Source organism: Nicotiana sylvestris, chromosome 2, assembly GCF_000393655.2.
Source record: "Nicotiana sylvestris chromosome 2, ASM39365v2, whole genome shotgun sequence".
Lineage (NCBI taxonomy): Eukaryota > Viridiplantae > Streptophyta > Magnoliopsida > Solanales > Solanaceae > Nicotiana > Nicotiana sylvestris.
Window position 1 is genome coordinate 19,544,627 of NC_091058.1, and position 72,089 is coordinate 19,616,715.

At 35.0% G+C, this 72,089-nt stretch overlaps 7 protein-coding genes across 7 annotated transcripts; 5 read left to right on the forward strand and 2 right to left on the reverse strand.

The window, feature by feature from the left end:
- The first annotated feature begins 6,623 nt into the window (after positions 1 to 6,623).
- On the forward strand, positions 6,624 to 10,747 carry LOC104231510 (peroxisomal membrane protein PMP22-like). The gene is made up of 7 exons (XM_009784522.2): positions 6,624 to 7,023; positions 7,301 to 7,399; positions 9,061 to 9,162; positions 9,477 to 9,552; positions 10,115 to 10,185; positions 10,280 to 10,365; positions 10,479 to 10,747. Exons 1-7 carry the CDS (start codon positions 6,952 to 6,954, stop codon positions 10,528 to 10,530), a joined length of 558 nt encoding a protein of 185 aa, XP_009782824.1. The 5' UTR covers positions 6,624 to 6,951; the 3' UTR covers positions 10,531 to 10,747.
- Positions 10,748 to 11,877: 1,130 nt separating this feature from the next.
- LOC104231509 (probable F-box protein At4g22030) lies at positions 11,878 to 13,511 on the forward strand. Its single transcript, XM_009784521.2, has one exon. It carries the CDS (start codon positions 11,995 to 11,997, stop codon positions 13,276 to 13,278), a length of 1,284 nt encoding a protein of 427 aa, XP_009782823.1. The 5' UTR covers positions 11,878 to 11,994; the 3' UTR covers positions 13,279 to 13,511.
- A 2,797-nt stretch (positions 13,512 to 16,308) lies between these two features.
- On the forward strand, positions 16,309 to 17,619 carry LOC104231517 (probable F-box protein At4g22030). The gene has a single exon (XM_009784531.1). It carries the CDS (start codon positions 16,309 to 16,311, stop codon positions 17,617 to 17,619), a length of 1,311 nt encoding a protein of 436 aa, XP_009782833.1.
- Positions 17,620 to 23,008: 5,389 nt separating this feature from the next.
- Positions 23,009 to 24,250, forward strand: LOC138883269 (uncharacterized). Its single transcript, XM_070163951.1, has one exon. The coding sequence runs from the start codon at positions 23,009 to 23,011 to the stop codon at positions 24,248 to 24,250; it is 1,242 nt and encodes a 413-aa protein (XP_070020052.1).
- Positions 24,251 to 40,323: 16,073 nt separating this feature from the next.
- LOC104231516 (probable F-box protein At4g22030) lies at positions 40,324 to 41,592 on the forward strand. The gene has a single exon (XM_009784529.2). The coding sequence runs from the start codon at positions 40,324 to 40,326 to the stop codon at positions 41,590 to 41,592; it is 1,269 nt and encodes a 422-aa protein (XP_009782831.1).
- A 16,180-nt stretch (positions 41,593 to 57,772) lies between these two features.
- On the reverse strand, positions 57,773 to 59,259 carry LOC104231507 (transcription repressor KAN1-like). Its single transcript, XM_070163973.1, has 5 exons — positions 59,197 to 59,259; positions 59,044 to 59,080; positions 58,479 to 58,650; positions 58,044 to 58,158; positions 57,773 to 57,931 (listed from the first exon to the last, which is right to left on the reverse strand). The coding sequence occupies exons 1-5, from the start codon at positions 59,257 to 59,259 to the stop codon at positions 57,773 to 57,775; spliced, it is 546 nt and encodes a 181-aa protein (XP_070020074.1).
- Positions 59,260 to 62,562: 3,303 nt separating this feature from the next.
- On the reverse strand, positions 62,563 to 68,159 carry LOC104231506 (L-ascorbate oxidase homolog). The gene is made up of 8 exons (XM_009784517.2): positions 67,794 to 68,159; positions 67,596 to 67,705; positions 64,600 to 64,870; positions 64,402 to 64,504; positions 63,942 to 64,287; positions 63,324 to 63,689; positions 63,140 to 63,218; positions 62,563 to 63,035 (listed from the first exon to the last, which is right to left on the reverse strand). The coding sequence occupies exons 1-8, from the start codon at positions 67,938 to 67,940 to the stop codon at positions 62,823 to 62,825; spliced, it is 1,635 nt and encodes a 544-aa protein (XP_009782819.1). The 5' UTR covers positions 67,941 to 68,159; the 3' UTR covers positions 62,563 to 62,822.
- Positions 68,160 to 72,089: the final 3,930 nt, after the last annotated feature.

Here is a 72,089-nt window from a genome sequence, read left to right on the forward strand (position 1 = left end):
TCTAAGAATATTTAGTAATTGGGAAACTATTTTTATTTCATATTTATCCAAAATTCTTAAAGTTAACTTTGACTGACTTAGTCTTCCATAAACTCCCCATTTTTTATTCTTCAAGACTAAGAAAAGAACCCCCCTCTCTCTCCCCCCCCCCTCTCTCTCTCTCCTTCTTAGCATATGAAACTTTCATGAAACAACCATAGATTTCTACTAAATCAACCAGCAAATTTCGTTTTTGGTGAATTTCAAGTTGCTCCTCTCTTTTGTGGAAAGTTTCTAAACTCATTTTTACACTAGACATCTATTAGTGTTTTTTAGATATATTTTTGTACAGAGCTCCGATTTAAGTGATCCAGGACTTTCTGGAAAGATATTTCATAAATCTATAACTCTTATGAAGGAACCAAAATCTAGTTTTGCGGGTATTTACCTGAAAGAGGATCAGAAAGTACAGGGCAAGTGCTGCCCAGATTTCCAATTTTAGAAATACTCCATGTACTACTGTTAGTAATTTTAGCGTAACTTTTTGTTAATAATTGATACGGAGGTGATTCAAGATGTTCTGAAATGATAAGACATAAATCTACAACTTTTATGAAGACTATACAGTCTAGTTTGTCCGTATAGATCTTCAAAATCGAGTCACAATACGAAACGGTGATACTGTCCAGAATTCTATTTCAACCATTTTGGGTAATTTTTACCAATATCATGCTTAGTTTGACATGTTAAATCACTGAACTTATTTAGATATTTTATTATGCATTTAAGGTATATAAACCCTTGAAAAATCAAAGGGGAAAGTGTTTGAGGAAGTGGACAGATTTGGTTTGTTTACGGCGTAGACGATTCGAACGTCCCCAAGTTGTGATTGAACTGTTTTGTGGTAAAACACCAAGGTTTGTGTATAAACTTTGTATTCTTTTTGCTTGCTAGAATATTTTGAAATAACCTGTTATTTTTTTTGTCTTCAATTTATATTGTTATATTCGTATTATATCAATTATTGTAAGATATTTGCTAAATCGCCCATTCGTACGGATTGTTTGATCATTTTGCATTCTTGTTGGGACTTTGTCCTTTTTGTCAGTGACTTTGTCACTCATCTTGGAATGCCTCTTGATTCGGATCTTTTGCCATCTTGACTTTGGATTTGTAGTTCGTCTTGAATTATGGAACTTGTCCGTGTTAGGTACGAACTAGGAAGCCATTTTTAATATGGTTCTTGATTCTCTTGTCTATTGGGTTTTGACCCTACTTGATTTGGGGCTTTGATCCATCTTGATATTTGATTATGCTTAGTGTGATGGCATGACGTACATATTGGGCGAAAAATGGATATTTGGTATACTCTCTTAGATTGATAGTATACGCTTTCTCGACTCTTGAACATTGTTATTGATATTTGGAAACACTTCAAAGTTTGATATTTGATATATTTGATATATTTGTTCACTTGTTTTAAATTATGTCAAATTGAGCTAACTATGACTAAAAAGAGGAATTGGAGAATTTAATAACTCCAAGCCTAATGTTTATACACCACTAAGCTTTATGCTTAGCGATAGTTATTTTCTATCGTAGGTAATGTTAGGGATGAAATCTGAAGATGGTCATGATGAAGTAGTCTTTTGGGGAGAACTTATGGGGATCACATTTCCATATGCACCTTGGTTTTGCATAGTTTTGGGACATGTACATGATATATATATATATATATATATATATCACATTTATGTATGTTATTTGGAGGCTTGTTGGATTTTAAAGACCAAAATCTTGTAACTTGAATTTGGTAACCTATTTTACTCTTTTAGGGTGTGTTAATAGTCTTGTAATATGCTAAATTTACACTTTATCTTGTAAATATGTTCAAAGGAGAAAAACTAGTTTCCTTTTTTATATACCGATAGTTTGAAATTTATGTCCAATACAAACTTGCAGTGATGTTGAATTGACATCACTTCAAGAAGGGTTATATCACCTTATGTTGTTATTGACATTGTATTTCGTTTAAAATAATATTATGAAGTGTACAATATATATATATATATATATATATATATATATATATATATATATATATATATATTGCACTTTGAATCTTTTTGCATGGGTCTATTTCCGCTACTAAATTATTCTGAATATTTTTAACTAATATCTTTTTAATATGGCCAAATACATACATAGCTCCTTAAAGTTGGCTCCAATTTTCATTTAGACACCTTACCTAAGGCAAGTACCTATTGAACACCTCAACGTTAATAAAAGTGTGTCTATTGAACACAAATTTGACAGCCCCAAAACAAAATAAGTGCATGAATCTCAGTCTCCTATAACTCTTATGATGTGGCAAATCAAACCAATAAGAAAATAACATATCATCCAAATAAAAATTTAAAAAATAAAATAAACACGAAAGAACTTAAAAAACAATAGGTCAGGATCTGCCAAATTCCCTGCAGCTCTAATGTCGGAATTAGAGCTTCTTCTTTTGTCTATGAATTGAAATTGCTCATAAATCTCAAAGTAATTGGTTGGCAACATTGAAAGGTGGAACCTGGGTTAACATCTCCTTCGCCGTAAGTCTTTTGCGAATTTCTCGAGCACTTGTTTTTGCGTTTCAATTGCTTTGTTTAATGCCAGATTTATGAGATTCGACTATTTTCTTCTGTGGCTCTAGTCGCTTCAATGAGCAAACCCAACAGTGGTTTTGCTTCTGTAACATCTCAACCAAATGTTTAGCTACAGAGCTAATGTCTAATTTTGCTTCTGTAATATCTTGTCCGAACTATTTTTTGAGACTTTACAATAGAAACGAACGGTGGTTTTTGTTGGAAAAAATGTTCAGGTGGTGTTGTCATCGGTAGATAGTGTTGAAAATAGGTGGCGAATAGTGTTTATGGATGATTGAATGAGAAGCTGAGGTGGTGAAAATGGCAGAATAAGTTGAGATGACGAGGAACGGGCGGTCAATGTGTTCGTCAACGCATTTTCCGATAAGAGAGAAAAATAAGATATAAAGAAGAGAGAAGAAGGAGAAAGAAAGAAACATATCACGCGCTCCACAGAAGGTGAGAATCACTTCATGTGCCATGTCAGCGAAAGGTGTTTAATGGGCCACTTTCTTTAGGGCTAAAATGTTCAATAGGTATTCACCTTAGTTGAAGTGCCTAAATGAAATCTGAAGCCAACTTTGAGGGGTTGTCTATGTATTTGGCATTTTAATATTTTATAAGTAGTGAATTTTATTTGTTTCCTAAGTAGCACCCTCCCAAAGGGGCCGCTACAGTATCTCTTCTTTTGAGCTTTCTGTCAGGGACCTGGCTCTTCTTAGCCCCATTATCAGTGTTGCTTTTGTAATGATCTTACTTATGAAGAGGACAATCTTTAATGAAGTGTCCAGGCCTTCTGCACTTATGACAACAATCATTGCCTTTGAAATTCCTGCTGGAACTTCCTTTCTTTGGGATCCCACCATTTCTATGAATCAACTTTTGAAATCTTCGAGTGAGATACATTATCTCAGATTCATCACTACTTGAGTCTTGGGCAACTTTGAGAACCAGGTCCTTCTCCTTCTTGGGCTCTCTTTTTTCAAGACTTTTCTTTCTCTTCATCTCATAGGTTTTGAGATTTCCAATGAGTTCATCAATGGTCAGATTCTGCAGATCTTTGGCTTCGGTAATAGCATTCACTTTATTTTTTTAGGAACCTAGTAAAACATTGGGTATTTTCTGGACCAGCTTGTTTCTTGGGATGACTTCTCCCAGAGAGTGAAGCTCATTGATAATGGAGGTGAAATGTGTGTGCATATCCTAAATAGACTGATCATCCTTCATCTTGAAAAGCTCATACTCAGTAGTAAGCATATCAATTTTGAACTGCTTAACCTGAGTAGTTCCCTTATGGGCAGTTTGAAGAGCTTCTCAGATCTCCTTAGCAGACTGACAAGTTAAGATGCAGTTGTATTCATCTGGTCTGATGCCACAAACAAGAATCTTCTTTGCCCTGAAATTCTTCTCAATAGCCTTTCTATCAGCATCGTTGTACTCTTTTCTTATTTTTGGGATTGTTACTGTTCCCTCACCAACAGTTTACAAAAGGTCCATCACAGATTACATCCCACAACTTTGAGTTCTCAGCCATGATGAAGTCATGCATTCTTGTTTTCCACCAACCATAGTATTGGTCGTTGAATCTTGGTGGTCTGTACATTGGTTGTCCTTCCTCGAAGTTTGGTGAAGCATCCATGAGGATCCTTTCTAGGTGTTAACCTTCTAGAAAGAACCTGCTCTGATACCAATTGATGTAAACTAGGAGTCCACTAAACGGTATATAGAACCAGGTTCTCTATCAGTTCCGACAGTAAGCAACAAACTGTAAAACCAAACAGTATAGGGAACCGGGTTCTCTATCTGTTACCATAATAAATAGGTAGTAAATAAAGAACACGCGATATTTATGTGAAAAACTCCTTGCTCAAGGGATTAAAAATCACAACCTACCCTAGTAGGATTTCAACTCCACGAAATCGAACAGACTTCAGATTACAACCTATTGCAATCTAGGAATTAAACTTTTAATCTCTCACCCCTTACAATAACTCTATTGTAAGCTTTTTGCAATAATTCTATTACAAAGCAACAACCCTTGACTAACTCTAGTCAAGAAACTAAACCAAATAGTGGCTTAAATATGTCCTACAAAGACACTTCTTGAAAGTAGTGCAGGATTACAAATGAAGAACCAAATAACAAAGACACAACAAACCTAAGGACTTAAGATATCTTCAATCTTTGAATCTGGTCCTTGAGGTTGCAACAGCTTTGTTCTTGAGAGAGGTGATGGCTAGCACTTAAGAGAATATTATTTTTGGATTTGCAAGTGTTAGAGAAATGAAATCCCATGTCTCATGTTAATAATATGTGTGTCAGGGGCGGAGTTACGTACTAAATTTAGGTGCTTCAGCACCCATTAAACTTTACACAACATATGTATAGTTATATAAGAAATTTGAGGCATATGATATAAAAGGAAAAGAAAGAACCTACCAACCAAAAAATTAAGTAGTTACTACACATCAAGAAAAATTAAGCACCCACGAACATAAAATTCTGGATCTGCTACTGATGTGTGTGTGAGGTTATCAAGGATGATCCAATAAAGTGTCCTTTAGTTTGGACTTAGCAAGCCACAAATTTGCTGATGTATTGCTGCCAGACGGTACATTGCAACAACTTTTACAGCTGTAGATCTGATTGCGCGACGACCAGGGGAACTGATCCCTATCTGTTCCCTCTGCTGTTCCCTTATATGATTTCATTGAGAATTGAACCAGACATCTGACTAGTTACTCTGAACGCAATGGACTTTATTATATCAGGTTCCTTATCTGATTATCTCATGAAATTTGTCAAATCATCAAAACAAAATACGCATAACTCATAAAAAATTATTAAGATTGTGCTCATTTAGAAATTCATGTGAAGGTACCTCTAATTTTACCACTATTTTATCCACTATCGTCGGCTCACTGCAGAAACGTTAGCACCGGTTTTCATTGCACATCCATAATCATCAGTCACCACCCCCAATGACGTCTGTTTCTAGTCACCATTGCCAACCACCACCAACCTTGATATGCAATCTTTACCACAGCGTTGACCACACAGCCGCTACCACCTCTAACGTCAGTTGCCACTCTTATCGTCCTTTTTAAATTTCAAGATTCACTTAGTTGTGACTTGTAAATTTTGTTTTATTTAGTCAAAATTATGGGATTGGATCTACGAAAAATAGTAAAAGAAATATTAGGCTGGGGGAGTAATTAGAGCTACGTGATACCACAATTTATCATTCGTTCACTACTAGTACTATGCAAACCTATGCTTAACGAGGGGACAAAATGGAGATAATTGTTAAACCTAATTATTTGAAATTGAACCCATTAGGAGAGCAGAAATCAATATAGCTTGCAAAGAACGCGTTTCATATCCCGTGCCAAAGAATATTAGTATTTGTTACGTAGCATAGAGAATGGATCGTCAAATGCTGATCAAGCATGTGACCGCCTAGGACGCAAATTGACACACGACCTGCTCAAATCTCAATATATGCATTGGAAAAAATATGAAGGTTACCATAGACAAACATAAGTAAATAAACAATCATAAAATTCTTTTTCTAGGCAAAAGAGAGACGTGATATTGTTTTTGCACATGTATTACTGTCTATAGTCACCTTGCTAAAGTAGTCTTTTCCCATTATCTATAAAAGTATTGCTAACCAATTTTTTTCCGAAAAACTAACAACATTCAAATTTTATGGCAAAAACATTTAAGCGAGTAACCAATGGTGGTATATCTTTCATCCTTAATGGTTCAAGTAGAAGTGTTCTTTATTGGATAGTGTTTAACCTCCAATATGAAACTTTTTGGTACCAATCCAATTTAATGGAACTTCAATAAGTATAATGAGTCAAAAATTATGTCGTAGTCAAAAATTATGTTGACTCTCCAAAACAATAATTGTCGAACATAAGAGTTGTTCAAATGATGTTCTTTTTATTCTACCAACTATTATGTGTTCTTTTAATACCTGTGATCGCGTTTGAAAATTAATGGGTGGGACAAAGTGGGAAAAGAGGGAGAATATACTTTTGCCTTCCAAAGATCACATTTATAGAGTCATAGTAACTCATAATTAACCAAATTCCCAAATTGCAGAAACTTGTCACAGATTATTATGGGATTCTCCGTTTAGTCTGATTCGGCTGCTTTATATGGGCCCCACAGGATGTGACACTTGATTATATTTTAGGTACAAATTCGCCAAACTGTTGTAAATGTAATGAAAGCCTGAAGAAGGCAGTGAGTGAGAAGGAAGATCGAATCTGTTCCTCTTCTCGGTTCTTGCAGTTGAACAAAGTGAACAAGATCAACAACAACAAGAATGGGGTCAATAGCGAAAAAGGGTCTGCAACAGTACTTGCTACAGCTTCAGCAACACCCTTTACGAACAAAGGTAGCACCTTTTTCCTCATCTCTTGACCAATCTTTTTCTTTTCCTTCAGTTTTTCTCTTTGATTTGTGTAGTGGGTTTGGGCTATTTTGAGTTTTTAGCTTAATTGATGATGTGGGTCTTCTTTAATTTCCTGTAAAGTTTCTATCTTGGTAAAAAGATCACACCTTTTTTTCCCTGTACTTTCTTGATGTTTTTGCTAAATTTGCTTAAGTTTAGCAGTATTGGTACTGGGATATTCTTTGATTGATTGAATCTTTGGAAATACGTATGATGGCAGGCAATAACTGCGGGAGTGTTGTCAGCGATTAGTGATATAGTGGCTCAGAAGATCACTGGCATTCAGAAACTTCAAGTCAGACGTCTTCTCCTCAAAGTGGTACGATTCCTCTTGCTTCCCTTTGCATAGGTTTATACTTTTACTACAAAATAATATATGGAGGTCATTTTTGCAAATTGTTATGCACTCCCATGGTTGCATTTTATCTATCTGAGCTCGGGTACGTTGACTTTGATAATCTGATGAAGCTTTAGCATTTTTGCACTCCCATGGTTGCATTTATGTATTGGTTTCTGTTTCTTTTGATAAAAGATCAGCTTGGTTCTATAACATTACCTTAGACACTAGTCTCTTTCATTTCTTTTTTGATGATGGTGGTGATCGGCCTGTTTACGCACACGAACTAATATTCTGGGCAGCCTGATATAACCCATAAGTACTTGTATTGAGTAAACCTGCCTGTCAAGGTTAGAGCAGACACACTGAGAGTTGTAGCTTGGAATATAGAACTTCATTGCCGCAATCACTCAGCCATAACCTTAAGCCCTAGTCTCTTTATACTATGCCAACTGTATATCAATTTTAGCATCCGAGTGCATCAGGTACAGGAAGTTAACGCTAAGTGAACCAATTCGTTGTTAGCATGCTGTTTGGCTTAGATTGGAAGTGGTAAATTTACATGTCAACTGTCACTCAGGGTAACGTGATCAGCTTTTCTCAATTTTTTCTAAAAATGGCAGAATTATTGGCTGAAAAGAGTGCATATTTCAGCAGAATTGATCTTAAAATGTAGGGTAAGGTTGCGTACAATAGACCCTTGTGATCCGGTCCTTCCCCGGATCGCGCACATAGCGGGAGCTTAGTGCACCGGGCTGTCCTTTTTTTTTTTTTTTTTTAATTTTTTTTAATCTTGAATGCACTCTAGTTTACATTGGCACAGATGACATTATTGTCTCTTGAATCTTTATGTTAGGATCCCAGTGATCCGCTCTCGTTTGGATAAATACTTCAGATGTGCCCATCTAGTGGTTGGACGGATAACTTGATTTCAGATTCTAGTTCTTCTTCTAGACGAAATTTTTTACAACTTACGGGAAAAAGTGTTTTGGTTATGAGCCGCAAAGGATGTTACAGATATTCTATTTTTTTGCCCCTACTGCACAAAGGCTTCTGCACTTGAGTCTTAGAGCTGTAGCCTTTGTTGAGGAGATGAGGGGTTATTTCTGGTTAATCTTATTATTTCCGCTTCGAGATCGTCAAATCCTAAAACAGGAGTGGAATCTTACAAGTAGAACTATACGTGGAATATGATTACTTGATACGCCACTATTCTAGGAAAGTTGGAAATCAGAGAAGGAAATGTTTCAAATAATTGACGACTAGTATGGAATATGCTTGAGATCACTTAAATATCTTGAGTTGCTTTAAAGAATTGTGATTGATGTCTGAGAAACTGAAAACAGGGCAAGTAGTTACCAGTATGCATATATAGAAAACTTTCTCTTCTTGGCTAACTTTAGTTGCAATGCGCGAGTGGAGCAATCATGGACATAGATGATTCATACAGCCGACCTCAACTAGTTTGAGATTTAGGCGGAGTAGTTATTGGTGTAGGTGTAGTTGCAATTCTGTGTCTAATTCTCTTCAATTTCGGGGTTGTTTCAGACATGACACATCCAAATCATTTTTCATTTAGTATCATATTCTTCTGCTTGCGCGTATGGGATGTCATCATCTGCTTTAGCTGTAACTGCATGCAGCTTTTTGGCGTTGTCTATCTTGGACCATTTGGGCATTTTCTTCACTTAGTACTGGACAAAATTTTCAAGGGGAAACGAGACAAGAGTACAGTTGCCAAAAAGGTATGCTAAACCCTTTCTTCTTTGATGATTAGGATACGCATCAGGAAACAGGATATTCTATCTTGTAAGCAGAAGTTACACATTTATCTTGTAATTTATGGATCTGATCTACCTCCTTTTTGGTCTTCAACGTGAATCTATACTAATAAAACTGCTTAACTCTATGCTCACGACCTGGTAAATTGCTACATTGCTCTGCTTGAAAGTCTACTTGTTTACTGTTTTGCCAAATAATGTTAACAGAAGAGAAATAAGTGAATAAACAATGCTGATAAATATACAAGAATGTGAACTTGCATTTTAAATTGTTTCAGGTGTTGCTGGAACAAGTTACATCGTCACCCTGGAATAACTTACTTTTCATGGTTTACTATGGATTAGTTGTTGAAAGTGAGTTTCTATATCGAGTTGCCACTGCCTTTCAACTTTGCAACTCATAAACTATTACTTGGTATACCATCATGTTCTACAACTAAATGTCCAATAAGTAGAGAAAAATGGCCTTGCAGTCAAATTAGGATTTGATATTTATGGAGTCAAAGGGCATGCAAATAGACATAATCTTCAAGTTAAAGAGTTATAATTGCAAAGAAGCTTGTAGTATTAGAGGAAGAGCTCTTGAACCCTCTGAAATAGGACTTAAGAGGTTTTAACACTCATCCTGTAGTAAAATGAGGAAATATATCTTTTTACCTTCCATCCTATCCTAGAAACAATCGAAGACAGGTGATGAATGTTCCATTAAAGGAAAGTAAACCATGAGTTTCTCGCTTCCTTGCAATTCCTTCTCCTTCATGGAGCCATATGTCGCATAAGTTTTTGAAAGATCTGCGGAAATGGATCATATAACAGTCTGGCTCATTTAAGTTTGCTGACCTTCCATTAGTTAGAGATATGATTATGTACACACGGAATAAAGGTTTTGGCTGAACATTATCTTGTATTATCACAGGAAGACCCTGGATCCAGGTGAAATCTAATATCAAGAGGGAATATCCAAAAGTGCAATATACAGCTTGGGCGGTTTGTCAAATTCGCCCTCTCCCAAGTCCAATTTGTTTCTCTAATCCTGTTCTTTAGTGAATGATGACTGTAGGTATTATTCATGTATGTGCAGTTTTGGCCAGTTGTTGGGTGGGTAAATCACCTGTATGTTCCACTGCAATTCAGAGTGATCTTTCACAGTATTATCGCATGTTGCTGGTATGCACCATTTCCCTGCTTGTTGCTGTTTAGGCTACAATCAAGTATGTTCCGATCTTTATAATTTCAATCACAGTATTATTAATGCTCTCTGTTTTTTAATCAATTTTCAGGGGAATATTTTTGAATCTACGTGCAAGGTCGATGGTTTTAAAAAAGGCTTGAAATCCTCAGAGTTGATATATGAACATGGCAACAAAGATATTGAAAGTTGCTCGGGATGCTTATTTTGTTCTGATCTTCACCTTTTTTCTTTTCTGTTCTTAAAATCAAGACATCTTAATTAAACAAAATGGCATGTTTGTGACAGAGCAAGTGCATACTCAGAATGTTTCTCACATGGCAATGTGAAAAGTTGTCAAATCGTGGCAAAAGTTTATTACTTTCTTTTTTCTCCTAATTCTATCTTTTTGATGTTCTCATCTTTGAAATTCAACAGTGGCTGGCTTGCTGATAATATATGAACGTAAAAGGCATTAATCTTAATTTGAAACTTTTCTCATCTTTGAAATAATAAATAAAGTCCGTCACCTGAGTTGAAAAATATGTCATCACTCATCATATACTCCTTGTTGTCTTCTAAAGCAGGAGTATTTTAGAATTAAATGAACTTTAACAACTACAATATCATAAAATTCCAAAAATCTCGGGGAATTGACAATCCACGTGATTTTTAAAATGATTTATCTTAGAAACAACGTAGAGAATTATAATTTAGTACGCCTTTCAAATGCTATTACTTCTGGCCGATAAATGTAGGCTATGGTTAATTGGTGTTAATTGTGTAAATACTCACGGACTCAAATCTATTTTCTTTCGAATTTCTTACACAATAAAGTTTATTTATTTTGGTATCCCGTAAAATTCATCTCATCAATTTGCGACGCAGGTCGAGCTAATGATTTGATCTTGCAAACTAAAAAAAGAGAAAAAGAAGAAGAAAACTAGATATGTTTTTTATAACAGTTTGGATCTTGTTTTCCGAGAACCGGTGTCCAATATCCGTGTTTTATTATAATGCTATAACAATTGAAAATATAAACAAACAAAAAAAAATCGTACATTTTTTCATTCTTTCTTGCTTGTAATTGACTGGTTAATGAAGTAAATCCACTTATAAATTTATACAAAATAATCATTTTTACTTTCAAGAAATGTGGTTAACTCTTAATTAAATTCAATAATTGAAAGAATGTAATTTAAGCAAGTAGTATCATACATGAAATGTATAATTGAAACACAGGATTTGAGTTGTCAGGGTCGTTAGTATAGTTTTGGCTGTTTCAAATTTCAAAATGAAAGTCAATACGAGTAGACGACAAGAAAAAAAAGTCAATAAGAGTACGTGCAATGAGGCAAAGGGCTAAGCCAAAATAAGAAATAGTCTTGGCCATAAGGCAACATAAGAAATTGTCTTGGCCATGTACCCATTCAATTCAAACTTTGAATAAATTACTATTATCTCAAATTTTTTTCCAGTCAAATCTTACATCCATTGTCAATTCTCTCTCTCTCTATATATGTCCAATGTCTTCTTTGTTTACCATAATCACAATCAATTAGCAGGTTTTCTCCTCTTTTTTTCCAATCATAAATCATCATTTAAAATCCCATTGAAGAACAAAAAAAATGGCATTAATCCTCCAATCTTCAAGTTTCTTAAGTTCTTGCAGTACTTCTGTTCCCTCAACATCATCTTGTAGTTGCAGAAGAGGATTGATTAGAGCGAATATTAATATTCCAAATAATCAGACAATTAAAATCTCCCTTCCCAGGTTTCAAAGAAGAGCGAGATTAGTGCAGGAACAAGAGTTGATTAGTGGATTTTCAACCATAAGCACCAACAACCCAATTGAGAAACAATTTAGCCCATCAAGAATTGGTCCTGATCCGCTGGTTATCAAGAAGCTTTACGCAATCAAGGAGGCAGTTGCAGATAGAGTGGAGATGCATAGGAATATTGGGGAACAGAGAAGCCAGTGGAACAATATGCTTTTGACATCCATTAATGGCATAACTTTAGCTGCTGCTACCATGACTGGAATTGCAGTTAGCAGTGGTGATCCTGTTTTGGGACTGAAGATGTCTTCTACTTTGTTGTATTTGACTGCTACTGGCATGTTGGTGATCATGAACAAGATCCAACCATCCCAGCTTGCTGAAGAACAAAGAAACGCAACAAGGCTGTTTCAAGATCTCTATAACCAAATCGAAACAACTTTATCAATTGGTCATCCTTCAGCTATTGATGTGAAAGAGGCTATGGACAGAGTATTGGCTCTTGACAAAGCCTACCCACTCCCTCTTCTTGGCGTAATGCTTGAAAAATTTCCAACTTCTGTGGAACCTGCTGTTTGGTGGCCTCAACAACGTCGAAGACAGCCCAAAAGAGTCAGTGACGGCGATAAATATAATGGTTGGAACGGGAAATTGGAAGAGGAAATGGAAGAAATAATGGGAGTATTAAGCAGAAAAGACCAAGAAGAATATATTAGTCTGGGGAAAAAGGCCTTGAAATTTAACAAGTTTTTAGCCATTTCTGGTCCTTTACTCACAGGCCTAGCAGCGGTTGGCTCTGCATTTGCAGATTCTTCTCCTTCTCATGGATCTTGGGCAGCTATGTTTGGAATTGTTGGTGGCGCTTTAGCAAGCGTTGTTAACACGGTTGAGCATGGTGGACAAGCTGGAATGGTATTCGAAATGTATCGAAGTAACGCTGGTTTCTTCAGGTATATGCAAGAATCAGTTGAGTCCAACTTGACAGAAACAGACATGGAGAGAAGAGAAAATGGTGAAGTGTTTGAAATGAAAATGGCTTTGAAGTTAGGTAGGAGCTTATCTGACCTAAGAGATCTTGCTGCTGGTGCTTCGTCGAAGGGAGAGCAAATTGAGTTCGGAAGCAAGCTCTTCTAAAATTTTGACAATTCATAGTGTAATGCATAGACAAAATCAAGTACATATCATTGTCTATAATTAAGAGTAGGGCTAACTCATTCTTTCAGATTCAAATGTTACTTAATTAAATTGCTTATAACAGTTTCTCAGGCCATCTTGCTAGCTGCAAGTGCCTTGATTTGTTCTTTTTTCTTCTGTTGAGACTTGTATAATTATATTTTTATATGTAATGATAGTTAGTTTTACACTTAGTGAAATTAGTTAGTGGGCCAGCTTAGCCAACTCAGCATTAGTTGTAATTTTCGGTATTGTACATGTATATACTTTGTGCTACAGTGAGAAAAGAAGGTGAGCTTTCACTTTCCCAATTTCTATTTCTCTCTTATGTTTTCTTTCTCACATAACTCTCTAGAAGGACTCCATTGAAGCTCCAGATCGAGTTTCAAGCTCATCTTCAATCCCAGTTCTAACATGGTATCAGAGCAAGGAAGCTCATACCCAACTATCCGCCATCGTCCCTCTCAACTTCGCCCACTACTTTCTTTCTTCTGAGTCTGTCTCTCTAGTTCGATCGTCATTTGCCTAATTTGTTCGAATTGCAAAATTGATAACTGATCCTTCAAGTTTTATCTGAAATTAGCGTGTCACACAACAGATTCATCTATTCATGGCTGTATTAGATCAGGAAGATACATCTGTTGGTGATACCAGTGTCGCCGCTGCAATGAGCACCAGAATAGATCCAAGTGATCCACTCTACCTACATCCGTCAGACAATCCTGGAGCGATGCTTGTCTCAGCTCCTTTCAGTGGAATTGGGTATAGATCCTGGAGATGTAGTGTCATGCAAGGTTTGTCTGTCAAAAACAAGTTAGGGTTTATAAGTGGAGAGTGCAAATCACCAGATCCTCAATCTCAAAGGTTTCGACAGTGGGAGCGATGCGACGATGTGATAACGTCTTAGATTCTAAATTCACTCTCCAAAGATATTGCTGACAATGTGGAATATGCTAATAATGCTGTTGAGTTGTGGAGAGAATTAGAGGATCACTATGAGCAAACTAATGGTACTAGGTTGTACCAGATTCAAAAAGAGATAAACGACCTGTCTCAAGGTGTGTTGGACATTAAAGGTTATTACATTAAACAGAAAAAGCTCCGGGAAGAGCTGAATACTTTGAGTAAGAAGACTCACTGCAGTTGTACCTGTAATTGTGGTGCCAAGGAGAACATGCACAAGGCCGAGCAGGACATGAGCTTGATACAGTTCCTTATGGAACTTAATGAGGTCTACATTGTTGTACGTGGAAGCATTCTTATGATGAATCTGCTGCCAACTCTTGTACATGCTTTTTCACTGCTCATTCAGGATGAGAAGCAGAGAGAGATCAAACCAATTAACCAAATGCTTTTTGAGTCTGCTGCCCTAAATGTCAACACATCAAAACCCGGTTCCTACAGAATAGATTAATCTGCCAATAGCAATTCCATCGGAGGCAATAAGCCTCAACAATTTTGTGATTACTGTAAGAGACCAGGGCATACCAAGGACAATTGCTATAAACTACACGGGTACCCTCAGAGTTTTGGCAATTCACACACTCAAAGTTCAAATGCAGGACAAAACATGAATCAAGCTGCAAGGTTCAACAAAAGAACGAGAATAGTAGCCAGTATGCAAGGGACCTCTCGGAAAAAGTCATTTCCGACGAACTTTCTTCTTTTCTTTACTTTTTTTGTCACATACAATGATACAAATATATTGTATTATGCACAAATACACTCAAATACATTGTATTTTTATATAAATACATTATTTTTTTGCTTTTATGTATTCTGAAGGACTGTAATTTTTTACTACAGCCGAATATCACGGTGTTTTGTGATTTTTTGTTGTTTGAATATAGTGAATTGAATACGGTGACTTGAATACAATATATAATAGTGAATAATAAATATATGTAAATTAAATACAATGTACACAACCGAATAAAATACAATTTATTTTGTTGCATATTATACTTGCTGGGAACATCAGATTGTGCTTGAGCTATTTCGCTCCTCTTGATTTAAATTTTAAATGGATTGAGAAAACTATGGCGGAGTATTTATTTAGCAATTACATTGCCTTGCACTAGTTATTTTGGGTTTTATCCTTTCAACACATGCAAAACATCGTTTTCTTCTTAAGCTAATACCAGTAAAACACTTAGTCAGGATGCTTGTGTGGACTCTTATTAATAAATCACATCTCAAAAAGAATAGTACTAGTAAGAGGGAAATTATAAACCATTGCACCACTTAGTAATAAGGTAATGTGATGTAAAAGTTAATCATGAAAATGTGCATATAAGGACAGATCATTAACGTACCCGTAGCCTAAACAAATCAAAATGCAAAGTCAAAAAAATTGAACATTTTTTACTTCGTCATCATTATTTCTTGTTTTTTTAATTTGAAGTAAAATACAATTATCCTATAAGTTTTCTCATGGATTTTTTTTCCAACCGTGGCAATTCTTTCTTACTCTTCAAAAATATATGTGGTTAAAGCTTAACGCTATTCCATAATATAAACAATAAAAAAGTGATTGTTTATACCAAGTATTATCGTGCATGAAATACTCCTAATTTGGAAAGATAGTTGAGTTGGACGGGTCTTGAGTACAATTACCGATGGCGGTTTCTAAATTGAGACACCATAGAAGTATTCTACGTTGAAAGTCAATATAAGAAGTATGTGTAAAAAATAAACAAGGGGGCTGAAAATTTTCAAGAGGCCTAAAATAACCGAAGCCAAAATAAGAAAGAGTCTTGGCCATGTACCCATTCAATTCAAACTTTGAATAACTATAATTAGCTCTTGTTTTCAGTCAAATCTTATTAATTTCAATTGTCAACTCTCCTTATAAATACGTGCCATTTCCCTTCTTTACCATAATCACAACTATAATCTTTTATCTCTTCTTTAACAGCTACTACTACACAAATCTCTATCATCTTTCTTTTCCATTCTAAATCAATTAACATCCCATTATAGAAAGAAAATATGGCAATCGTCCAATCTTCAAGTTTCTTGAGTTCAAGGAATTCTGTTCCCTCAACATCATCTAATTGCAGCTGTAAAAGAGGATTGATAAAAGCGAGTATTAATATTCCAAGAATTAAAACAAGCAAAATCTCTCTTCCCAATCTTCAAATAGGAGGGAGATCAGCAAAAGAACAAGAGCTGATTAGCTATTCAACCATAGTAAACAACCTCCTAGATGAGAAACAGCTTAGCCCAGCTAGAACAAGAAGTGATGATATGAACAATGGTCCTGATCAGCTGGTTATCGCAAAGCTTTATGCGATTAAGGAGGCAGTTGCAGATAGAGTTGAGATGCATAGGAATATTGGGGAACAGAGAAGCCAGTGGAACAATATGCTTTTGACATCCATTAATGGCATAACTCTAGCTGCTGCTGCTATGACTGGAATTGCAGCTAGCAATGGTGCTAGTGGTGATGCTATTTTGGGACTAAAAATGTCTTCCACTTTGATGTATTTGGCTGCTACTGGCATGTTGGTGATCATCAACAAGATTCAACCATCCCAACTTGCTGAAGAACAAAGAAACGCGACAAGGTTGTTTCAAGATCTCTATAACCAAATTGAAACAACTTTATCAATCGGTCAGCCTTCAGCTATTGATGTGAAAGAAACAATGGACAAAGTATTGGCTCTTGACAAGGCCTACCCTCTCCCTCTTCTTGGCGTAATGCTTGAAAAATTTCCATCTTCTGTTGAACCTGCTGTTTGGTGGCCTCAACAACGTCGTAGACAGCCCAAAAGAGTCAGTGACGGCGATAAGTATAATGGCTGGAACGGGAAATTGGAGGAGGAAATGAAAGAAATAATGGGAGTGTTAGGCAGAAAAGACCAAGAAGAATATATTAGTCTAGGGAAAAAGGCCTTGAAATTTAACAAGTTTTTAGCCATCTCTGGTCCTTTTCTCACAGGCCTAGCAGCGATTGGCTCTGCATTTGTAGGTTCTTCTCCTTCTCATGGATCTTGGGCAGCTATGCTTGGAATTGTTGGTGGCGCTTTAGCAAGCGTTGTTAACATGGTTGAGCATGGTGGACAAGTTGGAATGGTATTCGAAATGTACAGGAGTAACGCTGGTTTCTTCGAGTACATGCAACAATCAATTGAATCAAACTTGACAGAAACAGATATGGAGAGAAGAGAAAATGGTGAAGTGTTTGAAATGAAGGTGGCTTTGAAGTTAGGAAGGAGCTTATCTGATCTAAGAAATCTTGCTGCTTCTTCTTCATCGAAAGCAGAAGATTTGGACGAGTTTGGGAGCAAACTTTTTTAGAGTTTGGCTATTCACAGTATAGAGCATTGACAAAATCAAGTGTATAGTTATTTTTTTATTCAATTACTATATATCTGTACACCCGAGTAGGGATTCCTTAATTCTTTGTTCATACAGCCTTATTGATTAATCTTAATTCTTTGTTCATATGGCCTGATGGATTCTTAATTATTTTGTTGCTTAATGAAAGATATTTTATACTATATATTATTACATAATTTTATACCAATAAAGTTGGGACCTTTTTTTTGCTCTATATAGTAATCAACCCTTTATATTCTCTTTGCTGCATCAAAACAGTAACCAATCAACCACACACATATATATAATAGTAAGGATTATGCTTTTAATGGATGGATATATGATTGAAGTTCCAATATAAATATTACTCACTTTTTTACTCTTCTTATTGTTTGTATAATACCAATCTGTTCAGCGTTATCAACTCAAATATACTCCTCTTCTATTTTTTGAACATAAAAAACCATGCATATACACATGTTTCTGGCATGTTTTCCTTCTTTTCTTTTTCAACAACAATTTTGCATCATGTATATATCCTCCGCAACGCTGCCGCATAACGATCGAAAGTAAGCTTCATTACCATTTAGCTATATTTTCTTGAATATCACTCAAAATATAATTGAAAATATGACCCTCCTCACCTCTTTCTTTTTTGATAACACTGTGGATTACCATTGATAATCAACAGTACACCTGATAAGCACCTCGACCTTAAAACTCCTTATCTGGAGTGTTTCAGATCCAGCCTTAGAGATCACTAATTACACATCAACCTCTGCATCGATACACTACATCTCTGCCCTCTGCATCGATACACAACACCTCTGCCCTTTCTTAGTAATTAGTATGTCTAAACAAGTCAATCCTATCTACTAGTTCTTTTTTAATTTGTGTTCCTATACTCTCCATATTTACAATTGTATTCCTGAAAATTTTCCGATTCCTAGCCTTTCAAATATGACATACTATTGCTGCCCATAATAGTATGATCATGCCCTTTTTAATGTCAATTATGAGGGCCATTGAAGAATGTATAACGACGGGCATGAGTGACAAATTCTTTAACCGGCAGTGTACTAAATGCTGTAGAATATTCTCCATTAAATACTGCCGGATAGTAGTATTTTTTTTAATCAAAAACCACTATGGTGGTGGGGGGTTAGGCCACGACCCCTACCAGTTTATTAATACCACAAAAAAATAGTACATGGAGGAGGATATAAACCGTGGCCTCCATTACAGAGTGAAGAATGTTCTTAAACATCCTTATGGTGGATCGCTCAACAGAAAGTTTCTGGCTAGAGGACTTCTCCTCCTTTACAATTGACCTTAGTAAGGTAGCAAAAAAGGTGAACAATGCTAGCAGTCCATACATCAATTACTAACTACTCATTTTGGCTTGTCTAACTCTTAAGTATATAGAAAGAACCTCTAGCAGCTTGTGGTAGTTCTTGGACTGAGAAGAACATATCAGCAATCCCTTGATCCTGCATTTAGAGGCGGACCCGGAACTCGAGCATGATGGGGGCACCACTGTATATGCTAATCGCCAGCGATAAAATTCGGTGTGCAACTCTTTGAAAAATGAATATGATGACTTATCATCCAAGTATTAACATAAAGAAGTTCTAAAGAAAAAGAAAGCACTAGACGGGGGAGGGGGGGGGGAGAGAATTCTTCGTAATAGGGCGTTCAAATGTAAAATTATAAAAGACTTACTAAAGAAATTAAGATTAAGAGTATGTAATAACATAAACGAATTGAAGAAGAGTCTCAAACTCTTAGTTTCCATTGCCAATTCAAAGTGATTGTTAAAGAAGATTTGTATTTTTCTTTTTGTGGAGCGATAAGTTGCAATTTGAGGCTTTCAATTCTAAGGAAGGAATTTACAAAAAAAAAAAAAAATTAATTAAATTGACTATTTTGTGTTAGTACTAAACTATAATTGAATATTAGAAAAAAAAGAAGATTAAAGTAAAAATAAAGTAATTTGCTATTAAATAAAAATTACATTGTATTCAAAGCTTTGGGTGGTTTCGAACCCGCGTCACCACAGCATAGGAGAGAATTTAAGTTCCCAAAGCAACCACTTCTTCCATCCATCACCTTGTGTTTGGGGGCACCATTAAAATATTTAAGGGGTCCCGTATATAAGTACACATATATATAATATGTATATACAGAATTTTTGCCGAGGTTAACGGGGTCACGTGACCCCTCAACTACCAACCTACGTCCGCCCCTGCCTGCATTGTGCCTCCATTTATTTTATCTTTATGTGCACCATTCTTTCCGGTAAGAGATGGAATAGTTGTCTTCGATTTTAGCTATCCTTTGCCTTCGGCTTCACGTGTCACTCCCTTATGCAATCACTTAACATGACATATTTTACCCTATATCAAATTCACTACTAATATAATACTAATATTATACGATTTAGGTTAAGCCTACATCATTTTTGTTGCGGAATATTGTGGGTTAACTAGCACACAATCTCACACAAAGCAAATAGAGAAGAAAAATCAACACAAGGATTTAACGAGGTTCGACTAAATCTAATCCTCGGGACAAAAGAAGAGAGAGTTTTCCACTATGAATGAGAAGAAAAGCACAATACTGATAAGTACATTTTACCTGATTTAAATATATCACTTTCCTCGCAAAAGTATAAAAAATATCATGTTTCTTTCACAAATTTAATTTGATTGCGCAGAAAATGCTACAAGAAGAATTAGTGCACAAGCAATAAAACTTTAAGAAGAAAAAAAAAAGGGAAACAAGCTATGACAAAATACGGACGGCATAAAATCCATCTACCACAACAAAGTGGCCGTAACCAGATTCAAAAAAATAAAAGAATCTTTCATAACCAAAACAAATGGTTATAACCGAACCAACTTGTTTTGGTTTGATTATAAAAGCATACGATGAAGAAGGAGAGGGGGGAGCCCAGCAGACAACAAAAATCCATTTCAGTCTTTCCTTTGCATTTCAGTCAGTTGTTCAGTTCTTTGAATTTTCATCCAGTCATTACAGTGGCTTTTATTTCTAGTTCCTAATAAATCTTAGCTTTAAAAATTACTCTATATCCTGCTTTTAATTAAATAGGGGGAATATTCTTTCTGAATATTTCTTTCTATTTTCTTATCTAATGGACAAGAATATTTTCATTAGCAGTATTAGCTTTAGTATGGAGTAACTTTTCTTGTGTTGGGAGAAAGACAGATCTTAATATTTCTATATAATAGTTGATATTATTCCTCAAATTCACATGCTTGAGCTAGAATTTATTTAACTTTTATCTGCTTTTACAGTTAGAAGTTATTTAATTTATTAACATCTATCCATCTTGTATTACATATTAACTATTTATTAATTCTGTAATCGAGAGAGGCGGAATAAAATAATATAGTTAAGTGTAGTATTGATAAATATTAATATTTATTAAGTAACATCTATCTCTTTTATGTTATAATTAATTTTATACTTATTTGTAATCGAGAGAGGCGAATAGTGTAATAGTCAGTTATAACAAGTAGGGCAACCGAAAGGGACTTACTAACAAGAGCGTGTTTTAGTTCAATCATATATTTCTGGTTCTTTAATATTACTAGTTTGAAGATTAATTTGTATAACCGAAAGGAGTGCGATTAATTATCAACTTAAGTAATAATATATATTTGTAATCGTGAGAGACAATTATACATTTTTGAGAAATAGAAATTGAAGAATAATAATTCTACTATATAGAAATATTAAGTGAAGTCAAGATCCCAACACCTTTTTATTATATTTGTCAAAAACAAAATATTTTCTATTGCTTTATTCGTGTATTTTTAGTTAGTTAATTCACAACTCAACTCTTTCGAATTTTCTTAAATAGTAATTAAAACAAGAAATGTCTGTAGAATAGATAAATCAATCTCTGTGGGTTCGACATCTTTCTCTACTACAATTTGACAGAGTACGAGTTTAAATAATATACGCCAGACACTCGTCAAATTTTTGGCGCTGTTGCCGGGGATTGGCAAAATCTACTACAAATTAATTGTTTTACTACTAATTTGAGATTTTTGTTTTTAATTATTTTGACTTTTATGCAAAAATTTCAGGAAGTGTATGACCCGTTCCTCCTCGAGAGAACTAGTTGAATACGATCCTGAAATTGAAAAATCCTTGCGGTTGTTGCGAAAAGAACAGGTTTCACAATCTCAAATTTCTTCACAAGATAAAATGGAGAACGAAGAACTTAACAACAACAACCAACTCCCGCCACATCAAGTAGAAGAACATGAAGTGGCACCACGACGTGATAGAATACTAAGAGATTATATAAGGCCAGATCATTTTGAAGGAGAATCAAGTGTAAGGAGACCACTAATTGCAGCAAATAACTTTGAAATTCGCACAAGCTTGATTCAAACTATTCATCAGTCGTGCCAATTTACTGGTGATGCAAGTGAAGATCCTCACACCCATCTAATTGATTTTCTTGAATTAGTTGAAACTTGCAGGTATAATGGAGTCACAACAGACGCTATCAGGTTGCGGCTTTTTCCCTTTTCTTTAAAAAATGAAGCCAAAATATGGTTGCGAAGTCTGCCAAGAGGTTCAATCACTACATGGGACCAAATGACTCAGAAACTTTTTAATAAATATTTTTCACCTGCAAAAACATTTAAAAAGAAGCAAGAAATCAATAATTCTGTGCAAACAGATACTGAATCTGTATACCAAGCATGGGAACGATTAAAATCAATGCTAAGAAAATGCCCACACCATGGTATCCAAGATCCTGATATTTTTTATATATTTTTTATCATGGTCTTAAACCCTCTGCTAGAAATGTTATTGATGCAGAATCAGGAGGATCCATAATGAGCAAAACTACTGCGGAAGCCATGCAATTGCTCAATGAAATTTCAGAAAATGTTGTTCAATGGTCCTCTGATAGAATGATTGTTAAGAAAGCAGCAAGAGTCAATCAGGTTGAAGCTTGGAATTCATTAGCGCAACAAATTGCAACTCTAACACAAGAGGCATTTCAGGTAAATACTCAATCATCATCTCAACATGAGAATTGTGACGTTTGTGGAGGCAATCATCCCAATCATGAATGTCAAGCTTCAACGCAAAATGAAGGACAAGTAAATAGTACTGGATATAGAAACAGTTATCCATTCGGTAGTCCAATGGCATAAAAATATCCTAAATTCCAAATGGTGCTGAAAATCCTCAAAGATTTTTCAATCAAAATCAGCAGGTACAGGGACCACCTGGTTTTCAAAATCAAAACAGAGGGCAACAAGATTTTCAGAAATATTAACAACCACCCCAAAAAGCTCATCAGCAAAGCCTCGAAGACATGATGTACAAATTCATTAAGGCTACTGATGAGAAGGTTGAAAGTCAAAGTTCAGCCATCAATAATTTAGAAATTCAGATGAGCCAATTAGCAACCCTCATGTCTGAACAAATAAAAAGTGCTCTACCAAGCAACACCGAAAAAAATCCAAAGGAACACCTCAAAGCCATCTCTCTACGGTCAAGTAAAACTCTTGATGATCCATATGCAGATAGACAAGGAAAACCACACGAAGTGGAACAGGTAAATGAAGGTGAGAATAAAAGAGACTCTGAACTTCTAGAAGAACAAAAAGAAAAAGAAAAAAAGGTACAAGAAAATGAAGTGAAGACAAATCCTCAGTCTGTACCCCTCCCGTTTCCCCAAAAAATGAAAAGAAAAAATCTTGACAAACAATTTTCAAAGTTTCTAGATATTTTAAAGCAACTTTATATTAACATACCTTTCACAGAAGCTTTGACACAAATGCCATCATATGCTAAATTTCTCAAAGAAATTTTGTCAAGTAAAAGAAAATTGGAAGAAGTTTCAGTTGTTAAGCTTACAGAGAAATGTAGTGCTATACTTCAAAATAAACTTCCACAGAAGCTTGGCGATCCAGGGAGTTTTACAATTTCTTGTACTGTGAGAGGTGCTCACTTTGAAAAAGCATTATGTGATTCGGGTGCTTCAATAAAACTAATGTCTTTCTCAATTTTCAGAAAATTAGAACTTGGTGAAATGAAAGATACTTGTGTGTCTCTTCAGTTAGCTGATCAAAGTACTAAAAGGCCCAAAGGAATAATTGAAAATGTTCTCGTTAGAGTAGATAAATTTGTATTCCCAGTAGATTTTATTGTACTTGAAATGGAAGAAAATACTGAGGTACCATTAATTTTAGGTAGACCATTTCTCGCAACAGGAAGAGCGATCATTGATGTTCATCAAGGACAATTAATATTGCGAGTTGATGAGGAGAGACTAATTTTTGATATGCAGAAAATGATAAAATTTCCTGAGAATGAGTCGTCATCATCTTGTTTTCAAATTGACTTACTAGATGACCTTGTAGATGAATTCAAGGATAATCAATTAATTACTGATTCATTGGAAAGATGTTTGGTCAGGTCAGGGACCACAAGTGATGAAAATCCCACAATCAGAGAAGAAGCTGAAACACTGGAAAAAGATTCAGAAAATGAGAAAATCTCACAAGAAGAAGTTCAATCAAAAATTGAACTCAAAAACTTCCTTCTTATTTAAAATATGTTTTTCTTGAACCTGAATTATTTTCAGTAATCATTTCATCTTCTTTGACTCCAGAGCAGGAATACAAACTGATAGAAGTCTTGAGGATGCATAAAAGAGCTTTAGGGTGGACTATAGCTGACAATAAAGGAATCAATCCAGCTATTTGTAAGCATAGGATCCTCATGGAAGAAAATTACAAACCTATAGTCCAACCCCAAAGGAGACTGAATCCAGCAATGCAAGAAGTTGTCAAGAAAGAAGTAGTGAAACTTCTAGCGGCAGGTATCATTTATCCAATATCTGATAGCCCTTGGGTAAGTCCTGTACAGGTAGTACCAAAGAAAGGAGGTATGACTGTAATAAAAAATAAAAATAATGAACTCATACCTACTAGAACATTCACAGGATGGAGAGTCTGTATAGATTACAGACGACTTAATGATGCCACGAGGAAAGATCATTTTCCTTTGCCTTTTATTGACCAAATGCTTGAAAGAATTGCAGGCCATAAATTTTATTGTTTCCTTGACGGATATTCTGGGTATAATTAGATACCGATTGCTTCAGAAGATCAGGAGAAAACCACATTCACATGCCCCCAAGGTACGTATGCTTACAGAAGAATGCCATTTGGACTATGTAACGCTCCTGCTACATTTCAGCGTTGCATGTCGGCAATTTTCTCAGATATGACTGAAAAGTTTCTTGAAATTTTCATGGATGATTTCACACTTTTTGGTAAGACATTTGAAGATTGTCTCTATCATTTAACTTTGTTGCTTAAAAGATGTGAAGAGACAAATTTAGTTCTTAACTGGGAAAAGTGTCACTTTATGGTAATAGAGGGAATTGTTTTAAGACATAAAATCACTGCTAAATGAATAGAAGTTGATAAAGCTAAAATTGATCTTATAGCAGGATTATCCCCTCCCACCACTGTTAAAGGTATTAGAAGTTTCTTAGGGCATGCAGGTTTTTATAGAAGGTTTATAAAAGACTTTTCAAAAATTTCAAAACCTCTGACTAACCTATTGATGAAAGATGTGAAATTTGAATTTTCAGATGATTGCAGAAAAGCATTTGAGTTTCTCAAAGAACAATTGACTAATGCTCCAATTGTTGTCTCTCCTGACTGGAGCCAGCCATTTGAAATAATGTGTGATGCAAGTGATATAGCAGTAGGAGCGATATTGGGGCAAAATAAAAAGATCTTTAGACCCATATATTATGCCAGCAGAACCCTCAATGAAGCTCAAATGAGTTATGCAACAACCGAGAAAGAGTTATTGGCAGTAGTATTTGCACTTGACAAATTTCGTTCTTATTTGATAGGAACAAAGGTTACAGTATTCACTGATCATGTAGCCTTAAAATATATATTAACAAAGAAAGATGCTAGACCTAGATTGCTAAGATGGATACTCCTTTTGCAAGAATTTGATCTCGAAATAAAAGGTAGAAAAAGTTCAGAAAATCAGGTAGCTGATCATTTGTCACGTCTAGAGAATCCTCCTACTGAAATACTAGATATCCAAGAGGAATTTCCTGATGAGCATATCTTTTCTGTCGCAACAGTTGTAAATAGACCTCATTGGTTTGCTGATATTGCCAATTATTTAGTGGGAGGGTGGATTCCAAAAGATTTTTCTTACGATCAAAGAAAAGAGTTAAAAAAGAGGCAAGACATTATTACTGGGAAGATCCTTATTTGTTTAAATTTTGTGCAGATGACATAATCAGGAGATGTGTACCTGAAACAGAAATGAACAATATTTTAAGTCATTGCCATGATGGAGCTGTAGGAGGACACTACGGAGGAAGAAAGACAGCAACTAAAGTACTTGAAGTTGGATTTTATTGGCCTACTTTATTCAAAGACGCAAGAAATTATATTGCCACTTGCGACAAATGCCAGAGAAGCAGTAACATTTCAAAAAGGGATGAGATGTCTCTTAACTCTATCCTTGTTTGTGAAATATTTGATGTTTGAGGCATTGATTTTATGGGTCCTTTTCCTCCTTCAAACGGCTGTGAATATATTTTAGTTGTTGTTGACTATATTTCAAAATGGGTAGAAGCAATTGCTACTAGAAAAAATGATGCTCATATTGTTTGTACTTTTCTCAAGAAAAATATTTTTTCTAGATTTGGAACTCCACGAGTTATCATAAGTGATCAAGGAACTCATTTTATAAATAGACAATTTGCTAGTTTGTTGTCAAGATATGGAGTTACTCATAAAAAAGTAACTCCATATCATGCTCAAACAAGCGGACAAGTAGAAGTATCCAATAGGGAATTAAAAAGAATTTTAGAAAAAATTGTTGGTTCTTCTCGAAAAGATTGGTTTTTAAAATTGGATGATGCGTTATGGGCGTACAGAACTGCTTATAAAACTCCCACAGGCGCATCTCCTCATAGACTAGTTTTTGGAAAAGCTTGTCATTTACCTATAGAGTTAGAACATAAAGCATATTGGGCTATAAAATTGTTGAATCTAAACTTACCAGATGCAGGTAAAAATCGTCTATTGCAACTTGATGAGTTGGAAGAGTTCAGACTTACAGCATACGAAAATGCTAAATTGTACAAGGAAAAGACAAAAAAGTGGCATGACAAGATCATCTGTCATAAAGATTTTAAAGTGGGAGATCATGTTCTGCTATACAATAGCGATTGAGATTATTCCCAGGAAAGTTTAAGTCACGCTGGACAGGGCCATATATAGTGACATGAGTGACCCCCTATGGTGCCATTGAAGTACAACATGCAGATGGGGGAGACAAATTCAAAGTAAACGGTCATCGTTTGAAGCCTTATATCAGCAGATTCTTCGACAAACAGGCTTCAACAATCCTTTTTGCCTAATTTTTAAAATAAGTCAAGCTGGCGACGTTAAACTCAGAACTATTTTTTTCCGCTCTCTTTAATCTCAAAAGTAAGTATTAGTAGTAACATATAATATTTTCTTTTTAGTAAATATATATAATAAAATTACCTTTTTTTTTCTTATAAAAAAAACAAAGTAAAAAAAAAATATATTAAATACTTGACAAAACAAAGAACTCTCACAGTTACGTAGTAGTGTAGATATACTTTTGAAACAGTTTAAATATTATAAAATAAAATAAAAAAGCAAAAAGAGGAGGGAATTGGTAACAATAAACGGTGATAAAGTAAAAAAAATGGGGTTTTAAGTGTTGTAACTCCTTTATCACATCAATGTAAGTGTTGACCCAGAACTTACAATACCTGCTCTTGTTATCTTCTCAATGTTGTCCATTTAATTACTATTTTACTTTGGGATTTTTACCTATCTATACCATATATCAAACCTTATTACTAAAAATGTTCATAATTTGTTATTTACCCGTGTAGTCCACATTTTTACTATAAATTATATACCAATCCAAAAACAGGTAGATTTTGCCATAAAAAACGCGCTAAAATGAAGGCACCAGATCTGCGTGTGATTCTGTCAACATTAAATTCGAATTGTTGCGTAATTCTCTCCTTCCTCAATGGAAAGAGATCTCTCTTCTCTCACTCAACTACAATTCTCAAAAAACGCAAGCTACTGAAGCTCCAGTAATCAAACGGAAAGGAGATTTCTGTTCTTCATCTTCATCTTCATCTTCATCTGTTCTTCCATATATTTTCCACCATTGATAGCCATTAAAAAGCTTGAAAGCTTTGAATTCAAATTTGGGTTTTCAAAAATCATTATTTGTTTGGATTGGGTGTTGTTGTAAATAATTCGGAATATATTTAGGAGTTTGTATCTCAATTTTGAGGGGTTTTGGTGAAGATTAGACTTGGTTTTGACTGAATTTTAGATTAAAACTCGAAGAAGAAGAAGAAGAAGAAGACGTATTTCCAGAAATTCTAGATAAATTGTAGTTAAATTGTAGAATTGTAGATATATTATAGATAAATTGTAGATGAATTGTAGATGAATTGTAGATTGGGAAGACTAAAGCTTCTACAAATCTTCTACAATTATGTCGAAAATGTCAATTATGCTACAATTGAAATGAGAATTTGGATATTAAAATTCAATATATCTATTTTGTAGATATCTTGTAGATAAATTGTATTCTGATTGTAGATGCATTATTTTCTGTTTTCACAAATCCAAAATGACTAAAGCTTCTACAAAATCTTCTGCAAAAAACAATCTACAATTTATCTATAATTTTTCTAATTTGACCACAAAATATCTACAAATTCTGGAAATATGTCTTCTTCTTCTTCTTCTTCTTCTTCTTCTTCTTCTTCTTCTTCTTCTTCTTCTTCTTCTTCTTCTTCGAGTTTCAATCGACTGTGTTAACCAGTAACCTTCAACCACTGCCCCAAAAAAAAGAGGTCAAAGAATTTCGAACTCTCTGCCATTATTATTTCCAGTGGGATTCAAGCGGTTCGATCAAAGAATTTAAAATTTTCTTGTGAATTTGAAAATATGATATTCTTCGATGGTGGTGGGCAATTGGGGATGATCAAAGAGAGGAAGCATAGGAGCATCGTGAGTTGTGTGTGTGTTGTGAACAGTTGAGATGAAAGGAAAGAGAAAGTGGGAAGATACAGTCCTATAATTATGCCTAATATAAATGAACCCTTAATTATATCCCTAATTTGAATTATGGTATAGAAATGGTAATTTGGTATGCTTAAATGTATTAAACACAAACCTTAAACATTGAGGGTAATAAGGTTTGATATATGGTATAAGTAGGTAAAAATCTTTTTTACTTTTACCTCAATCTCCAAGAAAACCACCTCTATCACCGGTCACATCTTTCATTAACTCCACAAATAAATATACACTATTATTCTATTATATATTTTACTTTTGAATATTATATATATATATGTGTGTGTATATATTATATTAAAATAATATCAAACCATCCTTGTTAATATAAATTACACTGAGATTACCAAATAACATTTTTTTACATGGTTTACCTACTGTACATAGAAATTATAATATTATTGATATTTGAAATATAAATTTCTTAAAAAAAAGAGAATATCACAAAACCAGTCACACCTCCTCTGTCAAATCACACACAGTGATCAAGAAAATCAAGTTAGTGATAGCATATATTTTCACCTTTTGAACTCAATAAATACATTAAGACACCTACATCCTTGCTCATCTATCCCAAAAAAGAAAAAGAAAAAGAAAAGAAAGTAAAACCAAAAGACAAACATCTTTTTTCTCACCGTCATTTTCAATGTAAATTAGATTGCTTTTGTATTTACCTTTTCTTTCTCTGTTCATTCCTTTCATAAGAAAATTAAAAAAATCTTAGCCAAAAAAAAAGGTCCTCTTTTAAGAGAACTAAATCAGGAAATAGCTTGCAAGTCCATAAGAAAATGCAAGATCTTGATCCTATAGATTGGATTTTCTCAGAGAGTTTCAGGAAAGTGGTTGAGGAATGGGGGATGAAATTTTTACCTACAGATGGAGATAAGGCACTGGAGATACTGCAACAAATCAGTTCTTTGGATTAGGAATCATTTGTACAAGACCCAGGTACTTATGTTAAAGAAATAGTTCTGGAATTTTATGCTAATATGAACAAATCAGAAGGGACCACTACAGTTCAAAATAAAGTGATACCTTTTAACTCTTCAATTATAAATGATATGTACAATTTAAGGGACATTAATGATGAGGAAACCAGGTTAAAGATTGAAGGAAAGGATGAATTATTTTGAAAAAATCTGTTGTGAAATTATGTCCAAATGGGGTTAAGTTAATTTCAGGAACTGAAGAATATCCTTCACAATTAGCAGGGTCAAGTATGAGAGAAATAGGAAGGACATGGGGGAAGTTCGTAAGTTCTCGTTTATTCTCATATGTGAACAATTCAAATTATAATTTGAAAAGGGTCCTTTTGTTGTATGCTTTTAGAAAGAATTTGCCGATTAACGTTGGGCGGATGATTTTTGATGGAATGATGAATTGTCATTTTAGAGACGATTGTGAACACCTACATTTTTCATCGACAATCACACGTCTGACAAAAATATTTAAGGTAAATACGGAAGGTCTTGCTGAAATACGAAATGGTTATCTCATAGAACAGAGTTACTTGAATTCTTTAAAACCTCCGCGAGGTCCAGCAAAGCCAGAGAATTCGAATGCTAGTGCTTCTTCACATGATGTTATGACTTGTATGAAACAATTGCTACACGGACAAGCTGAAATGAAAAAACAATTGGACGATTACAAAAGTGAACAAAAAATCCGTGAAGAAAGGCTAGCGGCAAGTATGGCACATAATCAAAATGAATTAGCAGAAGCTAAAAGTTGTCAATCTTTCCTTTATCAGACGTTGCGAAATGAATTTGCAGCCACTTCCCCCATCGTCCATATGATTGGAATTTTCACGCGCCATGTTAACAATGCTGTGAAATGTTTTGACAATTCAAGTTTTCAGCATTATTCTTTTGCAGATCTAGAAAGTAGCAGTCTCCAAGGTGCGAGATTATTTCCAACTCCAGAGCTTTCAGTACCAATACCGCAAGCACCCCCGACTATGTTCGTTCCACAAAGAGTAAGTCCAGCTGATTTTATAGGTAAGGGACCCTCTATCCCTTTGTAACGCGATGGAATTGGACACTTCGAAGTTGATTTTGACTTTCTCAATAATAATGAAACAAGAAATGGTGGTCAGTAACATTTACATTGTTCATCCAGGAGGATGAATAGTCCAAATGTAAGGATGGTTGAACTCTACTCAATCATTCCTTTGTTAAAAATTTTATGGTGTCTTTTTGTTGTCGATGTCATCCAGCAGGTATATCTTTTTGATAGCTATGGCAAACGGCTTGTAAATAGACGAACCTGTTGGTTCTTCTATGTGCTAGTAAGTTATTATTATCTTTATTTTATTTTGTTTTGTTTATTTGTTTGTTGTCAGGAGCTCATCAAGCAGGTAACATCTTTTGATAGCTATAAAAAATAGCTTGTATATAGTTTGACCTTTTAGTTGGAATGTGATAAAATGCCGAACCTGCGATGAAAGTGTCAATACATGTTATTTAGTATGTTTTCTACATTTTTTTTAAAAAATATATAGAAAAAAGCATAAAAAAAAGGAGAGGGGGGTGTTACTCATTTTATTGTCATTTTTGTTATCTTCTTTTTATAAAAACATATGTAAAAAAAAAATATTTTAAGGACTTTAAGGAATAAATTACACGTAAATGACTTTCGATCATATTCTGACAACATATCATGAATATTTCAAGTTCATAGAACACTGAAAACTTCTTACTTTATGCCTCCAGTTTTGCTGATGTAAATTGTCTGTTGCTGTGCAACTTTGAGTGATTGAAGAAAATAAAGGCATGCTTAAATTAATATAATCAATTACTAGAACTTGCCTCTATTGTTGGTCAATGCGAAATCTTAGAAAAATGCTGATTTCAGAAAAGGAATTAGGCTATCTTTGGATCGATTGAGCCTTTTGATTTATCCTACCAAATGAAAATTATCCTTAGTATCCCATTTTGAGCTTCAAATATCTTCTTGTTCATTTATACCTTATAACCCAAAGCCAATAAGTGCACATGTACATCTGATTTTAAAAAAAAAATCCATTCCTTTTCTTTACTGGCACTGTTGGCACTGTGGTATACGAGTTTGAGAGATGACAGCTTGCAGTGGTATATGATAGAAAAGAATTTGGATACTTGTGAAGTTTCCAACGAATATTTCTAAAAAAAAAGTGTGTATGTATATATACACATATATAAGAACATATACATAGTATATGTATGGGTACGAGTGTGTGTTCTATTAAAAAAAAGAATATACATGAAAACTGGAAGGCTAAATAATTTAATTCTTCGTGATCAGTACTAATCTATATATTTTTATTTGCTGAACAAAGTCATCTAGCTTAACAAACCAAGCCAGAAGGAAGGAAAGTCACTATAAAAAAAAATTCTTTATCCTACCAGCCCACAGCCTAACATTACAAGCTAACAAAAGTCCTAAAAGATTTTGAAGTCAACACTGATCTACATTAGTGGCGATTGACAATAAAGGCAAGTCTATGGTTTATTGTAGATAATTGAGTCAGTATTCTTGATTTTCCTAAAACTCGAAGATGTCGTACAGTGATAGTTGCAGAGTAAAATTGGAGATATAAAGAAAATAAGTTTTACAAAGTTCAAATGAATTGAAATTTCGGGTGGAGTCATTAGATGTCGCAAAGTTGTAAATGTGTAATTATTCCTCAATTTCAAAAAAAAAAAAAAATTATTTCCTCGAGGACAAATAAAAGCTTAATTGTGGGAGAGTTTGATAAGTACATTTTACCTGATTTTAATATATCACTTTCCTCGCAAAAGTATAAAAATTATCATGTTTCTTTCACAAATTTAATTTGATTGCGCAGGAAATGCTACGAGAAGAATTGGTGCACAAGCAATAAAACTTTAAGTAGAAGAAAAAAAAAGGAAAACAAGCTATGACAAAATACGGACTGCATAAAATCCATCTACCACAACAAAGTGGCCGTAACCAGATTCAAAAAATAAAAGAATATTTCATAACCAAAACAAGTGGTTATAACCAAACCAACTTGTTTTGGTTTGATTATAAAAGCATACGATGAAGAAGAAGAGGGGGGAGCTCAGCAGACAACAAAAATCCATTTCAGAGTCTTTCCTTTGCATTTCAGTCAGTTGTTCAGTTCTTTGAATTTTCATCTAGTCATTACAGTGTCTTTTATTTCTAGTTTCTAATAAATCTTAGCTTTGAAAATTACTCTATATCATGCTTTTAATTAAATAGGGGAAATTATTCTTTCTGAATATTTCTTTCTATTTTCTTATCTAATGGACAAGAATATTTTCATTAGCAGTATTAGCTCCAGTATGGAGTAACTTTTCTTGTGTTGGGAGAAAGACGGATCTTAATATTTCTATATAATAGTTGATATTATTCCTCAAATTCACATGCTTGAGCTAGAATTTATTTAAATTTTATCTGCTTTTGCAGTTAGAAGTTATTTAATTTATTAACATCTATCCATCTTGTATTACATATTAACTATTTATTAATTCTGTAATCGAGAGAGGCGGAAGAAAATAATATAGTTAAGTGTATTATTGATAAATATTAATATTTATTAAGTAACATCTATCTCTTTTATGTTATAATTAATTTTACACTTATTTGTAATCGAGAGAGGCGAATAGTGTAATAATCAGTTATAACAAGTAGGGTAACCGAAAGGGACTTACTAACAAGAGCGTGTTTTAGTTCAATCATATATTTCTGGTTCTTTAATATTACTAGTTTGAAGATTAATTTGTATAACCGAAAGGAGTACGGTTAATTATTCAACTTAAGTAATAATATATATTTGTAATCGTGAGAGGCATTTATACATTTTTGAGAAATAAAAATTGAAGAATAATAATTCTACTATATAGAAATATTAAGTGAAGTCAAGATCCCAACACCTTTTTATTATATTTGTGAAAAATAAAATGTTTTCTATTGCTTTATTCGTGCATTTTTAGTTAGTTAATTCATAACTCAACTCTTTCGGATTTTCTTAAATAGTAATTAAAACAAGAAACGTCTGTAGAATAGATAAACCAATCTCTGTGGGTTCGACATCTTTCTATACTACAATTTGACAGAGTACGAGTTTAAATAATATACGCCAGACACTCGTCAAATACAATCTATAGAATCTCCAACTACAACCCCTATATATAGATCCCAAAAAGATCCCAAACATATATGAGAAAGGTTTCCCAATTTGACAAAGACTATAGGTTTTTCTTTACCAAATCTTTTAGGACAATGGGTTTTCCTAAACCTATAGGAACTATGAGTTTCCTAAAAATACAAGAAAATAATTCAAGCCACAAATAACAAATCTTCCCTTTGGCTTGAATTCTCTTCATCAACAGGAACAACGTCTCTCTACCTTGCCCTCAGCCCTCGCAAGGGCTCTATTGAGTACTGCCCACACCAATTAAGTCTAGGCAATGCCTAAACTTGTTGGCCGGGACTGCCTTGGTCATCATATCAACTGGATTATCATGCGTAGACACTTTCTCCACTTTAACAATCCCCTTTGATATAATGTCTCGAATAAAGTGATGTCTGACTTCAATATGCTTCGTCCGCTCATGAAATATCTGATTCTTAGTAAGATGAATGGCACTTTGACTGTCACAAAAAACTTGTGTCTTCTTCTAAGCTATTCCAAGATCACTTACCAAGCCTTGTAGCCAAATAGCCTCTTTAACTACTTCCGTAATTGCCATATACTCGCTTCTGTGGTAGACAAAGCAACGACAGACTGCAACGTCGCCTTCCAACTGATGACACTACCAGAAAGAGTAAAAACATAGCCTGTCAGAGATCTTCTCTTATCCAAGTCCCTTGCATAATCTGAATCGACATAGCCAACTAAGGATTCACTCAACTTGTCTTTGTAAAAAGTCAAGCCTACATCTGCAGTACCCTTCAAGTATCTCAAGATCCACTTCACCGCCTGCCAATGTTCTTTACCAGGACACACCATGTATCTACTCACAACACTAATAGCATATGAAATGTTAGGGCGAGTGCAAACCATAGCATACATAATGCTACCTACAACACTCGAATATGGAACACTAGACATCTGTTCCATCTCCTCGTTTGTTTTTGGTGACATGTCTGCAGACAACTTGAAATGGGAAGCAAAATGAATGGTCACAGATTTAGCACCTATCATATTAAATCTCTTGAGGACCTTCTCAATATAGGACCGTTGGGACAACACCAGCTTTCCAACCCTTCTATCACGAGTAATCTCCATCCCCAATATCTTCTTTGCAGCGCCTAAATCCTTCATCTCAAACTCCACACCTAGTTGCTTCTTCAATTGGGTAATATGTGACATGCTTTTAGCAGCAATAAGCATGTCATCCACATATAGCAACAAATATACACTAGAACCGTCTTCAAGCTTTTTGTAATACACAAAACTATCATATGCACTTCGAGAAAATGCATTTTGAATCATGAATGTATCAAAACTTTTATACCACTGCCTAGGCGACTATTTCAGACCATATAAAGATTTCTTAAGCAAGCAAACATGATTTTTCTTATCTTGAGTAATGAATCCCTCGGGTTGACTTATATAAATCTGCTCACCCAACTCACCATGCAAAAATGTAGTTTTCACATCTAACTGCTCTAGTTCTAAGTCATGAAGAGCTACCAAAGCTAGAATGACCCTGATAGAGCTATGCTTTACCACTGGAGAGAACACTTCATTGTAATGTATCCCCTCCCTATGTGAAAAACCTTTAGCTACTAATCTTGTGTTGTACCTTGATACTTTAACCCTTGGATTGCCCTCTTTTCTTTTGAAAATCCATTTGCAGCCTAGTACCTTCTGTCCCTTTGGCAATGGAACAAGCTTTCATGTCTGATTCTTATGAAGAGACTCAATCTCTTCACTCATAGCACCAACCCACTGATCTGTTTCTGGACTAGAAATAGCTTCTTTATAGCTATTAGGCTCAAGCACATCAATAGTCTATGCAACAAATAAAGCAAACTCCACAAAATTAGCATATCCAAGAAAATTACCATCAGATACGTTTGCAAACCTTTATGGTGGATTGATCACTCTCTTCTCTCTGCTTGTTGCAATGCTATAGGGTTTTTGCGCAGGTGCATCAACATTATCGTATTGATCAATATTTTGCACCTCCTCCACTTCCTCTACTTTAGAACTACTGGGCTGAGCTAGTGGAGATTCAATTTCTATCTCTATGAGGTCACTGACACCACAATCTGTTTCTTCTATTGCCTTCTCCCTCTGACTGTCTAGTGAGGCAGATTCATTGAATGTTACATCCCTACTGATAATTAGCCCTGGAATATTTTGATCTATGCACCACAACTTATAACCTTTCACTCCAGTTGCATACCCTAGAAATATGCACTTCTTTGCCCTCGGCTCAATTTTTCCATCCCTCACATGAGCATAAGTAGGACAACCAAATATCCTTAAATTTGAATAATCAGCAGGCGAACCGGACCATACCTCAAAAGGAGTTTTGAACTCAATAGCTGTGGATGGAGATCTATTGACCAAATAACAAGCTGTATTGATTGCTTCAGCCCAAAAAGCTTTGCTAATACATGACTGTGAAAGCATGTTTCGTGCCCTATCATAAAGCATTCTATTCATACGTTCTGCAACACCATTTTGTTGTGGTGTTCCAAAATAAGTGCGGTGTCTCACTATGCCCTCCCTGTTGCAGAAATTATCGAACTCAGAATTGCGAAATTCCAACCCATTGTCAGTTCGAAGACGCTTAACTTTTCTTTCCGTCTGCCTCTCAACCATCGTCTTCCATTTAACAAATGTCGAAAATGCCTCATCTTTTGTTTTCAGAAAATACACCCACATCATCCTTGAGTAATCATCAATCAAAGTCATAAAATACTTGGCACCACTTTTGGAGGGAACTCTGTTTGGACCCCACAAATTAGAGTGTATATAATCTAACTTGTCTCTGGTCTTGTGCTCGGTCTTCTTGATGAACTTTACCCTTGTCTGTTTACCAAACACACAATACTCACAAAAATTCAAAACTTGATTTTTGTACCCATTCAACAAATTCTGCTTACTCAACAAAGACAATCCATTATCACTCATATGACCAAGTCGCAAGTGCCACAACTGAGACTAATTCAGATCACTTTTCCCAGAAGCTACAGCAGCTTCCCCTTCAACTACACTGGCCTGAAGATGATACAATTTAGAATGTAGTTTTCCCTTCATGAGTACCATGGAGCCTTTATACACTTTAAGTATTCCATTCTCGGAGTGAAATTTATACCCTTGATCATCCAAAGTCGAAAGAGAAATCAAATTTCTCTTTATCCGAGGAACATGCCAACACTCATTGTTTCTGATAATTCCGTCGAACATTCTCAATTTGATGTTACCAACCCCCTCTACTGGTAATGGATTATCATCTCCCATATAGATAGTCCCACTCATTTGTTTGTAAGTTGCAAACCAATTCTTATGTGGACACATGTGGAAAGTATCACCAGAATCAAGAACCCAAGAATTTTGCCCATGACTAGAACTCACAGCACAAACTTTCCCCTATCATCAGAATTATTGCAAGTGTCAACAATATTTGCCGAATTATCTATTTTTTGCTTCCCTCTTTTCTCCTTCAGCTTAGGACAATCTCTCTTGTAGTGACCTTGCTCCCCGCACTCATAACAGTTTTGCTTCCTTGCTCTAGACTTTGATCATACGGTTGACTTTTTCCTGTTAAAGTCCTTTTGTTGTGTTCTTCCTCTAATCACAAGACCCTCGCCCTCAATTCTGTTGTCTGGAAAGCTCCTTTTCAACTCTTTAGATTTTAGTACATTACTAACATCTTCTAGTGAAATGCTATCTTTCCTATATAGCAGTGTATCGGCAAAAGTATCATAAAACTGTAGTAAAGAACATAACACAATCAAGGCCTGATTCTCACTCTCAATTTTGATATCCACATTCTTCAGGTCCATTATATTTGATTTAAACTCATCAAGGTGAGTTTTAACAGGTGTACCTTCGTTCATACGGAGATTGTATAACCTCTTTTTCAGGTAGAGACAGTTTGTCAGTGATCTCTTAGAATACAGATCTTCCAGCTTCTTCCATGCCGTTGCTGCAGAAGTTTCTTCAGCAATTTCCCGAAGAACGCTATCTGTAACGCTCATGAAGATCGCACTCAAAGCCCTCTCCTTCAGGTCTTCCTTCTTTGTCTCTTTCATATTTTTAGGAAAATCCTCATCAATTGCTTTCCATAATCCTTGTAACACCAGGGACGATTTCATCCTAATCTTCCATAGACTGAAACTGGAACCTCCGTCAAATTCCTCTACTTCATACTTTGTTGAAGATGATGAAGACATCTTAACCATAAATTATGTGTAGAAATTCGAACCTTGTTCTGATACTAATTGTTGCGGAATATCGTGGGTTAACTAGCACACAATCTCACACAAAGCAAATAGAGAAGAAAAATCAACACAAGGATTTAATGAGGTTCGGCTAAGCCTAATCCTCGGGGCAAAAGAAGAGAGAGTTTTCCACTATGAATGAGAAGAAAAACACTATACAATCTATAGAGTCCTCAACTACAATCCCTATATATAGATCCCAAAAGGTCCCAAACATATATGAGAAAGGTTTCCCAATTTGACAAGGACTATAAATTTTCCTTTTCCAAATCTATTAGGATAATGGGTTTACCTAAACCTATAGGGACTATGAGTTTCCTAAAAATATAAGAAAATAATTCAAGCCACAAATAATAATTTTTAACAAAAGGTCTCACAACATTAAGAATATCCCTCCATCTTCCAGTGAAAGATGAAAAATGACGCCGGTGAAATTGGGGATTCATTACTCCTCTAGCAAATGCTATGTTGATATCATAATACTACAAAAAACAAACTTGACTTTGCAGTTATATGTATTTCGAAAATGGAAGTCAAAAGACGATAAATGTTCTGTATTTACCGGTTAAGATGGTAAATGACTTGTACCGCAATTCCACAGCAAAGCTATTAGTCAATATTACATCCTCGCATAGCTAACGCCTGTTGTTACGTAGCTTTTATGACTTCAATAATCATTTGTGTTTAATTAATATTTGACATAATACTGGCCAACGACTGTTTCCATATCCCCAATTCAATATTCCCAGCTTCTTCCATTTAGTTAGTAGTATTAAAAAGAAATTCTCAACTTTTGTTTTTCATTTTTTCGACATACTGACATCTATTTTGGACGATATTAGCAGAAATTATAGCAGTACGTACGATATGCGCCAGCAATAGTAGGTAGAATGAAACTTCAACATTGCTTGCATTTTGTTTGAAATCGCTCTCATCTTTGTCAAGTTATATGCGCAGAATTTGTAGGAATGCATGGCGTTTGCACAAGCAAGCATGACAAAGACATGACATGCTCTTTTCGTTCCAATTTGGGTGCTCAGAAACATATTACTATGACAAAAATTAAATATATAAATAATGTATTCTAGCAATACTTTTTGTTGGGGAACAAGTTGAATTATATTTCTTGTGCTCTTTCAAATGTGTGTAATTTTCCATTTAGAAGAAAGTGAGATAAGTAGGGATATATACAAGAAAATATTACATGCGTACTTAGGGACAAAGCGCCCATAATATAATATGATAATACCCAAGGTACCAAACTAAAATGAAAAAATATGATCCAAATTCAAAAATTGTTTTACGTTTTAATTTGCAGCATATAAAAATGAAATAACCGAAGTTCAAACGAATAACAATATTTACTATGGCTCAGCCCCAAATAAGTTAGGACCAACTATATAATTCTTACTAAAAATATCCTCCATTTAACATTACAAAAAAATAACAAGTGCAAGAATCTCTGATAGGGTTAGAATACTCCTAGAAAGCATAGATAAAGTACATATATTAATACGACTAGATCACTAGAATATTTATTCTATGTTTAGGAATAGTAACTGTTTTATTGGGTTTGAAGATATCATTCCAAAAAGACTTAGTTTTCAAAGGATGGAAAAGGAGAATGAAAACCGCTTGGTTGGTCGTTTCAAAATTCATACCCTACAAAAGTTTAGGTTGAAAGTCAATGTCAAAGCAGCCAATTATACCTGAAACAGCGACAATATCAAAGTTTGTGACTGCACGCCCCAGGTCACCAAAATTCGAAGCCAAAAAATAATAATAATCTTAGCCATGTACTTTCATTCAATTCAACTGCTGAAAATAATATACTACTCGTACTATTTCCGTTCGTCAACTCTCCTTTTATATATATATATATATATATATATATATATATGCCATCTCCAAACCCTTCCTTTGCCATAATAATCACAAACACATTACTAATTCGAAGCATTCATCATAACCCCCAGCATAATCAAAAGAAAAGAGAAAAAAACACTTATTCTTTTCCAGCATAGACCAATATATACATATAAATTTTTTTTATAGAAATTTATATATGGCAACCCTTCAAGCTTCAAGTATCTTGAGCTCATTTTGTTCTGCTTCCTCATCTTCATCTTTCCGAAGAGGAACAAATATTACAGCAAAGATCAATATTCCCAATATTCGGACGAATAAAATCTCCCTCCCTAGACTAATTCAAAGAAGAGGAATATCAGAGCATGAACAGCTCAACTTCAACACAATTGAGAAACAACTTATTAACTCCCCTTCAAAAAGAGGTGACATGATTAATGATCCTGATATGCTTGCTGTAGAGAAGCTTTACGCAATCAAGGAGGCAGTTGCAGATAGAGTAGAGATGCACAGGAATATAGGGGAGCAAAGAAGCCAGTGGAACAGTATGCTTTTGACATCCATTAATGGCATAATTCTAGCTGCTGCTACAATGGTTGGAGTTGCAGCTATTAGTGGTGATTCTGTTTTGGGACTAAAAATGTCTTCTACTTTGTTGTATTTGGCTGCTACTGGCATGTTGATTATCATGAACAAGATTCAACCATCCCAGCTTGCTGAAGAACAAAGAAAGGCAACAAGGCTGTTTCAAGATTTCTATAACCAAATCGAAACAACTTTATCAATCGGTCACCCTTCTGATATTGATGTCAAAGGAACGATGGACAAAGTATTGGCTCTTGACAAGGCCTACCCACTTCCTCTTCTTGGAGTAATGCTTGACAAATTTCCGTCTTCTGTTCAACCTGCTGTTTGGTGGCCCCAACAGCGTCAAAGACAACCCAAAAGGGTCAGCGGCAATGGAAATGACTGGAGCAGAAAATTGGAGGAGGATATGAAAGAAATAATGGGTGTGTTGGGCAGAAAGGACCAAGAAGAATATATTAGGCTGGGTAAAAAGGCCATAAAATTGAACAAGTTTTTAGCCATCTCTGGTCCTTTACTCACAGGCCTAGCAGCGATTGGCTCTGCATTTGTAGATTCTTCTCCTTCTCATGGATCTTGGGCAGCCATGCTGGGAATTGTTGGTGGCGCATTAGCAAGCGTTGTTAACATGGTTGAGCATGGGGGACAAGTTGGAATGGTATTCGAAATGTACAGGAGTAACGCTGGTTTCTTCGAGTACATGCAACAATCAATTGAATCAAACTTGAGGGAAACAGACATTGAAAGAAGAGAAAATGGTGAAGTGTTTGAAATGAAGGTGGCTTTGAAGTTAGGGAGGAGCTTATCAGATCTAAGAAATCTTGCTGCTTCTTCTTCATTGAAAGCTGATGATTTGGACGAGTTTGCAAGCAAGCTTTTCTGATGTTTTACATATTTTTGTAGTAGTAGTGGAACATATTCTTTAATCTTTTTAAATTTATATTCTTTAACTAGTTAATCGTTTGAATACTGTGTATGCTATTAGCATCTCTTACTAATGTATTGATTAATTCTTGAAATTTCTTGAACAATGAAGCTAAGCATAGATATTCCTTATCAAATCCTATCTGTCACAACCCAAACACAAGAGGTCGTGTAGCGAGTGACTACACACTAAGCGAATCAACGTTCATAACTCAATGCATATACGAATAATAATATATAATAATTGAACTTATATACATCTATATATTTATATAAAGCTGGGAATTGGCAAGGTGATGTGGCAGAAGAAATCAAAAGTTGAAGAAGCTCAAAAGTTTCTAACACCCAAAAGTTCTACTAATATTTATACCAAAAAACGTTATGCTTTTTGTAATAACAATTTTCATGGTAGGTTTTAAATGGGGAATAAATGATAATTATGAACATTAATAACTATTCTGTCAATATTTTCTTATAAGTCATAGCTCTCATTAGGAAGTGGCATTCTTCTTGAAATTACTGAAGCAAAAATCGGTCTCACAATCCAGATGAACAAGATCTGGATGAGAGCATGAAAATTGCGAGAAATTAAATTTGAGGTAGAGGAGAGATCTGATCAAAATGCTAAAATCAGAGGGGAGATTTAGCAACGGTGTATTTTCCTCACAACATTCTTAGTGTTGTTACATGTGATCGGTAATAAGATTGTATAATATCGTATCTCGTAAGAAGATTTTTTTTTCTCTGTACTTTGCTATTCTACCATCTCTTTAGTCTTTCAGTTGAATTTTCAGACTATATGGTTACTCTACTTTTCTTTGTTATGAGTTCTATATGGAAGAAGGTTGTACATGTTGTGCATGATAAAAATATATTTTCTGAGATGATAGAGTATTATTAGGATGTTTTTCCTGTGGAAGAAAAGGAGATTTGCCTATATTTAAAGCAGTTATTACAAATTTATCCAAATTAGTGGCGGGTGATAAAGATGTAAGAAAGAAAACAAAGAAATATGAAGAAAATTAAATCAAAAGAGTATCTCTAATTAGTAGAGTAAATAATATCATGCATTTATTGTGTCTTAAACAAGTGTAAGATCTATATATAGATGTATGTTACTTGTGAATGAATACTTAAACAAGTGTAAGATCTACAATTTAGAATAACCAAAAAATCTTATTCTATACACGTTGTCTACATATGCATTGAAAATTTGAAAGAAAAAGCTATGAGTGTATGAAATAGGCTTCTCATCTTTCATCGTTTCTTCCTATTTTAGCCTATGTAATTATTCTTTAGTTTTTTTAATAGAAAAAGAGTAATCTTATTAATCAATCGTGCTCTCCGGCTTATGCTCCACAAGAAGTGACCGACTGCAATTCATTTGATCATGAGGAAGACGTCTCTTGATCAATTCGACTTTGAGAAAGACATTATTTTATGCTTGATCTTGTTGTGAATATTTTGAATTTATGAAATTTTCAAAAAGGTTTTTTTGATGAATATTCCAAAAGTTCATAGAAATCTCGAGATGAATTATTAAGTGGTTATGATTAGAATTGAATTGCAAATACCAAATAGAGTAATTCATATTATTACAATTTCAAGATTGTTTATTCATGAAAAAGAAAAAAAAAAGTAAAAGGGGTTTGAAACTTTCTTATATTTATATGGATTGCTTATTTTCTTGTGTTTAATAATATTATATAAATCAAATTGGAATTTCTAACATATCAAATTTGTTAGATAAGACACACTTAATTAAATTAATTATTTTTAAAAACTTTCAAGAAAAAAGTAATAAGATATATGCACATTTATATATAAAAAATACTTTTTATGTAAATGTATGTCAACAATTACACTTATATAAGTAGTAAAAATATAATCAAATATTTATAAAATAAAGATGGAGTTCCAAAAATTATGTCAAAGTTTGGAAATAAAGGAACACTTTTTCCTTTTCAAAAGAAAACAAATGCAATGGTAAATTGACAAATCAAGGGCTCAAAACGGAATTTTTTTAAATAAATATTTAAGTACATTGAAAATATACCATTGAACTTTTGGCTATTTATAGTGTTCATATATTAAAATATTAATTTTATTATTACTACGAGAAACTTTTATAATCGCACGAAGCGCGAATATTTTCCCAAGTTATATATAATAATATATAAGAGATGTGTGTACTGATACAAAGGTTGATGTGTAACTAGTGATTTTCTAAGGCCTGATCCGAAGCTCTCTAGATGAAGAGTTTTAGGGTCGAGGTGTTTAATAGGTGTACTCTTATCGTTTATTATCAATGGTAATTCAAAGTGTTATCAAAAAAGTTTGTCGTAGCAGCGGAAAAAAAACATAAAGCATAATCATATGCGACATCCCATAAACTCACAATCTAGTAATAAATCATGCATATGAGAGATGCAAGTTTGTTAGTAGTAGTTAGTTTAGAACGCGCCTCACGCACCCGATAAAATCTCATCCAAAAGACCATCGTTTACAACCTAAATATCCCTCCCCATGGAGCCACTGGACCGCGCTAATACGACGCGTTCGGCAGCCCAAACGAAACCCCTAGAAGCGCCGATTCAGCCTCTGGATGGAATCACAGGGAAGATCTCATATGCCACTAGAGTGACCACATCTCCTCCTACAACGGCGTCATCCTCTAGCCGGGGATGTAAAGCTGTATCTGCAAGGAAGACAACACATAATGGAATACCTGCTATAATCTTCAAAGCAAAGGACTATTATGGAGTTATGGAGGAGGAATGTAGAAGAACCATTGTGGGAAGATTTATCAAAATCAGACCACAAATTGAGAAAATTAGATCGAGATTTGCGGAGAAATTCGCCCTAAAGGGATCGGTGAAAATTGGAATCTATGATAATCACAATGTGTTCCTGGATTTTTCCAACCATGAGGATGTCAATACAATATGATTCAGGAGGGTTATTGAAATTGAAGGCCGTCAAATGTGGCTCCAGAAATGGACGCCAGACTTTAAACCAGAAGAAAACATCCCAATTGTCCCAGTTTGGATTTTATTACCTCAGCTTCCATTTCACATGCACACTTGACACTATGTCAAGCAGGTAGCCAATGCAGTTGGAATTTCATTAGGGATGGACATAGCTACTGCCTGCAGGACCCGTCTTAGTATGGCGAAGGTTAGAGTGGAGGTTGATCTATTGAAGTTATTGCTAACTAGTGTCTGGGTAGGTTTAGAAGATGATGACTCTCCATTGAGTGGCTTTACACAAATGGTGGAGTACGAAGGAGTTCCTAAGTACCGTAGGCACTGTAAAAAGCTCGAGCATTCATTGATCGAATGCATGGTTTTGGAGAAGAAGAAACAGACAGAGGGAGATATAAAGAATGGCAAAAAAAATCACAAGAGGGCAATGAAGAGGCAGACAAGAGGAACAAAGAAAAGGGTAAGCCACAACAAGCTACTCAACAGATAATTATTCCAGGAGACGAGGCAAGTAGCTGAGGAGCAGTTGGAACAGAACAAAGGAAAGGACAGGGAGGGAGGGAAGTTAATGAAACTAATGAAAAACAATATGACAAAAATGAATACAAACTTGAGAGCGCAAACACCCATCACAGAAAAGATAGATAGCACAGAAGAAGATAACACAATGAGGAAGAAAACAAGAAGGAAGAAGAAGAGGAATGAAAGTGCAAAGAAGACTGCTAAAAAGAAACCAAATGTGACTTTCAAACCGGGGACAAGAAAGCTGATAGAGAACAAAAATAAGGCAAAGCAAATGATCATAGAGAACCTCACCTGGGGGGGCATGCTGGGCAAGAAAAGGGCCAAATGGAGGCTACAACTCACAAAATGGAGACCTCTAATAATATATACAATGTGGAGAAGAAGACAAATGAGATACCACAAACTAGCTCTGAAGTACAGGGAAAAACAAAGCAGGCCTGTACTGAAAAATTCGGCAGCAACACTCGAAGGGTAGAAGAGTCTATATTGGAGTCGTCAAGCCTAAGGTCCGAATTAATAATTAGCTGGGTATTCAGCTGGTGGTGGATCTGCGGAAGCATTAGATGGCTTTCCAAAATACAAACGAGATGGTTATACAAACATTGAATGATGACTGTTTGAAGCAACTTGAGGAGGAGGCTTCTAATAGCTCGAAAGACGAACAAGTAGACAACCTAATTGTTGAGCAAGAAGACAGCTTCCAAAAACACCTAAAACAGGTGGAGGATAATAAAGGGTTGTCCCTTAGAGGAAGAAGTAGAGGCAGAAGCAGAAGCAGATGCAAGAAAAGTGGAAAAAGAAGGAAACTTAAATCCAAACCTCATTCTGAGGGGAGGACATAAGGCCAACAATCCTAACTGATTGATGATCAGTGCAATATTTTGGAATATTAGGGGAATGAGGTCTCAAAAAGCCAATCATAGGCTTAAAAACTTAGTAAAGAAAAATAAGATTTAGTTTGTTGCGATCTTTGAACCATTTGTTCACAAACAAAAAAAAGAGGGATACAAAAGGTTCCTGAGTTTGAACACTGTATGTCTAACGAGATTGGAAAAATATGGTATTTTTGGTCAGAATATGTGAATGCCAATGTGATAAGCATGGATGATCAACAAATGACTCTACGATTTGAATCAAAAAATGAAGATGATGGGATCTTCATAACTGTTGTTTATGCAAAGTGTACTGCTGGGGAAAGGAAAGACTTGTGGGAAAGTTTGGTGAATACATAATCATAAGTTGATGGTGCATGGTGTATAGGGGGTGACTTCAATGTTATTTTGGAACACTGCGAAAAGCTGGGAGGCAGGCCACATAGAGCTTCAAAAAGTTATGATTTTGCAGAATGTCTTGACCTTTGCGGGGTGTCAGATACATGATATGTTGGATCTACATATACCTGGTGTAGTAATTGGTATCCCAAGAAAAGAGTATGGAAAATGCTCGATAGAGTCCTCACTAATGATTCATGGATTCATAAATTCCAGAATACAGTAGTGAGGCATCTTAGTAGATCAGGATTAGACCATAGACCTTTGCTAGTGAAACATAAAGAGGACCTAGTTAACCATATTAAGTACTTCAAATTTTTAGACTTCTGGGTTGATCAACCAGGATTCTATGAATTAGTCCAAGAGGTATGGGATAGACAAGTGGCTGGAAATCCTGTGTGGAGACTTTACCAGAAACTAAAAGCACTGGGTAGGAGACTTAGTATATGGTTTAAAGAAGTCATTGGGGATGTGTATAAAAATGTGGATGCATGGGAAAGAGTGGTACAAAAGCTGGAAGAGCTGGATCAAAGCAACAACACAGAACAATCCAGAACAGAATTGAACAAAGCTCAAGCAGAATATGTACGATGGATGGTAATGCAAGAATTAATGCTCAAGCTAAAATCCCAAATAAAATAGTTCGAGGAAGGAGACTGCAATAATAGATACTTTCACAATGCTATCAAGGATAGAAGAAGAAGATTACAACTCCACAAAGTGAAGAATCATAGAGGAAGATGGATTCAAGGGGATGAAAAGATATCCAAGGCTGTTGTTTGACATTTTGAGTCCATGTTTAATCTCAATGCTACTGTTGTAAATAGGGATGTAATCAGCTTGTCACGACCCGGATTTCCCACCCTCGGAAGTCGTAATAACGTCTACTCGTAGAAGCTAGGCAAGCCGTGCAAATGAAGAATCACTAACCCTTTCATTTTACCCCTTTTTAACAATTGAGATTAACAGGTAATCAACATTGAATGTTAATGATAAATAAAATAAGCGGAAGACTTAAACTAATAAAATAACCAAAACCAGTACTAAATGCCAACATACGTCTCTACCAGGAATCCGGTGTCACAATATCACGGACTGTATATGAGTACTACATACAAGTTTCTGAAAAAGGAAGTATAATTTATCTCAGATACAAGTGAAAACAGAGCACATAATAAGATAGAAGAGAACGTCGGGCATGCGGACGTCTGCAGGACTACCTCGGGATCTCTAGCTGGACTGAAGGCAACCACCCAAATGCTATGGTCCAAGAGCTGCTCCGGGATCTGCACATAGTGCAGAGTGTAGTATCAGCACAATCTGACCTTATGTGCTGGTAAGTGCCTAGCCTAACTTCGGCAAAGTAGTGACGAGACTAGGACCAGACTACCAAATAACCTGTGCAGATATATAATATACAACAGAAAATAAAATAGAAATAAACAAGTAAATATGGGAGGGGGTACATGCTGCGGGGTATACCAATATCAACAATAAATCAAGAGTAACAACATAAGAACAGCTTAGATTTCACAGCAAAACAATAAGAAATTTGTATCCAGTCTATAAACACTTTGTATCAGCAATTGTTGCGGTGCGCAACCCGATCCCAATATATATCAACACTGTTGCGGCGCACAACCCGATCTATATCATTTATCATTGTTGCGGCATGCAACCAGAAACATACATAATATTGTTGCGGCGTGCAACCCGATCCAAATATATCATTGTTGCGGCGTGATACCCGATCCAAATATATCATTGTTGCGGCGTGCAACCCGATCCAAATATCTCATTGTTGCAGCGTGCAAACCGATCCAAATATATCATTGTTGAGGCATGAAACCCGATCCACATATACAATCAACAACAATCATAGCAAGAGTCCCGACAAGGGATCAATAAAGGACTACACTATCCCGACAAGGGAATCGACAGTATAAGTAACAACATCCCGGCAACGAGAAACAACTATAACCAAACTTGTTCCAATATCTAACTACCTCATCTAACATCAATACTCAGTCATAAGTAATTGCCACGAGAATAATCACGATCCTTTCTCAATACAGAGAGTCATCAACTTAAGCATCCGTAGTATTATTTAAGAACACAATAAATTACAATTCAAGACTCACCGTCATGCTCGACACCAACGTATAGATACTCGTCACCATGCCTATACGTCGTACTCAACAAGAAACAAGTAGCAAATAGGACACAACTCCTAATCTCTCAAGCTAAGGTTAGACCAAACACTTACCTCGAACTTCCACGGCCAACTCAAGCCTCAAACATCGCTTTTCCTTTTGAATTCGGCTCCAAATCAATTGTATCTAGACATAATCGATTTAATAACATCAATAAACCTAAACAATCTAATTCCAATGCTTAATTATAGCTTTCCTATCATTCTTCCCAAAAAGTCAAAAATTGACCCCGGGTCCGCTTGGTCAAAACACGAGGTTCGGACCAAAACCCGATCACCCATTCACCCTCAATCCCGAATATATAATTAGTTCCAAAATTTGACCTCAAAACGAGGTTTAAATCACAATTATACAAAAAGCCCTAACTCTACCCAAATCCCTAATTTTCTACGCTTAAGAACATGATTTAAGCCTAGAAATCTAATGGGTGCTAATGGAAATTGAAGAAAATGAGTCTAAGATTGCATACCTATAAATTTGTGGTGAAATCTCGTTTCAAAAATCGCCCAATTTGGAGTTTGGAAGAAGAAGTAATGAATTTTTGGCTAAATCCCGTTTTGGTTCTATTTTAAAATCACTGGACAGGCCTTCATCGCGTTCGCGACAGGCCTGTCGTGTTCGCGATGGGTCAGGGCAAATAAACCATCACGTTCGCGACACAAGGATCACCTTCATGGAGCTTCAGCCCCCAGAGCCTTCACGTTCGTGTGGACGCGTTCGCGTAGGGTAAAATACCCCTCCCCCTGCCCAGGCCCGTATGCCTTCGCATTCGTGTTACCAAGCCCACGTTCGCGAAGGGAAAACCCCCAAAGCTTCGCGTTCGTGACCTGGGTTTCGCGTTCTCATAGAATGAAATCTCCTTCAGCCTGACTAACTCATCGCGTTCGTGAGGGTCCTCCCGCGAACGCGAAGAAGGACATACCAGAACATCAGAAATTGAACAACCTACAACTTTTTATGAGTTCAAAACCTTCCGAAACCCATCCGAAACTCACTCAGGCCCTCAGGGCTCCAACCCAAACAGGCACACTAACTCAAAAACATCATATGAACATATCCGTGCAATCAAATCGCCAAAATAACCCCTTAAACAACGAATTAAACCTCAAAATCAATGAAATATTTCAAAACTTCTTAAAACATGAAGTTTTGCATTTAAGGTCCGAATCACGTCAAATGACATCCGTTTCTTACCAAATTTACAGACTTATCTTATTCCACATATAAGACTTGTACTAGGCTTCAAAACCAGAATACGGACCCGATACCATCAAATTCTGAATGCATTTCATTTCCAAAACTCATAGAAATTTTCAGAAAATAATTTTCTTTAAAAAATTCATTTCTCGGGCTTGGGACCTCGAAATTCAATTCCGGGCATACGCCCAAGTCCCATATTTTTTCACGGACCCTCCGAGACTGTCAAATCACAGGTCCAGATCCGCTTACCTAAAATGTTGACCGAAGTCAACTTAAATGCATTTTAAGTCAAAATTTCAATATTTTCACAGATTTTCACATAATAGTTTTCCGGCTACGCGCCCGGACTGTATACACAAATCGAGGTGATGCTGAAAGAGGTTTTTAAGGCCTTGAAATGCAGAATTTATTTTACAAATAAGTGATTACTTTTTAGGTCATCACACAGCTGCATCACATAATCTATAACCAGGGAAGACAATGACTTACTATCACAAATGGTAAGTGGAGATGAGGTTAGAGAAGCAGTCCTAGATATGAGTCCAACAAGTTTAGCAAGCCTAGATGGATTCAATGATACATTTTACCACAAGTGTTGGTCTATTATTGCTACTGATGTCATAGAATTTATGAAGAGCTTCTTCAATGGCAATAAGCTTACAAGATTCTACTCACACACATGCTTGGTCTTAATATCAAAAGTGGATTCTCCAACTACATTTGCTGATTTTAGACCAATAAGTTTGAGTAACTTCTCGGCTAAGATCATCTCTAAAATATTGGCTAGAAGACTAAATCCATTACTTCCTAAACTAATCTCAGAGAATCAAAGTGGATTTGTGAAGGGTCGGCTAATCACTGATAATGTATTACTTGCTCAAGAAATAATCCATGGAATATCAGAACCTAACACAAGGGGAAATATGGTGATAAGGCTAGATATGGCAAAGGCGTATAACAGAGTATCTTGGGAGTTCTTGTTATCTGTCTTTAGAAATTTTGGCTTCTCCAGCTGGTGGACCGAGGCTATTGGCAGATTGATTTCAGAGGTATGGTACTCGATAATTGTTAATGGCACTAGGAGGGATTTCTTCAAGGATTGAAACAAGGATATCCTCTTTATCCAGCTCTGTTTATCATAAGATCTGAGGTATTTTTGAGATTATTGAATAAACTTTATGATGACCAGAGGTTTGTTCCTTTCTCTATGAACAATAGAGGACCCAGAATCAATCACCTGGCCTACGAAGATGACATGGTTATCTTTTCTGGAGGAAAGAGTAAGACGATAAGACTTGTAGTGAAGCAGATTAGGCTCTATGAGAGGAGTTCTAGGTAGAAAGTTAACGAAGACAAAAGCGTCTTTTGCACATCTCCAAAGGTATCTATTTCCAGGGCTAACAGGATGATAGACAAGACTGGTTACAAGCATAAGCAATTTCCTTTCTATTATTTGGGCTGCCCCTTATATATAAGAAGAAAAAAGCTAAGTTACTTTGATGATCTCCTCACCAAGATCATTAAAAGAATCTATGGTTGGAAATGCAAGCTACTATCCAGTGGACGAAAGGCCATATTAATCAAACATGTGCTCCAATCACTTCCAACATATACTCTAGTAGTAATGAACCCACCTAAGAGTACACTAAAATTAATAGAAATGTACCCAGCGAGATTCTTTTGGGGTACAAGCAATGAAAAGAAAAGCTATCATTGGTCTATTTGGGAAAACCTGTGCTACCCAAAATATGAAGGAGGAATTGGAATGAAGAGAGTGGAAGCAATAAGCGACTCATTTGCTTGCAAAAGCTGGTAGAAATTCAGAATTGAAGATTCTCTATGGGCATCATTCTTGAAAGCAAAGTATTGTTCAAGAGTTCATCCTATTGCTAAGGCTAGCAGCTCAAAACAATCCCATTCATGGGGAAAGATGATGCAGATCAAGAGGAAAGCAAAACATAATTTGACTTGAAAAATTCAAATGGGAAACAACAATTTGTGGTGGGATAACTGGACAAGAAATGGGGCACTGGCTCACCTAATCCCATGTCAAGCAAAGTTTGCTAAAGATAAGGTAGGAGACTACATATAAGAGAGAAAATGAAATGTTATGAAGCTAGTAGAGATCATACCTGAACGATTTGTTAGCCAAATATTCAAAGTAAAGATTGGTGACCCAAATGCAAAAGACTGTGATGTTTGGGACCCTTCAGCAGACAGGCAATTCTCAACCAAGTCGACTCATTCCCTCACTAACATTCCAAGGCAGAAGGATCCATTTAGGCATAAGGTATGTCATCCAAAGCTCCCTTTTAAATTATCATTTTTGGCTTGGAGATTGATACAAAAGAAGCTGCCCTTTGATGACACTATGGGAATGTTTGGAAGCAATGTTGTATCTGAGTGTGTCTGTTGAAATGTTCCAAAGAGGGAAACTCTTTAACATGTATTTCTGAATGGGAAAGCAGATAATAGAATGTGGAAGAAGTTTGGTGGACATTTGGTCATCGATGATAGGGCCAAATCTATTAACAGCATGTTAAAGAAATGGTGGGAGACTAAACCAAAGAACGGGGTACATAAAATGGTCCTACACATCACACCAATTGTGGTTGTGTGGAAAATTTAGAAGCACAGATGCGCATGTAGGTACAGGGAGCAGAAGAAAATATGGCAGGATACCATGGAACACCAATCTTGGTAGATAATCAAAATGATGATGGGAAGAACTTTTAAAAACTGTAACTTTGGAAATTCATGGTTGGAACTATGTGAAATTGTTGAAAGCTTCAAACCAACTCCGATATGGAAGATTGTTAAGTGGTTGAGACCACTTGAAAATAGAGTCAAGATCAACAGTAATAGCAGCTTCGCGGAAGGAAAAGTAGGAATAGGCGGGGTTGTTAGACATCATACAGGTGACATGATTATGGAATATTCAGTTCTAGCTATATGCTCTAGTAACATTCTGGCAGAAGCCCGAGCAACCCTCTTTGGTGCTTAATGGTGTATGCAACATGGCTATGTAAATTGTGACTTGGAAATGGATTCTATGGTAGTGGTTGAAATGCTGAAAACAATCACTCTACTAACTTGAAAATGAAGGAACAAATTGATGCTTTAAGGCAGATCATGCTTCAGCTTAATTGTACAGTGTCTCATTGCTTCAGAGAAGCGAACCAGACTACTGGTAGCTTGGCAAAGGCTGCTTCTAACTTAGTTGATCCTTGTATGTATTTTGATTGGTAAAGCTTGCCTGGATGTGTAGTAGGACCATATTTGTTGGATAGAATGCAGTTACCTAGCATAAGGCTAAGGTACGACAAAACGAACTTTTTTGTTAGCTAAAGAACTCTTAGTTGATACAGGTCAAGGTGGAATGTACCTTGGCCTTTTTTTGAAGTGTTGGCAGATGACCACTTCTTTTGGTGGTTGTGAGCATGTGATTTTTGTCCCATATGAAATACTCCTATAAAATTCCAAGAAAAATAGATTTTTGTTTAATTATTGGCCATTTTAGGAATTTTTGTAGAATTTTCTGAATTATTTGAATTTTTCTGTGGTCCATTCGGACCCAAAATGATACCCTGAACTACCCTTCGCCTCCCCATCCCAAATCTTCACTCCCTTTCCTTCGATTCAGGCCCAAGCTGTTCGAATCTTGGATCGAAAATTCGACTGAAAACCCTAAACGTTCCAATCGCCCCCAAAATAACACCCTAAGACCACCACAACCCCCCATCCCAAATCTCAACTCCTTTTCCTTCAAATCACGTCGAATCCTTCAAATTTTGAATCAAAGGATCTGGCCAAAACCTTAATTGCTCCAAATCATGCCAAATTAACATCCTACAACCCTTACCTCTCTCTAAGCCCTAAGCAACCTTTATCCCTATCCAAATCGGTTCCTATTTGGCCGAATTTTAGATCCTAGATTCAAAAGCCCTAAAAGACCCCTGCCCGAATCGATTCAAGGTTTTAATGGATCTATTCTACATGAGTCGACTGTGTTTGATAAGAGCAGTTGACTCTTGTGGATTAGACCTATTGTTCGAAGTGTCGTGACTCCGACCAAGTTCTCCGACTCTAATTGTTCTGTTATAGGTAATTTTCTGAATTTTCTTTCTATCTTATCCTCTTTTTCCTTTTCCCCTGGCCATTCGTTTTTCTTTTCTTCTGTTTGACTTTCCGTTGAGTTTTATTCTATCTGTAAATTGCATATTTTAGGTTTTCTGTTAATCATGATGTTTTAGGTTTTGTTTTTAGGTTAGTTTATCTTGTTACTCAGTTTCTTCCGTGGTTTCATTTCTTTTCTTCTTTTCTAATTACATCTCTGACTAATTGCATGTTTAGGCTAATTTCAGATTTTTGTTCACATATTTAGTTTAAGTTAGAGTTTGTTGCTTGTGCATAAGTTTAATGATCTTCATTTGAATTTCATGTTTTAAAAAAAGCTTTCATACATGTTTGTTTCATTTTGTTAAATGTTCCAGATTATGTCCCTACAAATCGAGTCTGTTTTTAGTTTAAATTTTATTTGCTCAATGGTCTTTCCTTGGATTTTTTTGTGCGTGCTGATTTTGGCCCTAGGGTGTTAGTCTTGATTTGCCAACCATTAGAAACTCTAGGGACCTAAGTGAACATAGAAATTTTAAATAAAGGCTGTAATAAGCAGGTTTTAAAAGGGTATTTTAGGGTTTTCTGTCTTAAAAATATTAAAATACTCTAGAAACAGGGGCAACTCGCCTCATTTGGATAGTACAAAGTACTGAAACCAATGGGAAAAGACTAGTTGTCCCAATTCTGTTTAGAATATGCTGTTCATGGCTGAAGAATGATTCCATCAGCATAATGCCTTATATACCTCTATATATAGTACCTTCCATACAGAATTTCACACGGACTCAACACCATTCTCTGCAGAAAAAATTTCTTTCTTCTCTGAATTTCAGACTTAAGGAAATCTTAGAAAAACTTCAAAAAAAGAAAAAGAAAAATCTCCTGCTGTTAACAAGCTGAAAATGAGTTGAAAAGAAGAATCTTTTTATGTTTTTGTTGGGACTTTTGACTTTTCAAGTGGCATTCTGGTTTTGAAATTTTGGGGTTTCTTTAATTTTGCTAAAGCTGTTTGGTCATTGCTGCTGCTTTCTGCTCCTGAACCTTTTCCAACAGTCTTACCCTCATTGCAGTTGTTATATCATTGCTCTGTCAAGGTATATGTAAATCTTTTCCTATTTTGACTGCTATGTAATTGAGACTTAAGATGAATATGAGTTGTTTTTCCTTGTTTGGCACTGTTCATGTATGTCTTGTTGAGTTTTGCATGTTGAAATTGCAATGGTGTTAGGGCTGTTCTTTATCTCAAAAATGCTTGAATTTCTTTACCCCTAGTTTCTATAATAATGCTTTAACCTCTTTGATAGTGTTAATTCTTTCCTGCTAGTATGCGTTGCTTTTATTCTTGCAATGATTAGTCCATATGTTCAAGCTTTCCCCTTCTCAAAACCAGGCTGGTTCATTGAGCCTGACCCCTACATGGTCAGGTCCATAGACTAAGCCTCCCTTTTTTTTCACTCCCTTTGAGTTCATTTTAGCACTTCACCAAAGCAGCCTGCCATGATTTTGAGCTTGAAACTTGTGGTGTTTCATGTGTTTAACACTTAACATGGTTAAACTCATGAATCGTTACTGTTTTCTGCATTAGGTGTATAAGTGTTGGGCCTGACAGTATAGAATGTTAGTATAACTGAAGTAGTTTTTTATGAATTTGACTTTTTCACATGGTTAGATCCATAAAAAAAATACTTAGAAAACAGAGGTTGATTTGGTAGTAAGAAACTTCAGGTTGGGAGTCTAAGAACAACTTGTGAAAAGCAGCTCAGTAGCTGACCTCTTGCAGATCTCATGCTTTGGTCTTGAAGAAATTGATGGAAGGAATTTCAAACCAGAAGAAGCTTTCAATTTTTTGTACTTCTTTACTTTTCTTTTAGAATTTCATTTAGATAATAGCTGTTAGGATACTGATTAAAGGCTTCAATGTATAAATTATGGGACTTTCAATGCTGTAAATGGACTGTTAATTTTAACTTAAGCTCGATTATCAGTAGGCTTACAGTAGTAAATTTTCTTTGTTTGGTGCAATGAATATGTTTGGGAGATGTATGTGAATTTCGAACTAGGTTGCAATTGCAAGCAGACTCAAGTATTGGGCTCATTCAAGCAAGTCTGACCTGGGCCATTGGGCCTAGGCAGTTGGATTCCAGCTTCAACCTAGTATCAGTTGTATACATATCTCATGTGTCTTGCAATTTAATATGATAGAATTAATTTTCGAACCAGTCTTGTCTTGGTTTTTCTTCCAAAGAATGGTTTCATTTTTAGCTTTTTACTTCATTAATTCATATAGATAGGGTGAAAGGTGGATAGGCTCAAATTAGAGAATGTATCCTTCTGGGCCCGCCTGAAGTTGAGCCCAATGTGGGTCATTGATTCGAATTCGTCAATAATGCCCAAGATCCCTTTCAATTTTTGGGCCAATTGCGAGCCCAAATACCAGCTCTCAAAGCTGATTCGTTAGCAGGCTTTTACTGGCCCATTCCCCTTGTCCCAAAACAATTAAAAACCCTTCATAATGAGTTAGCCGTTGTTAAGCTTAAATTAAGTCTCAAATAGGAATATCCTAGGTGACCTTAATTGAATAAGTTTTTTTTTCTTTCTAAAAAACCATTTGAGGTGTGCCATGTTTAAAACCCATAACATATGGCCCTCATAACCCTAATTAAAATTTGTGAATTTGAGGTGTGCCATGATAAACTAAGTCCATGGCCCTCGTATAATTAGTAATAACTCTTTAAGATCGAGGTGTGCCATTATTAAGTTTTTTATGGCCCTCGCAAACCTCTTATTAATTTGAACCATCGTAGTTTGCTTTAGGCCCGATTTAGATTAGTATTGCGATTATATATACGCCCGTGTAATATGATTGCAAATTTAACTCTAAAAAGACTCGAGGAATGCGTTCGCGCAACTTCAACCAAACTTTCTTAATAAATCAACAAAAGCGTTATTAATCGTGGATACGTTCGCGTGACATGATTTTGACGCGCCAAAAAAAAAAGAGTATACGTACGCGTAACTCAATTCTTTAATTACGCATAATTTAAGTGATTTAAAAGTAGTATAGAGTTAAATGCACATAGGTTCTAAAAATGAGTAGTTAAACAACTTAAGCCAAATAATAATCACTAAGCGACCGTGCTAGAACCACGGAACCCGGGAATGCCTAACACCTTCTCTCGGGTTAACAGAATTCCTTATCTAGAATTTCTGATTCGCAGACCTTTAAATAAAAATCGAAATTTCCTCGATTTGGGATTTTAAAATAAATCGGTGACTTGGGACACCAAATAAACTATTCCAAGTGGCGACTCTGATAAATTATATAATCTTATTTCGAATAATGTCGCTTTAATTGGAAAAACTCCCTTATATACCCCTCGGGTGTGTAAAAAGGAGGTGTGACAGTGATAATATATGAACACAGTCATTGGGGTTTAAAATAAAAAAAATAAAAAATAAAAAAGCCACCATGTGGCTTCACATTAAAAAAAAAAAAAAAACATGCATACGAGTACAAAAGTTGAGAGGTAGGCCGAATCATAACTAAGTAAAATTGGAATTAACAGAATGCCTCATACCCTAATTGGATTTAAAGTTGAGGCTCGAACCCAACATCCTACCCTCAAAAGTGGCATGAAACTAAAGCAAGTTTAAACGATTCTCAGATTGATCAAAAACTGATTAATTAGTACAAAGTTCCACCTAGGTTGGTTACCATGACAACAGATCTCAAGGACTTGAGAGTAATTAAAATTAGGATAACGAGAAGCCTTTTTTCCGCTAAATTCGGAATAGGGGTGGTTGTGCAAGAAACAGACGAAAAGATATTAAGCAAGGGTGAGGTCAAGAGAGAGATTATTGACATCAAAACTGGCAGATGGCTCTAAGGACATGGTGCTGCTGGAGATATCTTCCTCTTCTGCAGATGGACTCTTATTTGACAAACTGCTAGCTTCTCCTACCACTTTATTCCTGTTGCCAATATCCTGCAAAAAGCAGAAGAAATCTAATTAGTTAAGTAGTCATATGTACCAATCTTATAATGCTTCCAATTTACTGTATCAAGTTAAAGAATTATAAACATATTTCGCTAATTACTTGAACACTGCAGCCATTGAAGAAATCCCTGAACATGATGGAATAATTAGACTTTCCTTCCAATCCCATGATCTTATTTTCCTTGCTCTCTTGCATATGTTTCCTGTAAAAGGACCTAGGTAAGCAAGAACGCACTTATATATTTACAATAGCAGTGTAAAGAATTTTTATACCATCATTGTAATTTAATATGTTACAGCTGATTACATGTCTCTTATTTTAAGTTACTAGCTTAGTTTACTTGTTAATGAGCTAATTAAGCAAGCGTCTAAGTTATATAATGCAGCTCATAAAAATTATTCACGCTACTAGGTGCATAGAAATTAAATCAAATTCAGTATTTCTCCTATAACTTTTCATAGAAAATGGAATTTAATTACATGAATTCATAGATGAGAAAAAAGAAAGACAATTTGAGAAGTTAATTAGACGAACCATGCAGGAGGCAAAATAGAGGCAAGCTCCGCATAATTACTGGTTACATTACTCAAAGGATGAGCACCAAAGAAGGCTTTGTCATTAATATTGTAGTAGTGATGATAGTTCCCATTGGCTGCACCAATATCCATTCTATTCCTTTTACTCCCATTTGCAGCTTCTGCTTCAGCTGTAACAAAACAAAAAAAAAATGAATTTTTAACCTATATAAATAATTACATTTGGAGATGTTGTGAATCTTATGAGCTTACCTCTCTCAGATTTTAATTCCTGCTGGTATATATTATGCATATTCTAAATTTCTCAATCTTACCTAGTACTTTCTTAATTATTGATAAATTAAACATATATAAACTAAATTCAATTGACTCCGGTTCATGAGATAATAAAACCAAGTTTCAATCTGGCCACACAGTTCCATGTATAAAGACAAGAAAGAATTTAAAAAGAAGAAGCCCAAATGAAAAAAAGTTAGTTTGAAGCTGAACTCGTTCACATATATAATACATACACAAAACATATAAATAAAATTTAGTTTGATCAAAAGAAATTAAATGCATACCTTGTATCATCTGTTCATGCTTCATGCTTCTGTACATCTATTCATATCAAAATAGATGTTAAAGCTACAGATATGAAACAAAAAAGAGAAAATAAACAGAAGCAAAAAGTTGGTTTTCCAATTAACCCTAGAGATTAAAAGCTAGACTCTAACCTGAAGGTGACTTTTTACGTGAGATATTGTCAGGCCCTTCACATCCATCAACTGTAGCACCATCTTTGGTGTTGCTCCTAAATTAATTAAACACGAGAAGTTTTATTTTGTGTCTCCTACAACTATAGTTGACATTAGTTGTGTGAGACACTTTTTTGTCTCACAAATTTATGGACCTCAATCTTACACTTTTGAGTCTACAAAAATAAAACTATGAGATAAAAAAAATGTCTCATACAACTAGTGTCGGTTGTATAAGACACAAAATAAAATTTTCCATTAAACCCACCATATCAACTAATAGGAAATACTAATAGCCAAGAATAGAAAGAGACATATCTTTTTCCTATAGTACTTATTGGAAATTAATTAACCTTTCTCCTAAAGTCATCATAGGTCCACTCCTCTTAAATGAAAAAAGGATTGTAAATACTTAATTAAGAAAGGAAATGCCCCTTTTTCATACACTTCTATATATAGCTAGCTCATTCAAATGCATGTAATTTTCATGCAAGCTGAAAAGGGAAAAAGAGAGGTAGCGTACGATCTTCTCCACCAAGTGTCTCAACAGCATGCACAAATCTGCGATGAAGATCTTGCGTCCATCGGAGTCTTGGCATTTTGGATCTAACATATGGTCTTACCCCTCCAGATTTATTGCTATGATCTTTCATAGGAGTATTATTTTCAATGGATAAAGAAGTAGAATTTTTAGAAGAGCTTTCAGAGAATTCTAACGGCTCCTTCATCATGGTAAAAAGGTGTTGGGAAGATGGAGGTAGGCTGGGGAAAGGAGTTATGGTCTGTGCTACAACAAAAAGAGAATAAATATTGGTGAGTCTGTTGTCATGTTTGTCTACTTCTGCTGGCTTTTAGAAGAAGGAATTTCTTATAAAAAAATATAATTGAGTTCTTGAAGAGTTTATTATATTCTTTTGAATTTTGATTATGAAGTTGAAATTTTCTCACGGAATTTCAGAAACTCTAGTGATATGTTCAGCATTTCACTCATTATTAAATGAAAATAATGAAAGAGCGAGGACAAGGAAAAAAAGGAGAAAAATAATTCCCCAGAAAAGATACTCTGATTGATGGTGGTCTTATTTAATGGGACATTCTTTGTTTGAAGTCAGTATCAAAAAATTCGTATGCCCACTATATATTCAACTGGCTGTTTAACTTAGTAATGATCGAACTCATAAGACTTGCTAAAAGACAAGTGTGAGAAAACCTCTTTTGGCATTTGGTGAAGCCCTTCAGAAGTCCGTTACGAACAAGAATACAAGCGTGTACATGAGTTATCCAAGTGTTTGTTTCTCAAGGTTTTGATATACAAATAATTTCCCAAAATTATGCGACTTCATATTTCTCAATATTATCTCTTCTTTTTGCTCTCTGGTTATAATAAAAGTTTTTGGGATGAACTGATAGTCAGAAATAGTGTCAAACAAAGTGGAACGAAATGAATATGGAAAAGTACAGCAGTATTCTCCTTTCTTGAGCAGTTGGCAGAGCAAATTTAATTAACTTATTTACGAACAAAAATGACGAGTAGTGAAGTAATGCCAAAGAAGGAAAAGATGAGGCTGACATAGGGAAATGTATATCTTCAAGGAAACATAGCAAAGGTAATACTAACACATATACCGGCTGAAAAACTTAATTTAGCTTATTTTACGAACAAGAATGACGAGTCTTGAAGTGATGCTAAAGGAGGAAAAGATAAGGCTGACATAGGCAAATGTATGTCCTCAAGGAAACATGCCAAATACCCCACAATTCTCCAATTCCTCGTTTCGCAGACCATAACTCCCTCTCATCCGCAAAGTAGTTTTACTTTTTTTTTTTATTATTATTTTTTTGCACATAACCTCATTTACATTAATTTCCTTGGCTAGACGGAACACAAGAATTAATGACGCACAATGACATATTCAAAAGTTTCTTTACCTGTGGCTCCTTCGTGATAACTTCTTTGAATGAATGAGGAGAGCGTTCATTAAGATCTTAATATATCAAAGTATGTTCGTGGTATTTTTGGACGATGACACGTTAGACTTTCCACATCATTGTTCCAAAATTCTAAGTGTATTACATCGGCATGGGTGGATGGATGGAATTTGGGAGAAATCCATTCCCAAATTCCATTCACGGCCAAAGATGGCCGAATGTAGCCAAAATTTGGTACGTACTTGGACAAAGAATTCGGGATGAAAACGGGAAGAGAGTGGTTTTAGAAAATAGGGGGAATATTCTCTACAAGGACTAATTGGCAGAGACATGGACAAGTGTTTGAGAAAATTTGTAAGCTTTTTGGTGTTTCTCTAACTTTATTAGAGTAGTAGTTTTGAATTATGGGGAACAAGCCAAGGGAGGTGTGGACGTTATGTGTGAACGCAGAACCAGATCCTTTTGATTACGCAGCTGAAAAATTCTCACTGAATTTCAGAAACTCTTGGGATAAGTTCAACCTTGAATTCATTATTGGATGAAAATAGTGAAAGAGAACAAAGAAAAAGGAAAACATTGAAGAACAATTTTGCATAAAAGTTCTCATTGATGATAGTGTTACTTTTCAGGACATACTTTGTTTGAAGTCAGTATCAAAACATTCTTGTGCCCTCACATGACATACATCTACCAAGAAATCATAAGGAGCATGCACCCTCTACCTCAAAAGGTTCTGATTGATGATAGTTTTAAAATAACTCATAATTTATATATAGTACCCACTTAAATGGCTCAAAGAGATGGCATTAATGGCTATTGATCACTGGTTGTTTAACTTAGAAATGATCGACCTCACAGGATTAGCTAAAAGACAAGTGTGACAAAACTCTTTTTGGCATTTTGGTGAAGTCTTCAGAAGTACGTTACGAACATATTAAAGACTGGAAGTGTACATGTAGTTAAACAAGTGCAGTGTTTCTTTTCTCTGTTCCTTTTACACCCTTGGTGTGTTATGACTTATGAATCATTAACCCCCTATAATAATTATAATAATAATAATAATAATAATAATAATAATAATAATCTCATCCAAATGGTAGTTTTACCTTTTTCGTACATAACCACCGGCGTAAAAATTTCGTTATGTGTGGCTCATTCGTGATAACTTCTTTGAATAAACTAGCAGTTCAATCATTAAATAGGACTTCAACTTATCAAATCATGTTCAGCCATCACTCTGGCTAAGTTTCATTACATGTAGTTCATTCCGTGATAATTTCTCCTAATAAACATGTTGATCGGTCATTAGATCAGAGGTACTTTTTCTAGTTTGGCTCCACCACAAGACTCTTGTTCATAGTCATTTGTCCAGGAGCAATGGGATTAAGAACTTACTAAATAAAGATATACTCTTCCTTTGAAGTAAAGAAGTTATTCCCTGCTTATCTATTTGGCATTTAACCAAAAATTTGGAGAAAAAAATGAAATGTGAAATGATACATTCCATCAATTGCAACAACAGAAAATAGGATACATATCATATAGAAAGAGAAGAAGAGACTATAAGTCATAGCTCAAACTCAGCGTCTTCACTCTTCCCAGATTAATCTTTCCCTTGGTTTACACGATATAAGCCGGTCACCCTCTCGTGACGGAAAATTAGAAATATTACTGTTTCAAAGAGGCCTAGTGTGGTGATGTCTAGCTCGGCCACAAAGGAGAGCATTCTTTGGTATTGGAAGTTCATCTCTCCAAGAATTTGATGGGGAGTAAACTCTTAAGTAGAATTGCTGTCCCAAATACCTCCTTGACCAATCCTCAGACCTTATGTTCCACATTCCTACATTATCCAATGCCATGTATATTGCAGTCCATGACTTGGGGTAAACCTGAATTACATCAAACAGATACATTGGAACATAAGTTTAAGGATGTTTTGGTATAGAACAAAGTTGAGATTATGTGCACTATCATACTAGAAGTTTTGACAAACCTGAGTGGTGCAACGTGCAACTGTGTCCCTTAAGTTGTAGTGCGATCTGCTCGCTGGAGTCCATTGTCCACCATTCATACTGTTCATTCACAAAGATAAAGAATCAAGAGGAGTAAATGTGTAACTCAGACAAGGAGAAGTTTTCTTGTTTCTTAACAAGTATGATGATAATGAGATGATTTACCCGACAACAAAGAAAGAATAGCCATCAATGTGCCATGACTGGACAGAGTTCTCCCAATTTTGGAAAACGATCTCAACGTAAGATCTGAAGTTAGCAGCCATAACAGGGGTTCCAAGATAACCATTTCCATTGTAAGGCTGGTCAGAGATGCCACCAAGGTTAAAGACTCCTCCAATTTTGAAGTAATCAGCCAGCTTTAATGGTGTGTCCGGATCAACATACGAGACACTGTTGACAGCATATCTCTGTTTGCCGTTTATATATGGGGCAGAGTTGGCAAGAATGATTGTACGCGAAGGCTTGATCAACCCATAATGATAAGAACCTTGAGGATTTGGCCTTGGTCCACTTGCAGTTAGATTCCAACTGATTTGACAAAACAACCAAAGAAGAGTTTTTTGAGATGTTAGAATGAAAGTGATACTTACTAAGCATTCATGTATCAATTTTTCTTCGTTCCATCTATGCAAAATGTGCCTTTGTTTGGAACAAGATAAATAACTTCAGTTCTTCCAACGAGTATCTTATAAGCAGATTTCTACCAATAGTTTAACTAACCATATGAAGTAATGACTTATCTTTTCAACATGAAAGTTAGACATAACAAAGATGTATTACCGTATGGATCTGGCCTGATAAATGGACCAATTAATTTGAGTAGTAGGCCCTCCAGGGACAGGTCCAGAGACTTTTGTCCATGAGTTGCTGTAGTGAAGAACAGCAGTGGTGGTTAGGACTCGTCTAGTAAAGCGTGAAGAAACCACGACATAGTAGTCATTGGGAGGCTGGTTAGCAGTGACTAAAACTGAATAAGACTGTCCTAAATGGATGTCAAGTGAAGTGTAGGAGGTTTGGAGTGTATGTGATCCTTCAACTTCAACCAGTTTCATTGTGTGCCCTTGAATTCTGAAATTAATTGATGTTGCAATCCCCACATTAGATATCCTGAACCTGTATGTCTTACCTGCACAATGAGTTGGAGAACTAAGGTTTCTGAAGCTGAAACATTAACAAGACAAGGCACAGTAAAAACAAGATTATTGTAATCAGACTAAGTTAGCAATTTTCAGTTAGAAACCTTGATCAACTGTAAATGTGTATCCATTCCATCCGCGACCATTGATAATAAGACCATCAGGTAAGGGAAGATTATGACCACTATCTAAAATGTACTTCAGTTGCTGCAAGAATCAAATCCCCATGTAAATTTAGCACCAAAATGTTATTGTAAAGGTAACAACAAATATGATAATTAAGCCAAACAGATGGGGCTTACCCTGTGACTTCTCTTGTACAAGTCTCCAGCAAGTACAGTGAAATCATGAGCAGGTGGAGGGAAAGGTACTGGAATTCGAGGACGACTATAGACTCGGATGGCACCATATCCCCCAGCTGCCTTGTGCATAGCAAGTGATGGGAAGTAGAAATAACTACCTATTTGGTCTTTTGCTTGGAGGGTATAAGTGAAGTTTTTCCCAGGTGGAATTGGACAAGTTGTGCCATAAACTCCATCTTGCCATGAGTTTCTCCTTTGTTGTAAACCATTCCTGAAACAATTGCCAACAAATCTGAATTGTCAGAAGCAACAAAAGGGAAAGTGCCAATGGAATAATTCTTGAGTTAGTCCATACCAATGAACTCATAAAATTATTGCTAACTACTCTATAGAGAAGATACAGGAAAAGGTTGTCATGTGACCAATGGTTGCTATTAACATAGACCAATTTAATTTGTTATACCAATTTAATCTATGGTACACTGCAAGACTAACCTATGCAGCAAGAGATTTAGAGTAAATGAAAGAAGCTAAGATGAACTATACCAGCTTATTTCTAGTTGTTACAGAAATGTAATCAATTCAGCTCTTTCTGCAATAAATCTTCGATTTTTCCTTCAATTACTTCTACTTCCTCTCCATTTTCAATATGTATGTATGGTAATTTACACACAAAATTTGTATCAGGGTGAATTGCGTAAACGACATTATTTAAAAGTTTAAATTGTTGAAGGCATGTTTCTTTTTCCCTTGTACCAAGTATATGTAAAAAATTTACTAGTGGTCACTAGTGAAATTCGAACCGAAAATCTTTACCTGAGTTAACACTATGTTGATTGCATGCTTATACGTATTTTTTTTTTTTTACTACGTAGTATTTATTTTAAGGTCTACAATATATCCTTGAAAGATTTCTTTGGTGCTCAGCATTGATTGGTCATTGCACAATCTGGTGGAATTAGACTTCTTAGCCTTCATTCAGCCGAAGATAGCGCTAATAACTATTCACTTTCCTCAATAATGCTACTTAATAAAATACATCACTTAGGCCCTACAGAAAGACATGTCACTTTCTCTCTCTGTCCTCTAGATGTGTGGCTCATTGTATTCCACATATAAAATTGGAATAAATTTTGTAATATTTCATGTCAGAGATCTAGCACGTGGGTAATGGGTTTATTTGATGTACCAAAGTATTGTACCCCAACCATATTAACTCCATGTCTCAAAGAATCTTGCTCATTTAAGTTCCAAAAAAGGAGATGAAAGATAGTATATTAAGTTTCTTTTATAACATTATTATTGTCTGTGGGTGCACATCTTGACTGGGAGTATCTAACTAGATCATATTAATCTCTTTTTCTTTTTTAAGATGAAAGTATCATGACCGCACACCTCCACTATTTGATCGGACATGTGCTACTTCTTACCAGCTCGGACATGTGCTACTTCCTACCAGCTCGGAAAAATAATGCTGTCCATCAAAATTTAGGCAAATTGAAAAAAAATCACCTAAACTTTCTTTGTCTACGTGAGATTTGAATCTTGGTCATTCTATAAATTTTTATCAATTGTATTGACCATTAGATGCTACACATTGTTTTAAAAGGCTTTTTTGGGACTCGCCTTGGGCGGGGCACTATCAAAACACCTTGAGACTCATGTGTGGGGCTTAATTCTTTGAGGCTTACATTCCCAAGCACCCGACGGTGCGCCCTAAACACGCCTAACGCTCAACGCTCGGGACTCGCCCAACAGTTCCTATGCAAATCATGTGTTCGATTCACTAATTTGCACTGTTAACTATCAAAATTCTTTAACAAATGAATGATTAAAGTTCTTTATATCTATATAGAAATATGAAAATTGTGAATAATTCAAATAACGAAATATATTATTGCATACTTACTAATTGAAAACAACGTGAGGGTGAATATCATTTGAATATTTCTTCTAAAAATAGATAACCAAAATTTATATCTTTACTTGATATATCTTCATGTCTTAGTTCTATGTCTCTCAAAATTATCATAAATTTTAATAACACTAATTGAAAATAATTTTATAATTACTTATGAAGGAGTAATATTTTAAATTGAGTATTAAAGAATTTATTGTGTATTTACTTTTAAAGAGGTAAAATATGCAATTTGATAATATTTTTTAAGAAATTATAATTTTTAATTGTTTGAAAGTTAAGAGGTTGGAGTTAATTTATATTTCATAGTAACTTTAACAGTATTGTATTACTTATACTTGTAAAACATGCTAAATATTTTATTTTATATGAGTTTCTTTAATTCTTTTTAGTTTTCTTGAACTTTTAGTCCATCTCTTTATATTTTATTGTGTTATAATGCTATATTATTTATTTATAAATTTTAAAAATTAAAGATCCGTGGGGCTTACGTCCCATGGCTCGAGGCGAAGTATTAAGTGCCTTTTAAAACATTACTACATGAAAGCTAAGTTTGAGAACTAAAAATAAAAGGAGATAACAGGACTAGGACCTACTCACATGGACCAGCATACAAATGATTAAACGCGTCTAATTCCTACAGCTAATGTCTCAGTAGTAAACTAGACCAAAAAACACATCACCCCCTACAGACAAAACCCTACCCATCTCTTTCTTTCCAAGAACACCGTTTAGCTTTTCGCGAAAAGTTGCATTCCTTTGCTACAAAGATGTTCACTTTTCTATACTACTTTGATACACTCATATTAGGAATAACAGAAAACACTATGCACAAAAAAATGAGGAATAACATTTGAGACGAAAATAGTTTTATCAGAGACATTTCACTGTTCATGAAAATATATAGGAGGCGAAATATTGAATAGATCTGCATTAAAAAGAAGTTTTTGTGTTTGTATCTTAAAAAATGTCAATCGCATTGCTTAACATCCAACATGTTGTATCTTTTCTTTATCTGAATGGCATTAGTGATTAGGAAAGACAGGGAAAAACGAATACACTTTGATTAAAATCATACCAAGAAATGAGAAAAGGCTCATTCAAGTAGTTGTAGACACTGATAATCAAATTGTCATTTGTTACACAGTCAATCTGTGGCCCTGGAAACTGCCCATTAATCAAGATCCCCTGCCACCACCATTGTCATAACAGTGTTAAAATCACCTTAATAAGAATACATTATGAAGAATACTATGAGAAGAAGAATGAGATTTACCTGTTGTTTGACACCCAAAGGATAAATGTCTCCGTAAGTGATTTTCCAAGTGTAATACCGATAAGGATTGTCACAATATACACTTTGTAGAGTAACTAACACAAGAATAGTGAAAATGACAGAATGAACATTGTTCTTCTCCTTCATTATGTTACTTTTTAGTGTTTCTTTTTGTTTTTCTTGAAATTCTTGAAAAAGAAAATTAACTTTTTCCTGCTTCCCCTTCTTCTCCAAAATGGAAAAGCTGGAGGGAAAACAGTAGAAGAGAAAAAGGAAGGAGAAAGGAGCGTTTGTGAGTTGTCAGTGAGAGTGGACAAATATATTGATGAAGTAAGGACTTAGCCCCTGTCTGTCACCCTTTCACATGCAACTGGAATTCCTCATTTAAAATAATGTTAAAAAGGATAGCACGAACCCACCACATTAACAAGTTAATTGGAGTCTCGAAGACAGCAAATTAGGCATCTTTTCACCACGATGCAGTCCAGTAATAATAATGATACCAATTTAGAGGTTTTGAGTTTAAATACTAAAGAAGGAGAACATTCAAAGATAAAACTTTTTGGCACAACTACAACTACAAATCTTGTCTCATTAGCAACACATTAACTTTTGACATTGAAGTTTTACATCCGGAGACAGAAACTAGAATTTTAAATTTATGAGTTTCGGATCCTAATTCTTTGAAGTTATTGGATTCTAAATTAATAATTTATACATATTTAATGAAATTTTAAGACAAACACATAATTTGAACCAAATCTATCGGGTTCAGCCAAACCCCTACCCAACATTGTGGCTTCGTCTCTGATTACAGCATGGGTCAAATAGCTGAAATTCACCCGAAAATGATCATATCTCGGCAATTTTTTGAGTTCCAAAGGTCAAAATAGAAAATCTAGCAGCCCAGGATACAATGGTGGTTCAACCGAGCACAATTTTTCTGCATATAGTTTAAATATATATATAAAAATTATTAAAATTTTAATAAATATTATATTTAAACTTATAATTTCAAAAATACAATAAATTCAATGTTAAAAACTTAAACTCATTAAATATAAATCTTGGATCCATCCTTGCTAGAGTATCAGGCAAAAATGATAGAAGACTTAGGTGATGTTCATGGATATAATACTTAATGTACTCAGCGGATATAATGTAGTCTTTTAAGTTTGAGTTTGTAGTTAAAATTTGTTCCCTGACAAGATGCTAAGATAAAAAAAAAATTGTTATTTAGCATCACAAAATCCCAAGTTTGATCAAGCATCAATTGTAGTGCACATGCATGCTCAATTGCTAATGCCAAGAATTCAAAAATCATCTTCTTGTGGGCTTCTTCGTATTTATGTTCTGTTCATCTCCTAAGAATTTCAATATTTATTTGGTGATAACAACTAACAATTGGTTGGAACATGTTGCCAATCATTAAAGTGGCGGTGAGATCTACTGCTTCATTTTAGATTTATTAGTGATCCAATTATTTATATTGCGATGGGATTCAAATAATTCTAAAAAGGTCACAGTTGGAAGTTTGAATCTATGGGTGTCAAATGGGCGGCCTGGACCAATTTTGGACGGGTCAAACAAATTGAGTCAACAATTGGGTGGGGTCATATGTTGTTTTTTATTTAATTATATAATTATTAAATAAGACTTTTTTCTTTTATTATGGTCACATATAACATATCAAACAAAAAAATAAATTTATTTATAAGATATTTTGACAAAGTTTCTCATGGATCAATTTGGACTAAAAATCAACCCAACTTTAAATGGGTTGAGATGGGTTGGGTTAAAACGGGTTAAGTTCAATAAATGGGCGGGTCAATAAACAGCCCAACTTTAGATGGGTTAGGCAGGTCATTTGGGCTTGGGCCAAATTTGACAGCCCTATTTGAATCCATAACCTACAACATTTCTTGAACTCTTTTTTATTACTACGCTAGAAAGTTTGCCTGTGTTAATAAATTTTACTACACTAATAATCAACAAAAAGGTTATTTTTGGGTATTTACGACATAATTTCCTGGCAAAACTGATTTAAAACCTACTTGTGAGCCAAAAGATTACGTTGTGGTCAAACTCTACTCTGCTTCATGTTACGACCAGCTGTCAAAATCCAATTGGCTTCAGCCAAAATGCCAAAGATGGTCACAAAAGAAGAAATTGCCGGTAACAGTTAAGCTTTGTCTTTTTGGTACAAAGTTTATAAAATATAGAAAGTCACGAAGTTCTGTAACTAAGTCAGACCAATTTGTATTTTAGCTGAAGTTCAGGCGTGAATAACTGATCCCCCTCAGAATTTAGATTGGAATCAAGTTATTTACATACACCAGTATAGTTTAGATTTGGTATTAAGTTATGTACACATCACTATAGTTTAACCAATTGAAAAGTATCAAATTCTTTAGATTATCAATTCATACTTATAAAAAGTTACCTGCAATTGATTTAAATTGCGCAAGACTAAACTTACAATCAATCTGTAAAAATTAAAAAATGGATAACAAAAAAGATTTCAGATAAAAAACGGAAATGAATTTCGTAAAACTTAGTGCCCGTTTGGACATAAAATTTGATGGTAGATTTTTTTAAAAAAATTTACTTTTTTCCGAAATCGAGGTTTGTTCATAAAATTTTCAATTTTCACTTGAAGATACATTTTGGAAATTTTCAAAAATTTGAAAAACTGCAAAAAACTATTTTTCAAAATTTTCACTCAAATCACTCACAAAACTTCAAAAATAACCCAAACTGAAATTTATGTCCAAACACAACTTTAAATTTTAAATACCATTTTCACTTGAAAAAAAAAATCACCATTTTTTCAAATTTTACAATTCTTATGTCCAAACGCTTATTGCTTATAAAATTTGAGAATATCAATCCAAAATACAGTCAGATATAATTTGGCTATGGTTGCACTAGTGGTCAACATGCTGACCTGACCCTATTGCTTTATTTGGACTTAATTGATACACATTAATGCACAACAAACATGGAATTTTCAACGGTTGATTGATTGCACACAAGAAAAGAAATTGAAACACAGAAGAATAAGATGAAATATCTCAAAATATAAAGGCCAAATCGGCAATGCAATTTAATTATCTTTATGTGGACGTCACAGTTTTAAAATCATAAGTATAAGTTGGGGTACAAATAATCTTCATGTGCATAAAGAACCATGGCTAATTGAAATTGAGCTAAAGTTATCTTCTTTCCACCAGTTTGATTGTATGAAAATATTACTAATCTTCTATTACTATATTAAAAGCACGAAGGCCCTTAGCAAAATATCGTTCGCCTTTTTTATCCCTTATAAATAGATGTTATACTAGACAAAACACTCATTAACTATTTTCCTAAGAATTAGGATTTTAAAATTAATTAAAGTTTGCCTTTTAAATCTAAATAAATACATACTTAGGTTAGAAAAATACATCTATAAAAACCTAATAATGAACGTAACATGAGTTAGCGGCTAAAGTTTACCCACAATTCCACTACGCATCAAATTGTCAATTGTCTTTGATTCTGGAAGGTTTGATTCTCATATCTAGCTAGATTGTGATATTTGACGCTTATATAATTCTGAAATTTTGCTTTGTATGTCTATTTCCTTGACTGTATTTTCTCAATAATTAGATGGTGCTTTATATGCAATTTTGTTTCCATGCTTCCGGGAATTAACTTTGAACTATGTGGGGTATTAAGAGAAAGAAAGTGTTCTTCAAGGAAATATATATATATATATATATATATATATATATATATATATATATATATATATATATCTGGCAAACGCTAATTAGCAGAGCAGAAGCCATAAGTATTTCTAGCAGCTTGTGATATTTGATGCTCTTGACATTTTGAAATTTTGCTCGGTATGTCTATTTTCTTGACTTTATTTTCTTTATATTTTGATGGTGCTTTATGTGAAGTTTTTGTTTCATGCTTGGCAACTTAGGGAATTAACTTTGAACTATGTGTGGTGTTAAGAGAAAAAAATTATTCTTTAAGGATGTATGTATATTTATCCAGCGAACTCTAATTAACAAAATAGAAGCTATAAGCATTTTTACTAGAATAGAAGTTATAATGAGTGAGGATTATTAAATTCCCTCTGTTGAAAACCAAATTTCTGCTCTATAAGGTTTTGTGCATATTAAACCTTGAGATTTGGAAAAAAATATTATTTTTTCCACTTGTGAATTATTACCGTTCACTTTTAATTTAGAAAGAAAATTGTAATTGGTGTTGCTTTAATGTTAGGGATATGCATTGTTCTGC

Excerpts from the sequence above, each read along its gene's own strand:
- LOC104231517 (XM_009784531.1), top strand. The coding sequence starts at position 16,309 with ATGGCAATCGTCCAATCTTCAAGTTTCTTGAGTTCAAGGAATTCTGTT.
- LOC138883269 (XM_070163951.1), top strand. The coding sequence starts at position 23,009 with ATGATGTACAAATTCATTAAGGCTACTGATGAGAAGGTTGAAAGTCAA.
- LOC104231510 (XM_009784522.2), top strand. The coding sequence starts at position 6,952 with ATGGGGTCAATAGCGAAAAAGGGTCTGCAACAGTACTTGCTACAGCTT. Across the intron at positions 7,400-9,060 it reads GACGTCTTCTCCTCAAAGTG|CTTTTTGGCGTTGTCTATCT; the intron begins GTACGATTCCTC and ends AACTGCATGCAG. Across the intron at positions 9,553-10,114 it reads CTATGGATTAGTTGTTGAAA|GAAGACCCTGGATCCAGGTG; the intron begins GTGAGTTTCTAT and ends GTATTATCACAG.
- LOC104231506 (XM_009784517.2), bottom strand. The coding sequence starts at position 67,940 with ATGAAGGAGAAGAACAATGTTCATTCTGTCATTTTCACTATTCTTGTG. Across the intron at positions 63,690-63,941 it reads TATCAGGCCAGATCCATACG|TTGGAATCTAACTGCAAGTG; the intron begins GTAATACATCTT and ends TTGTCAAATCAG. Across the intron at positions 63,036-63,139 it reads TTGCACGTTGCACCACTCAG|GTTTACCCCAAGTCATGGAC; the intron begins GTTTGTCAAAAC and ends GATGTAATTCAG.
- LOC104231516 (XM_009784529.2), top strand. The coding sequence starts at position 40,324 with ATGGCAACCCTTCAAGCTTCAAGTATCTTGAGCTCATTTTGTTCTGCT.
- LOC104231509 (XM_009784521.2), top strand. The coding sequence starts at position 11,995 with ATGGCATTAATCCTCCAATCTTCAAGTTTCTTAAGTTCTTGCAGTACT.
- LOC104231507 (XM_070163973.1), bottom strand. The coding sequence starts at position 59,259 with ATGGTGCTACAGTTGATGGATGTGAAGGGCCTGACAATATCTCACGTA. Across the intron at positions 58,651-59,043 it reads GCATGAACAGATGATACAAG|CTGAAGCAGAAGCTGCAAAT; the intron begins GTATGCATTTAA and ends GTTTTGTTACAG. Across the intron at positions 58,159-58,478 it reads TCTATTTTGCCTCCTGCATG|GTCCTTTTACAGGAAACATA; the intron begins GTTCGTCTAATT and ends TTGCTTACCTAG.